We start from the raw sequence: 72,089 nt of genomic DNA on the forward strand, positions 1-72,089 counted from the left end.
ACATGTCAGGGGCACCGGTGGTGGCAAGCCACTGCGCATAAAATGTAAAGGTTGGGAGGAGAAGAAGCGTCAAATTTTGAGTGCTGATCTTGTGGAAGGAGTGAATGGGACAGTGGACACCCTTGAACCATCCACTTTCCAGCCACAAGGTATGTTTAATAGTCTTTAAAAATTGTAATCTGAATAACTTTTATTATGATTTCTAAAAACTTTTTGTACATTAAACCTGCAGAAGAAGATACAGCATGGCGCAGAAGAGATGCAAGGAAAGCAGTACCCGGGAAGAGAAAACCCAAATCTGGAGGTAATGTAAAAACTAATTAAAAAAAAAATCTATTTTTTTCTCATTTCACTTTCATTGACCAAATATTAGGTAAATGAAAAAAAGATGTACTAATGTTTTTTCTAAAATTTATTTTAGATTTGGGTTCTTCTCGAGGACACAAGGGCCAGAGGAGTGTAGAAGGAGAAGGTATGATCTAAAAGAATATATACACATTATACACATGCATGTATGCATTAGCCATAGATAACATACTTTACAGTACACATTCCAGTCATCTAACGCTATACATTTTTTACATAATGCAATAGTATTCACATAATTGTCTACTACTTTTCAACGAAAAGTACCCCTAATGGAAAAAAAACAAACTCCTGACCACAATAGCATAACAGATATTTTTAATTAATTTTTTTAGTTGTAAAACCAAATTTTACACACACACCATTTTAACGTGCTTGCTTTAATGTATGTAAATTTGTTTTTAAATGTACAGAAATGCCCGAAAGTAATATTTATTTCTGTAAAAAAGTCAAGTCAAGTTGAAGTAGCGGGAACGTCTTCAAATAGAGGTATAAATTTAAAGTACTTGGAATGGATAAGATACGGCCCATGAAATGTCCAAAGCTTTTTTAACTAATTTTTTATTGCAGAACATGAAAGGCGTTCTACAAAGTCCACTGTTCCTGCCAAAAGTGTTGAACCGAGTAAAAAATGTATTTCTATTTTCAAAACACAAAATATGCACATATCTTTCTCCATTTATTACTCTCCCTCTCTCTTTCTCACTCCCTCTCTCTCTCTACACCTTTCTCCCTACCTCTCTCTCTCTCTCTCTACACCTCTTTCTCCCTCCCTCTCACTCTCTCTCACTCACTCTCCCTGTCCATCACGCTCTATCTTTATCCCTATTTCATACTCAAAACCTAGTAATAATAATTTTTAAATTAATTTACAGCTCACAAGTGGAGAAGAGTGACTGAGGAAGACTTGTCGGAGCCTGTTGTAGATGTCCATCAAGGTAATGGTATCACTGAAGCTTGTTTTGTTTCGTGTTTTAAATATGTTTTCTATACTCTGTACATTTTTGTTTCTTGAAAGTGTGTGTATGTATATATATATATATATATATATATATATATATATATATATATATATATATATTTATATATATATTGAAAATGATATGTAAATACTCTTTTCTACTTTATTATTATTTACAGAAGCCCGACATGTTGATGAAATGACAGCAGAACGGGGAACATCAACGACGTATGCTGATAGTCCAGAAGGTGTAATTATGTTAAAAACTGGGGATACATATCTATCTATCCATATATATATATATATATATATATATATATATATATATATATATATATATATATATATATACATATATTTTGTTATCTATCCATATATAGATAGATCAATGTAGACAGATATATATTAGATATACACTGATCCATAATATCAGTGACAAATTTGTCTTTGTGACAAATTAATTTTTTTTTGTTTTAGAATCCATCATTACTCCAGAACGTGTGGTAACACCACTCACCACGTCTCATTTGCCTGATACCATGGAAGAAATAGCATCTGCTGTTGTCTCAGAACCTGGTGAATATACAATTATTTTTATAATTGGTGTACTAAATACATGTTACCTACATTTTTCTAATTGTAAACAATATTTCATTGCCTTATTCATATTTATTTCTAACATTTTTCTCTTTACAGAGCAAATTGAACATGACAGTGATTCATTTTCATTTTCTCCTGCTGAGACTTCGGTCCACAAAGATGCTGCTAGAAGATTTGAAATGCTCCAGGAAGCCTTCCCCAACCTTCAAGTTTCATCCACTGCACGGGAAGGTCCATCTCAAGCAAGGGTACCCTCCACAGGCACCAGTCTTCCACCACAACTGGTGCACGGTCTACCAGAAGACAGCACTCGGTTTGCTTCCATCACAAACTTTGCAAGACAGATGGAAGGAAGACAGGAAACTAGTCGCCGAAATATGGAAGAAAGAGTCCAGAGAATTGGTTATTCAGTAGACCGTTTGACGTCTGTTGTGGAAGAGGTACGAAGCTCCCGTAATGCCACCAATTCATTATTTGAGCAACTGGTCACAGTCCAAGCAGACATTTCAGCATCTCTGCACTTGAACAACACCTTTTAGGTGCGAATGGCAGTTGTAATGGAGCAGAAAGCAGCGCTCAATTATCAGATGAATCAATCCATGGCACAGATGCATATGCAACAACAGCAACAGACAATGGATCTCCAAATGATGACAATGCATCTTGTAAATATTAGTGAAGAGCTGAGGTTCTGGCAAAGCCAGGGTAATGTTTCACTCCCTTTACCTGATTGGATCATTCTGGACTTGTTCCCCCAAAACCACAGCAGAGGACGTCAACGGGACTGAACACCCCCGTAGTGGAAGTAAAAAGACCTGAGTCAGCAAAGAGAAGATTGCTTGTGGAAGAGGCCAAAGAGGAAATCATCAACTCGATGTCAGAAAAGGAAGAAGGGTGAGAGTGAAGAAAGTAACAGTAAAAAAACAGGATATAATTTTTAAAAGCCTCAGTAACAGAAAACATATATGTCATATGTATTATTTTTTACTTTCTAAAGTGTAATGCTAGTATGTAAAAATTTGAGATATTACTTGAGGAATATTTAATGATTGTTGTTTTCAATGTTCATGTTAATGTATCCTTTTTTTTCTTTTACTTTTATTTTAGGTAAACCAGAAAAACCGTTGATCAGTCCCAGGAGGGACCTAAAGGAGGAAGATACCATCAACCCCTTTAAATCATACATATTTACTTTAAGGTTTTTTTTTAATTACGTTATATCTCTGTCTTTATTTCTCTATCTATTATCCAATGTATTGGTGTGTATATATATATATAAATATATATATATATATATATATATATATTATATATGATCAAGACACATTTTTTTTTTTATAAACGGTTTTTTAACTTTTTTCATTAGACCCCAGAAGACTGTAAAAGACCTTTGGAACGACAGCAGGGAAGAACCCCAGACTAATTTACTCGATGAGTTTATTTCAGTTTAGTGTGTTTTCTTGTTGTTTTTTTAACCTGATTTTTTTCCCATTATGGAAGGGGTATGATGTGACCAATGGATGATGATATATAAATCATTTATATTGGAGTCCATACTGATCCTTCCTTGTTTTAAAAGTAATAATTGTTTAAAAAAAACAACAAATACAGGTTTCACATGCACTTTTCCCATTTTTTTACAATGCGACCAACTATCAAATTTATACAACTTTCAAGAACCTGGAACACACGATTGAAAACATCCCTAAAGATTGAAGGTAATAAATCAGTAAACTTTAATGTGTTGAGGTCTACATACATTGTAATATCTCTACCAGATGTGAATGTATAGGATTGGTTGTCTACTTATGAACTTTACCTCCAAAAAATTTGAGAAAGTTCAATGTCAATGTTGATTTATTAATGTTTTGCTTGTTTGTTTACACATCTAATATGTTTTACCCCTACCACCCAAGAAACTGACAGAGGTGGATTTATATCAACACCGAAACCGCAATCACCCACAATGCTTGTTTAGAAAAAACAGTGTAACTCCTCCAAATTGTAATGGTTACTGTTTAATTTAATATTCGTTGCAGCTTTAACATATTGTCATTTTTATTTGTTGCAGATATCATTGAAGAATACGTCCATGTCACTGCCAATAGACTGCAGCCCGAAAAAAGTCCTGTAACCGGGAATGGGAGGATGTGATGAGAGTGGAAGAGAGACGTAGATCTTGTGCAGAACGGTGATGTTGATTTAGAAGATATTTTGAGACAAATGAGGAGATGTATGTTGGTGCAATTTTGTTGACAGCCTTGTATGTTAGTAGAAGAATTTTCTATTGGATTCGTTGAAAAACAGACAACCAGTGTAGAGATTCACAGAGTGGCTCAGCAGTGGAAGAACAGTTTGCAAGGAAAATCAATCTAACCGCTGTGTGCAAAATAAATTGTAGGGGTTCAAGTCTGAGTTTGGGAAAACCAGTAAGGAGGGAATTGCAATAGTCAATGAGGGAGATGATGAGTACATGAATTAAGGTTTTTGCACTGTCTAGTGTGAGATATGTGCGTATTCTGGAAATACGATTCTAGATATAGAGTCGATGTGGGGAACAAAGGATAGTTGTAAGTCAAGGATTACACCTAGGCAGCGAGCTTGCGGGGTGGGATTTATGGTCAGATTATCAACAGAAATAGAAATTTCAGGCAGAAAGCTTCTGTTTTTGGGTGTGAATATTATTAATTCAGTTTTGAAAGATTAAGTTTGAGTTGGTGAGAAGACATCCAAGATGAAATGGCAGAAAGAGTCAGTAACGCGAGACAACAGAGATGGTGAGAGATCAGGAGAGGATAGATTTGTGTATCATCCACATAGAGATGATATTGAAATCCAAAGGAGCTTATTAGTTTTCCAAGAGAAGTGGTGTAGATAGAGAACAGCAGAGGACCTAGGACTGAGCCTTGTGGTACTCCAACTGATAAAGGAAGTGGAGCAGAGGTGGATGCAGAGTAATTAACACTGAAACAGTGATTAGATAGGTAGGATGAGAACCAGGATAGGACAGTGCCTTCAAGACCTAGGGATTGTAGCATTTGTATGAGGAGAGAGTGGTCAAGTGTCAAATGCAGCAGAGAAATCCAGGAGAATTAGAGAGTAATGGCATTCAGTTTTTCTGTGATCAAATCATTGACAACCTTGGTCAATGCAGTCTCTTTGGAGTGTTGAGAGCGAAAGCCTGCTGAAGAGAATCCAGTAGGTTGTTCTGTAAGAAAGTGTGTGAGGAGAATGTAGGCAATTCTCTCGAGAAGCTTGGAGGGGCATGGGAGCTGAGAGATGGGGTGGTAATTTGAGAGAGTTTAGGTCAGAATTGTTTTTTCAAAATAGGAATTATCACTGCATGCTTGAATAGTGATGGAAACATACCAGGAGAGAGAGAGAGAGAGAGAGAGAGAGAGAGAGAGAGATTACAGATTTTAGTTAAAGGCAGTATGAGCACAGGAGACAGGGACCTACCAATTTGTGAGGGTATGAGATCAAGAGAACAGGAGGTAGAGTAAGAAGATGAGAAGAGAGTAGAGACTTCCTCTTCATTTGTGGGATCAAATGAAGAGTGTCAGAGGTGCTACAAAGGAATTGAGCTGACTGCTTGTCAAGGGAGATGATACAATTTCAAGTCTGATCTTATCTATTTTGTCCTTGAAATAGGAAGCAAGATCCTGGGCACTGATGGTAGTCGTAGGGTTTGGGGTAGGAGGGTATAGAAGAGATTTAAATGTGTTAAAAAGGTGTTTGGGGTTAGAAGCCTGAGCATAGATGAAAGATTGGAAGTATGTTAGTTTTGCAGTGTCCAAAGTATTTTGATAGGAGTAGTAGATAGCAGTATATGTGATGAAATCATTAGCAGTACAAGATTTACGCCAGTGACGTTCTGCTTTATGAGAAAGTTTTTGTAGAGTTTGTGCTACTTCAGTGTGCCACGGTTGGCAACGAGGTCTACGCGGAGTATGTAGTCGCTGGAGCCAATTAAGGGCAGATGCAAGGGCTTGGTGAAAATGAGGTACTGCCCTATCAGGGGAGAATGTAGAAATTGGGGACAGGTGTTGGAGAGAGGTGGAAAACTGCTGAAAATCAATAGTTAATATTCCTGCGGGTGTGAGGAGTCTTGGAAGAGTGTGACACTGGAGAGGGTAAAGAACTGTTGGTGAGCGAGTAGCTAATAAAGCAGGGGTGTCCAACCTTTTAGCTTCCCTGGGCCACATTGGAAGACGACGAGTTGGTTTGGGCCGCACATAAGATACACTAACAATAACGATAGCTGATCATCCAAAAAACCATAGAAAACATAGTTTACACATATGTATATATATATCACTTTTTTTTCAAATCCCCCTATACTTACCTTTCAATCACCCTGTTCAAAAAATCCTCTCTAGTTCTTATACTATAATCACTTTTTGTATTGTTTCAATGCAATATCAATAAAGTGCATTAAAGCCAGACATTGTATATCAGGGTGCCCTGTCCACGCCTGCGGTACCTGACATATACATCACTGTGACCCCAAATTGTGACCTGTTTTGCTAATTACACCACTATGTTAGTTAAGGGATAACAACTTATAATGGGCCAAAGAGAATAATATATAATGTCCCATTAGTATTACAAGTAGAAGTATGTAGCAGGGAGATAAGGTCCATGATGCTCCAGGACCAGGTGCTTTTATTAGCTGGTCAGCGTCCCTTGAAATAATAAAAAAAAAAAAACCCTTACCTTTTAATCGGCTTGTTCTCCTGTCCTCTTCTCTTCTTTTCTCCAATTCTGTGCTGCTAATTGTTCTTCTCGCGTGGGTGACTCCTCTGTGCTGCTCTCCGCAATGGATGTTAGGCGTGATGACATCACGCCCGACATTCACTGCGAGCACTGCACGGAGGAGGAGACAAGGGAGGGAGCCGGAGTACCAGCTGACATGACCGCAAGGTAAGTATTTTTTTTTTCCATTAACAGTGCTGCCCCCTTCCCACAACCAAAACTGCTTCTGGGCCACATTTACAGGCGTGCTTGGCCGCATGCGGCCCGCGGGTTGGACAACCCTGTAATAAAGTGATGATCCGAGAAGGGAAAAGAGTATTAAGGAAATCAGAAACTGAGCATAGTCTAGAGAAAACAAGATCAAGACAATGGCAATCCTGATGAGTAGCGGATTCAATCCAATGGGAGAGATCAAGTGAGGATGTTAGAGAGAGCATTTAGAAGCAGCATTGGAACGTGGATTAGCAATAGGGATGTTGAAATCCCCCATGATGAAGGTGGAGATGTCAGAAGATAAGAAGTGAAGTGTTCAAGAAATTGTTGGTGTGGTCCAGGGGGGCAATAGATGACAGCAACAAGCATAGTGGACAGGTTAAAAATAATAACAGCATGTACCTCAAAAGATGTGAACGTTGGGTGATGGGACATTTGGAATAACTGTGAACGTGCACTGTGGTGAGAGACGTAGTCCAACCCTCCTTGTCTGCCTCCTGGTCTGGGGGTGTTGGTGGAATGGAGACCACCATGTGAAAGGGCTACAGGTGAAGCAGTGTCTGATTGCGTGAGCCATGTTTCTGTTATTGCTATAAGGTTGAGTTTGTTTGAGAGGAAGAGACAGTGTATGGAGGTAAGTTTGTTACAGAGCATGTATTCCAAAGGGCACATTTAAAGAACTTTGTATGAGAAGGGAGACAGGTGATGCGTTTGAAGTTTGTTGGATTTCGGTGGCGTTCAGATGTGTGTGGGAGAAGTGAGGTGGCCTTGGATTAGGTGATATATCACCAGCTAATAGAAGCAGGAAGAAAGGTAGGAAAGATGATTGCAAGATGTGTCCCCTTTCAGTTTCTGGCAACGGGGTGAGGCTTTTATAACTATTGAATTTAAATAGGATAACAGTTCATGATTGTTAAACAGAGGTGAGTGAAGTAGCAATGTGGAGAGGTGTGTTTTACAAGATGGGTGAGGGATGATACCGTCCTAAATATGCTATGAAAGGAAAAAAAATAATTTGGCAAACATTGGGATTTACGAGTAAAATGGTAAAAAATTAAGGCATTAAAAGAATTACCTAGTTGCTATGTTCTGTGCAATCATAGTGCAGAGTGTAGCTGCAGTAGATGTAGTTTATTCATGGATGTCTGAATAGCATATAGCAATGATGTGGGGGAGTGGGTGGAAGTGCTGAATAGAGAGTAATCAGGCACAGGTGATGAAGTAGCCAAGTTATTGCAGAGAAGGGTGCTACACATGCTGAAGATTGATTCTTGAAAGGTGTGAGGGTTGATTTGTGTTGAGGTTCTGTTCTCTCCCAGCAAAACCAGTGATCATCACAGGTCTCGTACCTGAAGCAGGCTGTTGCTCCATCACCTCACTCCACCAGATTCTGGGGCAATTGGTGCGCCCACAGGCGTGGGGAGAATGACACACAGAGCACCACCATGCTGGTGAAGAGTTGACCAAGCAGCCAGATAAGGAGACTCCCTGTACCTTCTGTTGACATGGTTTTGCATAGCTAATGTGGGTGGAGAAACCAATTGGCCTCCTATTGACAGTGGTGATTTGCTGACCTATTGCTTGAAGTGTGCCATTTTTTTTTATTGTTTTACACTAAGAAAACAACCACCACATCATTCATTCTCATCCTTGCCTGTGTGATTTCTGAACATAAGGAAAACCTAGTAAGGTTCAGTTCTTACAAATCCAGTACCCTTGCACCAGAGAAGGATTTGACATTTCTCACCCCAACTATATTCCTAGGATGTTCCACATTGACAATGTAGGATACCAGGAAAAGTGAAATTACAAGTATAGCCAGAACTTTGCACTGCTACAAAAGCAGCAGTATAACCAGTTTCACACAATTCCTCATGTTTACTAATTTAAAAGTATAATTTAGGTATACCATTGGGGGTATTAGAAGCATGAGTTTTAAGTAGTACAATCATTTTGTGTGACTATTCAATTGTGACAGTAGCATTCCACACCTGTTGTAAGCATCAATGATTTCCAATATCAAATCAGGTTGGCAGGTGACCTGCAACTTTGTTGGAACAAGAGTTTGTCTGAACAGACATTCCCTTCTGTGAAAGGGAATTTTTGCCTGCTCAGAGACGATATGGGGGTTCAAAGTAGCACTCCAAATGATGACAATTTAACTGTAAGCCAGCTAACTGCAGCCAGAGTACATCATTTTGTTAGAAATTTCCCCACTAATTTCCATACAGTATTGAGCGCAGTTAGACCATATATTTCTTTTACTATTTAGGGGACTGGTTTACCACGTCTACACTGCAGCTCATACTTCTACCGACTGTCTAGTGCATCCTTCCACCACCTCTATCATTTTGTTAGTATTCATGTTAAATATGTGATTTAATGTACATACCCTTTAAAATATGTAGTTGTAGAAAGTTTTACTATAAACTTTGGGATTGGAAACAGTAAATACAGAATTTAAGCAGAAACACTGCATGTGTGGCTCTTTCCAGCAGGTAGCTTAGTAGCAGTACAGCCATGAGTTGACATAATTGATACTCACACTGGCTAACCCCCTTGGAAGGTGTGTAGCATGCAGATTAATTTTTTTTCTAATTCTCTACATAGCAAGAGCATTTGTGTCCACTACCCTAAATTCTCTGAACCATTTAATTCGGTAAGCCTTGATGCACAGGCACCAAACACTACAGAAATGCCAAGTTGTTACACTAGTTACAAGGGATAGTTTAAAAGCCTCCTAATACAAAAGTACAACCAAATAATTAATCTAGCACAAGAGAAACTTTCTGGAACATTGCAAATTGCACAGATGTAAAACCATAGCACATAAATTGCACTTTATTGATGTGTTCAAAGCATTGTTCACAAAAGAGGCAAAATTAATTTTCTCCAAAGAACATTGGCTTTTGTTTCCAGTGGTCCCTTGCAGTCTGTCCCGTTTAGCTGCAACTGCACCTAGAATTCTGCCAGCAATTGTCCACTCACTAATGCAGGTTTAGAACAGGAACCTAAAAACATGAAGCCTTTGTTAAGTATTGTCCAGCTGAAGACAGCAGCATTTCTTCAACATTTTTAAAGAGTATAAACATTCCAATTGCATCCTACAATGAGTGGAACATTCAGATGCAACCCCACACCCTTCATGTTACAGCTAGGCACTTAAAGCAAAATATAAAAGCTAATAGACAGCCAACAAAATCATACCTAGTAGTCTCATTACTGCAAATATTTTATTTTGCAATCATGTTACTTTGGTTGCAATATACTGGTTTTCAGTGCTACAGAGGGTGGCATACTAAAGTTCTCATGTTTTATCAGCTGTTTCAGGGATGCAGCCTCTGTGGGGACAAGTTACATAGCATAAATCTCTGTACTAGCACTTGAGGTGGGAACTTGCATATAAAGCACCTGAGCCCATTTTCCTCAGGTTCAGAAATCCTGAGACCCTTTGAGACCAGCAAGCTATAATATGGATATTAATGTATTATCAGATTATACATACACCAAGTTACTCATATCCCTAGGCAATCCACATAATAAAAGCACTAGTTAACAATAAATTAGTTTGAGAAGCTTTTTTAAACTTCAAAAAAATATACTATTTATTCATGCACTGTGGGTCCTTCATAAAAACTATTTTCCATTAGTTTATTGATTCCACTGCAGCCCAAATGTTAACTCATGTCATATTGGGTCAATTAAAGCTTTAAAGTACTTTTTCTCAGTTAGAAAAAACAAGACATGTGAACTACATATTATACAATCTAAAAATAATGAATTTCAATTCCACTGTGAAAAGAAATTCAACGTCTAGACATTAATTATAACTCCTTATATTACAGGTATGATAACCAGTGACTGCAGTCACAATAAAATACTATTTTACAGATGATAGATTGTAAGTGAACTTCAAAGCAAATTTAGAGGGCTTGCAAGGCATAGGAAGGGCCTCATAACATGTATGAGGAAACCATATACAATCAACATATTCATAAAGCTCATCTCTTTCTAGCATTGGTTACCTTTTTGCAATAAAAAGCCTGGAGAAGTTAAAAAATTAAATTCTAAAGCTATTCGCTTAAGAGGTACAAGCCAGTTTTTTTGAACAATATTTGATATAAAGCCTTTAGAATAGCCAAGTGATTTATACCACATTTAACTTCCAAAGATGCTAATGGTCAAGCTCAGGTAGTATGAGTACAGAAAGGTTCTCATTATTGAACAGCATTCTCAGTGAGGGCAAGTGTGTCATCATTGCTTGACTAAGGAATTCTAGTTTACACCACTACATCAAAAGGGTGTGTTTAGCTTACCAATGTGACTGGAAATGTTCAATCTTCTTACAATATTTTTCAACATAGCTTAAGAGGGGAAAAAAAAAAATGAAATTAGAAAACTAAACATTAGATATTGGGTTTACTCTCCCAAGTGACCTTTCTGTACACTAGAAGTAGAAAAGCTCACATGTTCAGAGTCTGTTAAAGCCCAGTAACCTTGCTCATACCATTACATATCCCACCACAATATGGCCTGGCTCAGTTGAGTACAATAAGACTATCATCACAGAACTAAAGCTCAGTGAGGGCAAGTTCGTCATCATTGCCAGGCCAACAACCCCCTGGTCATAAAATGGAATTCAACTTATTCCAGCAGTTTTATTGTTAACATAGCACTCTATCTAGATCAATGGTTCCCAAAGTCTTCAAGCCCCCTAACATTTCAGTTTCAGATTAGTCATGTTTGTGCATAGGTGGTTAAATCAAGATGATCAAAGCACCTGTATTCAAGCATAGCATTAAAAGCTGGACTGTTAGAAGGCCTGAACACAGGACCTAGGACAGTGTTGGCAAACATGTGACACTCCAGGTGTTGTGGAACTACAAGTCCCAGCACTCTTTGCCAATATATAGCAGCTTATTGCTAGGGTATGCTGGGACTTGTAGTTCCACAAAGTGGAGAGCCAGATGCAGGCCAACACTGACCTAGGAAACAGATCTAGACAACAGGACAGTTACCATTAAAGAAAGACATATCACTGTACATAAGGAACATCTGTCACTTATTTTTGTAGTCCTAACTACAAGAACATGCATTCTTAGCCACCTACTAGGCACCATTTTCCAAAAAAACAAAAAAATACCCTGCTGCAACTTTACAATGGATCCATTCGTCATTGAAAGTCCCCCAGCAATTAGTTCCCTCTTAAACAGGACCCCTATAGTTGGTTGGGGAAACACATGCAACTGGATATCATCTTTAAACAGGTAGAGGCAAAATGCTTACTTGTAGGTCGCACCATGTAGATCAAACTGTAGGACCTGCACTTCTATAATTCCATTTTCAGACAGATTTGTTTGTTTTGAACCCTAGAGAAAATAAGATAGTTTAGCCAAATAGAAAACTCAAGTGAAAAAGACTGATTAACAATGGATATACTCGTAGTATCCATAGCACCGCACCACCACTCAAAATTAATTTGGAATTATTTGGCACACAGGACAACAAAGAGTTATCGCTAGTGGAATATCAAATCACATGAGCTAGATTAATCCCACAATATTTGTGGAAACATTTAGCAACTGCCAAGTCAGATTATTCCGCATTACCATACGGTTAATACGTTGCCCCATGGTAGATATTCACAGAAATAGAACCAAGCATATGCTTCACCACTTATTAGCAGGGATAGGAGCCGTCATTCCCGCAAAAGAATGCATCCGAATTCAGCGTGACAGCAATATCCCGGTTCTGCATTCTGCACCGCGCCCTTCATATGTGTGCAATGATAACTGCTAAACATCTACCACAGAGAGGGCCTGACATGCTGACAAACGTAAAATTTTACTGCAGAAAATATTCCTATGGAAAACGTACTCATCCTGCTCCCAGTGAGAAGAAGGCTGCGTGCTTGCTGCCCCGGTGAAAGGCCGATGTCGCCGGATTGCACAAAGCCCTAGAACGACCTTGTAACTCCATGCTGGTGGAAAGAGGCCGCCTAAGCGTTAAAAGAGCCTTATATTTACTACATGACGTAACATAGTGCGATTTAATTGGCTAAAAACGTAAACGCGAACTGGAGGATGCTGGGATATGTAGTCTTCGGTGTTCAGGAAGTGCTGAAAGGTGGTTAATGAATGATTTAGATTTGTTTTGTAATCATCCTAGACTGGTAGCGGTTTTGGAAGGTTTGCTATGTTCCAAAGCTTGTAAATAAATTTTTACTCACAGATTTAGAAAAATGTACCAATCATAATTGCATATGTTCTTAATTTCCTGGGACATTACTAAATGTTAAAGTTTTGTACCTGGATTTTTTCCCATTTTTTTTAAAAAAAATTCGACTGTATCACACAAGCCATTTGATTCTGTATACCGAGTGCAATTATTATCTTTTTTTAAACCTTTTTCTTTTATAAGTTCATATTTTATAAATAGCTTTTAAAATGCAAAAAATTATGTTATAACCAAGTTCGATGAGTATTGTAGTCTACCGAGGTCTGCTAACTGCTCTGCAAGTAGATTGCTTGAATGCATCTGATCATTAGCAAAGTGTCTATGGAAATTCTTTTAAAATATTGGTAACTGTGGCACGTTTGAATAGTGAATTTATTGATGCAGGTTTAGGTTATTTCACAGCTTTTAGTATTGTTACTGAAAAGGTTAATTACATCCGTGTTAACACTTGGGGGTATATTTACTAAACTGCAGGTTTGCAAAAGGGGAAATGTTGCCTATAGCAACCACTCAGATTCTAGCTGTCATTTTGTAGAATGTGTTAAATAAATGATAACTAGAATCTGGTGGGTTGCTATAGGCAACATCTCCACTTTTTAAACCCACAGCTTAGTGAATATACTCCCTAGACTCATTATTGTAAAACTGAATGAAAGTCTCTTAAAAACTTTAGTATAAAACAAATTAAATGACTTTTAACTAACTTGCTATATATAATATCAACTTTGACAGGTATGAAACAAATAATTTCAGAGTATAAAGTATTTTGGTTTGCTATATTTTTACACTAGCATGCAAAAGTTTGGAATCACTAAGAAAATTCTTGGGTTTTGAAAGAATGTATACTTTTTTAATCAAAGTTCCATTAAATTGATTTAAAACTATCGTTAAGATATTACTAATGTTGTAAATGACTATTACTGATTGAAATTACTAATTTATTATTCACATATCGTCATCACCATTTATTTATATAGCGCCACTGATTCCCCAGCGCTGTACAGAGAACTCATTCACATCAGTCCCTGCCCCATTGGAGCTTACAGTCTAAATTCCCTAACACACACACAGACAGACTAGGGTCAATTATTTGATAAGAGCCAATTAACCTACTAGTATGTTTTTTGGAGTGTGGGAGGAAACTGGAGGTTTTGTAAGTGAGGGTAAGGAGCTTGAACTGAATTCTGAAACGGATAGGGAGCCAATGAAGGGATTTACACAGAGGAGAAATGGAAGAGGTGCGGTGGGAGAGGAAGAGGAACCTAGCCGCAGCATTCTGTATGGATTGAAGGACAGAAGTGCGAGAGCAAGGAAGGTCAATGAGAAGGAGGTTGCGATAGTCAAGACGAGAAATGAGTGAATGGACTAGGATTTTGGTTGCGTCCTGAGAGAGGAAGGGATGAATTTTTGTAATGTTACAGAGACAGAAGTGGCAGAATTTGGCAAGGGACTGGATAAGTGGGGTAAAGCTGAGGGCTGAGTCAAGGGTGAATCCAAGGCAACAGGCTTGGGTGACAGGAGAAAGAGTGATGTTGTCAAACAAGAGGGAGATATTGGGAGGAATAGCAACATTGGCAGGAGGAAAAATGATGAGCTCGGATTTGGAGATGTTGAATTTCAGGAAGCGCTATAATATCCAGGTAGTTACAGCAGAAAGACAGCTAGATACCTGGGTTAGGACGGCGGGAGAGAGGTCAGGGGAGGAAAGATAGATTTGTGTGTCATCAGCATAGCAGTGGTATTGAAGGCCAAATGATTGAATGAGTTTACCAAGAGATGTGGTGTTGTGAGAGAAGAGAAGAGGGTCAAGGACAGAGCCTTGTGGGACCCCAATAGAAAGGGGAAGAGGGGGAGGAAGAGTCAGAAGCAGACACGCTAAAAGAGTGGCCAGAGAGGTAGAAAGCAAACCAGGAGAGAGCTGTTGCGCATAGACCTAGGGAGTGAAAGGTGGTGAAGAAAAGAGAATGATCAATGGTGTCAAAAGCAGCAGAGGGGTTGAGTACAAGAAGGGAGAAGTGACCATTGGACTTAGCTGAGAGTAAGTCATTTGTTACTTTAGCGAGGGCAGTTTCAGTTGAGTGAAGGGGATGAAAGCTAGACTGGATAGGATCAAAAGGAGAGTTGGAAGAGAGAAAGTGGGTCAGATGATTGAAGACAAGTCGTTCGAGAATTTTAGAAGCAAAGGGAAATAGAGATATGGGGCGATAGTTGGAGAGAGAGGATGGGTCAAGGAAAGATTTCTTGAAAAAGGAGAGATGAGAGCATGCTTGAAGGCCGATGAGAGGATACCAGTGGAGAGAGAGAAGATAAAGTGGTGAGCAAAGTTACAACAGGCATTGGTAGAGAGGGAGCGGAGGAACTTGGAGGAGACAAGATCGAGAGGACAGGTTGTAGAAGAAGCAGAGGAGAGAAGAGAGAGGATCTCAGGCACAATTTCAGGAGAGTAGGAGCCAAGAGTGGCAGAGTAAGTGATAGAGAGGACAGGTGGGGGGGGGAGGAAAGTCTGAAGAGAACATATATCATTGTGGATAGAGTCAATTTTATCTTTGAAGTAGGTGGCAAAGTCAAAAGTGATGGTCGAGTAGGGAGGAGGTGGGGGAGGACACAGTAGAGAATTAAGAGAGAATTTGGTAGCAAAGAGGCGTTGGAGTTTTTTGGACAGGAAAGAGATGAGGGGTTTGTTTGGAAAGAGATGGCAGACTAGTAGTAGGAAAGGATGACATTATAGTGAGTGAAGTCAGCAATGGAGCGGGATTTCCTCCATTGGCGTTTAGAGGAGCGGGAGCACTTTTGGAGGAGACAAGTTAGAGGGGAGTGCCAGGGTTGGGGTTTAGATTGGCGGAGACGTAGTGGGGTGGCAGAGGCTACAGTTTCAAGGGCAACAGAGAGCGTATAGTAGTAAAGAGAGATAGCCGCGTTGGGACATGATAGGGAAGAAATGGGAGCAAGTAAGGGTTCGAGGGATGATACAAAGATGATGGGGTCAATGCTGTTGATGGGACGCAGTGTGCAAGCAACTTTGGGTGGGAGAGGTGCGGCAAGGGTTAAAGAAAAGGAGATTGTCATCAGAGAGGAGGAAGACAAAATTGGAGAAGTTAGAGATGTCACAGAGATGGGAGAACACTATGTCCAGAGAGTGACTATCACGGTGGGTGGCAGAAGTTGTCTATTGAGAGAGGCCTTGGGTGGAAGTGAGAGTGAGGAATTTAGAGGCAGCAGTAGTAATAGGAGAGTCGGTAGGGATGTTAAAATCCCCAATGATAATAATGGGAAGATCAGAAGAGAGGAAATGGGGAAGCCAGGCGGCAAAGAAATTAAGAGGATGGTCCAGGGGAACGATAGATGACTGCAGAACGAAGGTGGAGAGAGGAGAAGAGGTGGATGGAGTGAACTTCAAAGGAAGAGAAGGAGAGGGAGGGTTCAGGGGGAATAACACTGAAGGTGTAGCCAGGAGACAATAGGACACCTACGCCACCTCCTTGGTGGTCTCCAGTACGGGGAGTGTGGGAGAAGGGGAGCCCTCCGTGGGAGAGTGCAGCAGACGAAGCAGTATCAGAAGGGGAGATCCACGTTTCTGTAAGAGCCAGGAGACCAAAATAATGGGAGAGGAAAAGGTCATGAAGGGGAGTGGGTTTGTTGCACACAGATCTTTTGAGAGTTGCAAAGAAATATTTGAAATGGGCAAATAGGAAAAAAGGTTAACATGAGCAAAAGACCACAATAATTGGATGGTGGATGACTAGAAAATAGTACTATGGAGAGGTGAGTCTAAGTTGAGGTGTCTGGCTAGAAGAGGAGAACATATGCAAGACAAATTAAGCAAATTAAGTTGAGCAAATTAAATGATGCAGGAGGAGTGCTTGATGCCTTCTGTAAAGCATGGCGGAGCATGCAGCAGCCGGCAAAAGCACCAGATCTCAACCCTATTGAGCTTTTGTTGGATGAGCTTGACCGTAAGGTCAGGGAAAATACCCTAAAAGCCACCTCTGGGAAAATCTACAGAAGTCATCGGATTTCATCTAAATATCTCCAAAAACTGACAGCCAAAATGCTAAATGTCTGCAAAGCTGTAATTGCTCCAAATGGAGGATTCTTTGATGCATGTAAAGTTTGATAAATTGATTTTTATCTCATATAACTGATAAACAGTTATATGAGATAAAAATAATAAGTTATGATATTGTCAATGTATTGACAATAATTTCAGGTCAATTTAATGGTGATTTAATTAAAAAAAGTAAATTCTTTCAAAAACCAAGTAATTTCTTAGTGATACCTATTAAAATAATTTTATAGTTTTCAAATAAGCATTGCTCAAGCGATTGTATTGTGTTTCCAAAGCACAAAGTAATTTATTTTAGCAGATGTAAAATTTAACAATTCAATACATGATTTTAATACAGTACAGCCAATACTAAAAGATACATAAATACTGCGCACCCACTGGTACCATTGGACAGTATTTCACTCCAGAATACTGTGGTCAGAAGAGACTGAGGCCAGTGCCAGTGAGAGCTGTTATTATATACACTCAGTGTTATAGTAAGAACAATGCAGATGGTGTGGCTTGCTTCTATTGGTTCAGGTATCAGGAAGGTCCAGAGTGTGGCAGGTCATAGGCCAGTTCAAACCAAAATATCCAAAGGTGGGGGTCATCTCTCCAGGGGTTGTGCTCTGACTTTTCCCGCCAAGACTCCAGTTTCAACTAGTCTATTAGCATTTTATAGTCAGTATCACTTTAAGTATTCATTCCCTAACATCACTAACTAGAGTATGCAATGTGCGATCTCTTTGGCGAATGAACCGGACAACTGCTGATGAATAGGGGATTAAAATGATACCAGACATGACACATTTCCTATAACCTGAACCTTAAATAACACTAAAGTGTATATATAATCATAATATATAAACTAATAATAAACTAAATACTATCTGCTCATAAATCACTGTGGAATGGAATCAATATAGATATGAAATATATAAATAACGAAATGTTAGAGTGCGTGTGTGTGCGTGCGCATTTTACTGTGCGATCGCGCTATGCGACGTGTTGCGTGGCATACTGATCGCAATCGCATATTAACCAATATACTTTCGTTCATCCAATTATACGACTTCGACATACCAAACTTACACACTAGTGTATATTATACTTTTTTATAATAAAAAGATAATTCTTATCACTTACTATATTGACTACTGGGCATATATTTACTAAACTGTGTGTTTGAAAAAGTGGAGATGTTGCCTATAGCAACCAATGAGATTCCAGCTGTTATTTTGTATAATGTACTAAATAAATGATACATAGAATCTGATTCGTTGCTATAGGCAACATCTCCACTTTTTCAAACCCGCAGTTTAGTAAATATACCCCCTAGTGTTTTTCCACCACATTACCCATTGTCACCAAGAAAATCTCCCATACCTGTTTTCATTTTCTTTACTAATGTTAAAAAAAACACTACTAAAAACATAATTTTTAACGCTAGTAAATACATGGCCTTACAAATGTGATTTTAGTGGTCTCGTCTAGGAGGAGAGAAGGAGAATCAGGTTAGGTAAGAAAGTAATAAGTCTACGTATGGTTATCACATTAACCATATAAATCTGTTTCTGACCTATCAGTAACATTGACAGTCCCATTTTTACTGGCAAGGATAGTAGAATATGTGTAAGGAGAGTATCCTAATTCATAGGCCTACAGCATGCTGTGACTTTTACAATATAAATTGCAGTACAACCAAGGATGAGTTTCAGGGGTGCAAATGCATTTTTTTTGCATGCCGGGAAATATCTCTGGTTTTGCTTCCAGTGCCTAAATAATGGACAGCTTCATTTTTACAGTGAGATCATATAAGACACACCCCATTCCCAACTTTAAATTATTCCACACTTTTACATTTTTTCCACCCATGCAGCGCAACATGGTTTTGAAAAGGTGCAAAATTACTCCCCTAGCTGGATTTATTCCTAACTCTAAATGAAGCCCAGTGAGCGGAGGTCCTATTGGCAAAACACCATTAAGCATCTTTGATAACATATTATAAAAGGTAGAGTTCTCCTTAATTCTAATGATAGTCCTTGTTGTTAAACTGCTAGTATAACTAACTGTCAAATATTCCAGGTGAAATCTGTTTAGCATAGTTAATATTGTAAAGGTTTGGATAATTATTTAACATGAGCTGCTGGAGACCATACATACTTAGCAAATCACTGGGGACCTCTGTGCATAGTGTGATTGTATGTGACTTGATTATGTGAGGTACATATCTAATACTGTCTCCCTCTCAGGGGCAAACGCAGGATTCGAGGAGGGGGATTTCCACGCCACGATACAAGTAGGTGTGTCCAGTATGTGTAGGGGCATGGCTACAAACACACACCGTGTCAAACACACAGATATGTAAACTTTCCCATACACAGACAAGCACAGACACACACATACATACATAAACACATAGGATCAAACACACAGACATGTAAATTGTCATATACACAGATAAGCACAGACACACACACAAACACACAGATATGTAAGCTGTCACATACACACATACATAAACACACAGGATCAAACACACAGACATGTAAGCTGTCATATACACAGATAATCACAGACACACACATACACAAACACAGGATCAAACACACAGACATGTAAGCTAAGACACACACATATACACAAACACAAAGTATCAAAAACACAGACTTGTAAGCTGTCATATACACAGACTCACACACATACACACATTGTTACCTTCTTCTTTTGCTGCCTCCTGCATAAAACCCATGCTGGCCGTGTGGGAGGAAGAGGCAGTGCCAAACTGCCGGCAGAGAGCTGTGCTCACACAGCAGGGGACTGACTGGGAGACGATCGCAAACTACAAGCAGTAGTGGCTGATCCTGGGAGAGGGGCCAGCCACTGTAAGCATACGGCACCCCAGGTAGGACAGGGGTTTCTGGGGACTAGGAAGCCCCCCCTGGGTGCGCGACTGCCTCTTTAGCCTAGGGGGTAAATGTATCAAGGTCCGATTTTTTCAGCGTGTTAAAATCGCAGGTCATAACCCGCGATTTTAATCCTTATCTAGCTGCGAGATTAGTAAACACATCACTGTTAAACTGCCTGTCACATAGCCAGAGATCCAGTCAGCTGTCAAAACTGTAAAAAATAGATAAAAGTTAAAAAAAAAGCATGGAGTACCCCCTCTATTCACTATTAGCCCTAGTGCTGCCAGCCTACTGCTGGTTATGCATAAATCAGGGAAAATTTTTCAATGGGGTCACTTGTGTGTTGGCATTTGTGGTTCTCCAAGTGCCAACATGCCCTGGCTGCCATGGGTATGCTGGTGCTTGTAGGTATACAAGTATCGCAGGAAGCCGATCTCCCCTGCTGCACACATATGACTGATATCTATGTGTATCGCAAAAGCACTCTGAAAGTAAGCAAATAAATTTGAAAATAAATAAATAAATTAAAGCATTAATGTAGGTGTGTGTATTGGTGTTATGTAATGGTGTAATCAAGTGTACCCAGGCTGTTAGTTAATTCTCCTGGATCTCTCTGCTGCATTTGACACTGTTGACATTCTCTCTTCATACAAACGCTACAATCTCTAGGGGCCTGTTTAAGGATTAAGGATCTTAAATGAAGAGGTATTTTATTTCAGTCTCCTGGACAAAACCATGTTACAATGCAAGGGCTGCAATTTAGATTTTGTTTTGCACATAAGTTAAATACTGACTGTTTTTTCATGTAGCACACAAATATCAACTTTGACTTTCAGTATACAAATAAGCTATCAAGTATTTGTGTGCTACATGAAAAAAACAGTCAGTACTTAACTTATGTGCAAAACAAAATCTAATTTGCACCCCTTGCATTGTAACATGGTTTTGTCCAGGAGACTGAAATAAGAAGTTTCTCAAGTTAAGATCCTTAATGAATCAGGCCCTAGGTCTTGAAGGCACTGTCCTATCCTGGTTTCCATCCTACCTATTTAATCTCTCTTTCAGTGTTAATTTCTCTGGATCCACCTCTGCTCCACTTCCTTTATCAGTTGGAGTACCACAAGGCTCAGTCCTAGGTCCTCTGCTGTTGTCTATCTACACCACTTCTCTTGGAAAACTAATAAGCTCCTTTGGATTTCAGTATCATCTCTATGCGGATGATACACAAATCTATCTATCCTCTCCTGATCTTTCACCATCTGTGTTGTCTCACAATAATGACTGTCTTCCTGCCATTTCATCTTGGATGTCTTCTCGCCAACTCAAATTCAATCTTTGAAAAACTGAATTAATAATATTCCCACCCAAAAACAGAAGCTTCCTGCCTGACATTTCTATTTCTATTGATAACGTGACCAAAAATCCCATCCCACAAGCTCGCTGCCTAGGTGTAATCCTTGACTCACAACTATCATTTACTCCCCACATCGACTCTATATCTAAATAATGTCACACAAGTCACTGCAAAAACCTTAATTCATGCACTCATCATCACCCGCATTGACTATTGCAATTCTCTCCTTAATGGTCTTCCCAAAGTCAGACTTGAACACCTACAATCTAATTTTTGCACGCAGCAGCTAGATTTATTTTCCTTGCAAACCGTTCTTCCTCTGCTGAGCCACTCTTTCAGTCTCTACATTGGTTGCCTGTATTTAAACAAATCCAATATAAAATTCTTCTACTAACATACAAGGCCGTCAACAATATTGCACTGACATACATCACATCAGTCCCTACCCCATTGGAGCTTACAGTCTAAATTCCCTAATATAGACACACACTCACATACAGATAGACAGACAGACAGAGAGAGAGAGAGACTAGGGTCAATTTTGATAGCAGCCAATTAACCTACCAGTATGTTTTTGGAGTGTGGGAGGAAACCGGAGCACCCGGAGGAAACCCAAACAAACACAGAGAGAACATACAAACTTCACACAGATAAGGCCATGGTCGGGAATCGAACTCATGACCACAGTGCTGCGAGGCAGAAGTGCTAACCACTAGGCCACTGTGCTGCCCAACCACCGTCTTAATCTCCCTAGGTTACCCTATTACCACCCTCTACACAGCTAACATAAGACAAGAACCCTCTGACCAACATTGCTGTGTGACTGATCACACAGCCCACTCAATACTTTTACCTTTGCATTCTAGCTGGTCCAGTGTGCTATATGATGTAGCACATGCCCTTGTGTTTGTTTCACACTCCCATTGTCGCATAGATTATAAGCTTGTGAGCAGGGTTCTCTTACTTCTCTGTCTGTGCAGTATTGTTTTATTACTGTTTGTTCCCAATTGTAAACCGCTACGGAATTTGCTGGCACTATATAAATAAATGATGATGATGATATTGTTATATATGTTTTAGCTCATAAATATATTAGCTGTGCACTTTATATATATATGTATTGGGTAAAAAAAATTAAACTTTATTTATAAATGCAGCATTTACAACAATAGAATCTATTAACATACTTGAAGTTTTACTAAAAGGAGGGGAAATGTATATATATAGAATATAATATAAGTACAGGTCTTAACCACAATGTTTCATTACTGTAAAAAGCAGATATTAAGAATAACAACAAGATCAGCAAGAACACATCGGTCTAAAAGTCCCTTTTGAAATAAAGAACTTATAGAAAATAAACAACTTAAAATAAAGAAAATCCAAGATATAAGTTCAGGTTTTACATTTATACCACTTTCATACTGCTGCCACTGCAATATCCCGGGTTTTTCAAGCCGGGTTTTTGCAGGGTCTCGGAGCGTCCCAGCTCAGAAACACCATTCATACTGCACCTCGGACCCGGGAATTTCCCGGGTTGACCCCATTCATTCTGCACAAGTCTGTGCCCTGGCATTTTGTGGGAGTCATCACCAGAGCAGTTTTCATTGGGTGAAAAATGGTGATGTCATTGAAAGGTGACTGGTTTTTTGACGCATAAAGATGATGCAAAAGTGGGTGGTGATTGTTTACCACATTACTTTTCATCATGGCCGACGACTCACTTTTGTGTAGCCCAGAGTTCATGTTTACTAGTGTGTTTTTGCTGTTTTATGCAGCAAATGAGAGTTTGCTGCAGCTGCTGACACTGTGCACTCTTGCACAGTCCCAGTTTAGGAGGAGGAAGGCGAAGTTTATGGCACAACAGAAGAAAACTCTGTGTCTGTATATGTGCAGGAGGAGAGCTTTTCTCAGGGCCAGCATTGCCTCAATTTTGACCGAACCATGCGTGCCAGAGAGCGTAGCCACGGAGAAGCTTTCTGGTCTACTGTGGAAGCGTTTGAGGAACAGCAGTGGATGCAACACTTCAGAATGTCACGTGGGACATTTAACTATGTGGTGGACCTTATTACCCCAGCACTTTCCAGGAAGGCCACTAACTTTGGGAAACCTATTCCACCATGTAGGCGCCTTTCTATTGTATTGTGGTGGTATGCTATCCCTGGAGAATACCGGACAATCTCCTGCTTGTTTGGAGTGGGGATATCCATGGTGTGCACTCTAGTGCATGAAGTCACCACGGATACATTGCTGGAAGCCCTGTATCATCGCTTCATCTCCTTACCGCAAGGTCAGCGCCTGGATGATACAATTGCAGGATTCCTGAAGCGTGGGTTTCCACAGTGTGCTGGAGCCATAGACGGGACACACATCCCCATCATTGCCCCCACAGACAAACATGCGGATTACTACAACCGCAAAGGCTGGAATTCCATCATTCTGCAGGCTGTGGTTGACCACAACTATTGGTAAGTATTTTTTATGGTTTTTTTTATGTGACTGTGCCATGTGTAATGCGTATTGTAAAACATTGCTACATGTATTTTTTTATGTCAGTTTCACAGATGTTTTCATCGGCTGGCCTGGACGTTCCCATGACGCCAGAGTTCTAGCAAATTCAGACCTTTACCAAATTGCCGAGGAAAGACAAGATGGCTGGCTGTTCCCTAGAGAGGTAAATATAGGTGAAATGTTGTATGATGTTTTTGTAATTGAAGCTTATATACTATTGTTTGCTATCAATATTGTATGTATTTACTGCCCCTTTTTAAATATAGATGTAACACTTGCAAAATGCATTTTCACCATATAGTACCAAGTGTACTGCGTTATGTGACCAATATTTTTAACATGGTGACGTGAAACTGCATGTTTTTATTTATAGAAATCTACGTTTGTTGATGGTGTGGAGATACCGGTACACATCATTGGGGATGCTGCTTACCCTTTGAGGCGCTGGCTGATGAAGGGGTTCACTCAGCAACATCACCTGTCTCAGGAACAGATCCGGTTTACACATACCCTCAGCTCGGTTCGGATGGTCGTGGAAAATGCTTTTGGGCGCTTGAAAGGACGTTGGCGCTGTCTATTGAAGCGCATTGACATTGACACCAAGCTTGTGCCCCACGTGGTTGCTGCTTGCTGTATTTTACATAACATTTGCGAAATACAAAAAGAGCAATTTCTACCTGAGTGGAATGTGCAGGAATCTGAAATGCCAGTGCTGTCAGTGGACTCCAGTACTTTTGAAGGAGAGCGCACCAATAACTCTGCTGAACTTATTAGGACCACCCTCACTGTCAATTTGACCTCACTTGTTTGAATGTACCACACAAATGTAAAATTAAAAAAAACATGTTTATTTCACATATTGTATTTTCTTTTGTACATATTTCCTCATATGTCTCTTCACAAAAAAATATAAAATGACACAATATGCTTACTTGCATGTAGAAAAAAAAAATATATACACATGTAGTAAACCGAAGACACAAATGTGCCCAAACAGTAAGTGCAAATTTGCTTTTCACGTTATATGTGAAGCTAACGGTGTGATTCCAGATCACACGTAACATACATGATAACAATTAACTGTGAAACATTTGACCATAAAACATGATTATTACAATTGCCTATATTGTGGCATTTCTGGTTGTGGAGTGGTTTGGTTACCCGGTGGGTATTCTATGTTGGGGTTACCCATAGGTTGAGCATGTTGTGTATTCTGTACCGGGTTTGGAGGGTTATTGTTGCCTAACATGGGTTGCCCCCGCTGGTACATAGGATAAAGTCCGTCATAATAGTAAGGACTTGGAGGAGGTGCCTGCACCCGTGAGAGGAGTCTGTCCATGAATCCCATAATACACTCACGATTTTCGCGTAACACGCGTTCCTGCATGTTCATGATTTGCATGAGGAAAAAGTCCTGGAGTTCCCGCTCATTGTCCATGAAACGCTGCAGTTGTGTATTCTCGTGTTCCCTCATGGTGCTGTCCATCTCCCGCAGTTGATCCATCATGACAGTTGTCATTGTTTTAGTTGCTTGCTCCATTTTGTTGGGCCTTTTGCGTTTTTTAGGAACGTTGTAAACTGTACGTAGAAAAAAACACAGTAAAACATACATTAGAATATATAATGTGGCAGAACAAAAAAGCAGTATTGTAAGCTGATATGTGCTTGAGGCCTCCTCCCTCTTGCCCAGTAGTTTTGCACTGCAACATATGCGTGTTAATGTTTTAATACTTTGGAGTGTATTATATTTGACTTTTGGGCTTTTTGTTGACATAGTTCTCTTTTTTAAGTTATGTAGATACCGTATATACTCGAGTATAAGTCGACCCGAATATAAGCCGAGGCACCTAATTTTACTACATAAAACTGGGAAAACTTATTGACTCGAGTATAAGCCTAGGGTGGAAAAGAGCGCTAAATTAAAAACCTAAATGAAAATGATAGGTTCAATCTATGAAATCATTTCTAGCTAGATGACAAGGAACATTCATAAATGATTATGAAATCATTGGGTACAAACTAACTTAAATAAAGGGGTAGGGATATAAATGGAGAGAGAGAGAGAGAGAGAGAGAGAGAGAGAGGCTTTCAATGCATACTGTGCATATGATGCGTTTTTATAGAATATCTTAGCAGCATACAGTTGTTCTATGATAGCAATATCTAGTGTCTCCAAACCTATGTCCGCTTCCACCTGTAGTCAGGAATAACGGCATAGCCGCATCTTTTGGACACTGCCTTCTCCATTCATCTGTCTTGATCTCAGCAGCGGCAGCTCACTATACTGATGTTCCCCACGGCTGACAGACAGGCAGAGAATCCTGTCCGGCCGCTCTGATTGTTTTAACACAATCAGCGCAGCCGAACTGCATTATCTGCTTACCTGTCAGCCGCCGGGAGGGAACATCAGTATAGTGAGCTGCCGCTGCTGAGATCAAGACAGATGAATGGAGAAGGCAGTGTCCAAAAGATGCCGCTATGCCGTTATTCCTGACTACAGGTGGAAGCGGACATAGGGTGAGATTTTTTGTTACCTACCCGGCAGTGGAACGCATATGCGTTCCAACAACAGGAAGTTCGGCATTTGGAACGCAAGTTTGCGTTCCAAATGCCGAACTTCCTGTTGTTGGAACGCATATGCAGAAGTTGACAGCCAGGGACCGGACACCAGGTAAGTTCACCCGTGTATAAGCCGAGTGCCCTTTTTCAGCATACAAAAGTATGCTGAAAAACTCGGCTTATACACGAGTATATACGGTATATTGGTATTTGGTTTGCATTTCGGTTGATATACTTCTATTTTTTTGCCAGTTATGTTCAAACATTTTTTTTTTTTTTTTTTAAAGTTATGTAGATATATTTATTGGTATTTGGCATGCATTTCGGTTGATATAGTCACTGTTTTTGGCACTTTTGTTTACACAGTTCTTTTTTTTTCTTCAATTATGTAGATATATATGTATGTGTATATAGTTGGTTATTATGTGAGATTATTAAAGATACTTACTGTTGGAGCGTAAACTAGGACCTAGCGTAGACTTTGACACCGGCACTGGTTCTGGCTGCGTTTCTTGCGAAGTCTCTGTAACGATTTGCGCAGCAGGGAATGGCTGTGATTCATTCAATTCCTCCCAAGAAATGTTGGTGTCATCTGTTGTGGCAGAGCACTCCAGTTCTGGGGTGTCTTCAATAGAATTTTCTATTATTATCGTTGCGGTCTCGCTTGTCTGTGTGCTCTCTGGTGGTGTTGGTATAGCCGCATCCACATTGCTAGAAGATGACAGTGCAATTGGATTTGTCAGAGGAGAATGTCCAAAGACCATATTGCACTGGTCATAAAAGGGCCAGTCCATTCTTTCAGCGCCACTTTTGCGCCTGTGTACTGCTTCTTCAGGGACTTTAATTTGTTCAGGACTTGTTGCTGTGTCCTCTTTATGCCACGTTGTGTGAGTATTTTGGCGATGTTGTAGTACACTGTGGCATCCTTCACAGTCCCAGTCACTTGCCTTCTAATTTCTTCCTCCCCTCTGACATTCAGCAGCTCACGCACCTCTTCCTCCATCCAGTGTGTCATTATTGCTGTAAATAAACACTGTTTTTGTGAACTAATAAAAGCAATTTTCTCCCTAAAAAAACGTTTCTGCTTCAGCTTGATGTTAAGTACACCATCCACCATCACTCCTAAAAAGCTTCTACAATCTTCCACGGGCTTCCAACGATGACATCATCCTCCAGAGACAGGCAGACAGCCAATCAGCATGTTTTATGTGCAACCCGGGTTGAAAAACCCGGGTTGCACTATTCATAGTGCAGGCAACCCGGGTCCGACCCGGGAATTACCCCTCGATAAATCCTGGGTTGAAGACCCGGGTTTTTAGACCCGGGATTTTGGACTTGTACCATTCATACTGCACCAAGACCCGGGTAGTTTGAGCTCGCCCCGGCAAAAACCCGGGATTTTGGTGCAGTATGAATGGGGTATTAGTTATATATGGGCAAGGGGGTGGGGGTAAAAATAAAGGGGGTAATAGAAAGTATCTGTAAAACATAAATATGGAGTCTGAGGACATGGAATTAATTAATCCCAGTAATTAAAGTGCCATTGAACTGGTACTTTGGGATCCAAATTTTATGAAATTTAGCAGTATAGGCTAATTATGTTATTTCATATTTTATGAAATATGTGCTAGCTGTGAATTTGACAAAATATGTGTTAGGTAGGTGTTTTATATAATATGTGTAAGCTGTATATGTTATCTTATTTTATTTACTATGTGCTAGCAGTGTGCATTCTTTTATTAGTGGGTTTTTTTTCAGTTTCATAGCCTCATCATCATCATTTATTTATATAGCGCCACTGATTCCGCAGCGCTGTACAGAGAACTCATTCACATCATTCCCTGCCCCATTGGAGCTTACAGTCTAAATTCCTTAACATACACACACAGACAGAGAGACTAAGGTCTATTTTTTGATAGCAGTCAATTAACCTACTAGTATGTTTTTGGAGTGTGGGAGGAAACCAGAGCACTCAGAGGAAACCCACGCAAACACGGGGAGAACATACAAACTCCACACAGATAAGGCCATGGTTGGGATTTGAACTCATGACCCCAGTGCTGTGAGGCAGAAGTGCTAACCACTTAGCCACTGTGCAGCCTCCTTCAAATACTTGTTTTAGCCAGCGGAGGATTGTCATGCCCTGTGCACTGGTGCACTTAGAAGCTGTTTATTCCCTGGGCTATAGTATACAGAGGTATTGGGCTGAATATGTCTGTCACAGGGTGGTGTGATCCCTCAGACCTCCATCTTCCAGGCTGACGTTTTTTTTTCAAAATCTGCCTCTATTTCTGGCATTGGGTTTGTCTGTTTATATCTGCTTAATTGCACGTGATAATAAATATGGTATATTTTTATTTTAGTGCTGGTGGAGAACATCTATTTTGTCTGGACACATTGCGTCTCTTCTCCCATGGAAGTGGTACATATCAAATGGGTACTGCACCAAGCTCCCAAGAAACAACAAATATAGCATCTTCACAGTGAGTGAGAGGATGTTATTTTTTAACTGTGTTCATTTACAAAATGTATCTGCCTAATCTGCCATTCAAGAATAGTGCAAAGAGCAAAGAAAAGGAATCTGGAGAGGCATTTTTACAGTCTAAATAGAAAGAACCACAGTCATTTTCCGGTTAAAAGCGAACTCCGAAAGTAGAAGGTTAAAGAATTGAAATCCGAACCTACTGCCCAACAGTTAAAATTTACAACTCTAAATGAAATGCTGCTATAATTACGTAATACCTGGTAATCCGCAAGCTTGCAAAGCACAATTTTTTTTTCAACATGTAGAAATGGTAATAGATGCATTTTAAGAGGCAGCAAAATATTATTTCAGGATTTTAAGAACAAATCTGATATTGCTCTCAGGGAAGTACATATTTCAGGCAGTCAAGGACTTTAATTATAAATGACAGTTAGTTGCAGATTTATAAACCTGTTTTCGCAACATTGATGGAGCACCTGCGTAACTGGCTGGGCCAATGGTTTCATTGCTCTGCAATAGTGATGATACATTTCCCTACTTTTTGAATTGTTTTTGCCTAATTCATCAACAGGCTTTGCGTGGTAAAATGCTGAATATTAATCATTTGACAGAAATTGGGCTTATAGAATGTTCAGTTAAATTCATGTCATAAGTTTCCACAACATATTTTCTGGTTGCAACTGAAAGACAAGAAGTGGAACACTAAGATATTTTGCTGCACGCTGATGTCCGAGGGCTAAACATAGGTAACTATTAACAAAGATTTAGGGATCTATTACCTGACATTAATGAGTTTCAGGTCACCAGAGATATGGTATATAAGCAGTTGGAAGACAAAGGTGTAGATTTATCAAACCTTCTAAAAATAAAAAAGTGAAGGTGTTGCCCATAGCAACTAATTGCATTCTAGTTATCATCATTGCTATTTATATAGTGCCACTAATTCCTCAGTGCTGTACAGAGAACTCACTCACATCAGTCCCTGCCCTGTTGGAGCTTACAGTCTAAATTCTCTAACACACACACACACACAGACAGAGAGAGGCTAGGATCCATTTGATAGCAGCCAATTAACCTACCAGTATGTTTTTGGAGTGTGGGAGGAAACCAGAGCACCCAGAGGAAACCCACGCAAACATGGGGAGAACATACAAACTCCAAACAGATAAGGCCATGGTCGGGAATCAAACTCATGACCCTAGTGCTGTAAAGCAGAAGTGGTAACCACTAAACCACCGTGCTGTATCATTTCCTAGAATGTACTAGATAAATGATAGTTAGAATATGATTGGTTGCTTTGGGTAGTACCTCCACTTTTTCTTTTTAGAAAGTTTGATAAATCTACCTCAAAGTGTAGATGCTAGATTTAGACTTTGTAATTGACTTCAAGGTTCTATTGAATAAATTAATTATACAGTTACCAGGAGAATCCAAATTTTTTTTCAAATGATTAGCTCTGAATTCTATTAAATAGAAACTGAAATAGCTGTTTTTTGTGTCTACATCAGTACGAACTGCGTGACTTAAAATATCTGATGTCTGAGCTCAGTCATCAGTAGAAAGTCTATGCACAGCTTGACATCGGTAGATATATGAAATTGATGCAAAACATAATATCAGGCTACAACAGGCATTTCCATGAATTATAATATTTAATAATTATTTATTTAATTATATAGCGTCTTTTTCCCAATAGGCCTCAAAGCACTTTACATTTTTGCAGAAGGTGAGGCAGCCATCTCATGCAAGCTCAGCTGCTGTTGTATGGAGTCATACACATGAATCCCTGCCCCATTGGTTGTAGATCACTGTACAGCTAGTTAACAAAAAGTTGATCAATGTCATTAAGTTGGCCACCCTTTGTGCATAGTGTCTCTTGGCCAATATTTCTGAATAATTTTTTTTTTTCAGGTGGAAAAATCCCCTTTAACATACTGGACCTAGTTTAATGTTTGTAGTAAGTCGATATGTGGTCTGTAATAATATGCACTTTTTGTTCAGCGTACCAAAATGCGTCAGTTTTTAGAATTGAATGTATCTTACATTGACATGTACCACGCTCCTTAGATATGCTTCTGATTTTGTTTTAAACATATCATTACAATATGCCTTTTAGGATGCATAGTCTATAAGCCAAAAATAAATTCCTTTTACTACATACTTTCCAACTTGACCCATGATCATTTGATTGTTCTGCTCCAGTTTTTCATTTATTTCCCAATTTAATTAACCTATATTTAATTATTGAATTAAGTAATTCAAAGTAAAGTTGTTTTACTAAATGATTTATGCTTGTGAAATGGGTCAGTTCGGAAAGTATAATATTTTCAGTTTAACTTCCATTTTACTAAAGATTAATACACTACTGCATTAGAAGAATTTTTTAAGTTTTGGTTAAACTACAAGATAATTTTATAATAGTGGCATTATTTTTTTGTCATTTGAAACCATGCCGAATATTGCCAATTTACATGCAATTTGGAGTTTGGGTCACTATTCTGGAGATTCCCTCTCGGACAATGCTGCAAAATTAAAAGACTATAAGCTCTATTATAAAGACGTGTGCTGCCACACAGAATGGCCTAGTGCTAAAAGAGTGTAGGTGCTGTGTTATTAAATGGAGGCCAAACTTTATATGCATTTTCTTTTACAAAAACTCTAATAGAGGATATTGCATACTTGGCAGCTCTCCTGGAATGTCCGGGAGAATCCCGAAATTCGGGTAGGTCTCCTGGGAGAGCAGGCAAATATCCCGCATATGGCAACATGCTCCCCAAAATGACGCGATTCTCGGTGAATCGCGTTATTTTGGCCCCGCCCCCTGCGTAAAAACGGCATTTTGTCGTGGGGCGGAGCCAAAAGACGCAAATTACAGCGCCCCACCCCTCCCGCCCTCCAACCATGCTCCCCTGCCTGGATTCTACCGGAATTAGCTTGCCAAAGGTTGGAAAGTATGGGATATTGCAACGCCTGCCTATATGTCTGATGAATCCTCTGCATCCAGGACATCATTTAAGCCCTTACATTAGTTTTTGGATTTATGTTGGATGTTAAAATAGAATGATAAAGAAAGGATATGAGGCCTTTTGATGAGTGGTTGCAAAAAGAAAAAGGTTAGTGACTTTGCAGACATTTTGGCATCAGAAGAAGAAAAAAATGTTTAATTTGTAAGTACTGGTGAAAAGCTAGAGAGGGAAAATTATCGATCTTTTGATGATATGCAAATGTAGGAAATATCCCCACCTTGGTTAGGTCATTAAGAACTACAATTCCTAGTGGGAATGTATTAGTAATGAAATCTGAGCTAAAACCCAGATTATGCCAGAGTGGTATAAAGGGAGATGGGGTGAAGGCTAGGGAATAGAGTCTATTATGGTGTGACCAGCGGCAGCGGCAGCGCCGAAAAGGGCGTGACCACATTGTGTTGTGGGTGTGGCCAACATGAGGCATTGATACATACATTATAATAAAACATTACATTTATCACGCCCTCCCAGCCATCACGCCATCCCCCCCAGGCACATTATGACACCCCAGCCCACTGTACTTATCTATGCTTCTGGTGCTGCTGACATCCATCAGGGTGGGAACTTCCTGTAGAGTGAGCAGGGAAGCTCTTTGTCTCAGGGTACATGTATCAATCCTGATTAGCGCTGGCAGGCCAGAGGTGCGGAGTCTAACGTACTCCCCGGTGTTCACCAAGAACCGCCGTAAGGCGGGATGGGCTTAGCTGCCGAGAACCCACAGGTCACGGCCTTCACTGGTACACAGATATCAGGCAAAGAGTAGTCAACAGGGCCGGACTGGGATTAAACATTAGCCCTGGCATTTAAAGTACACAGGCCCACCTCAGTTCCAGCAGGAAAGAAACTAAGTGCCGCCGCGCAGCGGCAGCGCCGAAAAGGGCGTGGCCACATTGTGTTGTGGGTGTGGCCAACATGAGGCATTGATACATACATTATAATAAAACATTACATTTATCACGCCCTCCCAGCCATCACGCCATCCCCCCCAGGCACATTATGACACCCCAGCCCACTGTACTTATCTATGCTTCTGGTGCTGCTGACATCCATCAGGGTGGGAACTTCCTGTAGAGTGAGCAGGGAAGCTCTTTGTCTCACAAAATTACCAAATCTTGTAATACTTAGAGCTCCTCGGCTTGCTCTGCAGTATGTGTACTGTCCGGGAACTGGGAGCAGCTATCAGCTCCCTTCCCCTAACCACAGGTGGATTCAGGCTCAGGGGACCCAGGGTATTTAAGACAGCAGGGCCCCTATTATTTAACATGGTTATTATTTAAGACAAATAAACTGGCACTACTGTTAGAAGCACACAGCTCTGCCTTCACAAGTAGTACGCTGTGAAGCGGGGCATACCTCCCAACTTTCCTTGCAGTCGGACCAAAGCCTGACTAAGTGACACAGTCACCTAAATTCAGGACTGCCCCACCAGATTCAGGACAGTTGGCAGACTGTCCTGCTCTCTCCTACCTGTCTTGGTCACTTTCACCACTTGTAGCAGCTGGTTTCTTTAGCTGAGTTCCTTCTTGTCTTGATCCTGAAATATTGGATGCCCTATTTTGAAAAAAAGGGTACATGAGATTTAGAAAATACAACCAGCCCCAGTGTTAAAACAATAGCACTCACATTTTATAATTAGGCCTCCCTCCAGTCCCTACAATAATAATATTCACATTTAATAAGTAGACCTATTTCCCTCCAACCAGCCCCAACATTAAATTAACAGTATACCCATTTACTCAAATCATATTTCCCTCCCTCCAAACAGTCCCAGCAATAAATTAAATAGCATTAAAGTTTAATAAATATAGCCATTTTCCACAACCATCCCCGGTAATAAATAATATCATATTCACATTTAATAAATAGCCCTCCTCCCCAAAATCAGCCCCATATTCAATTGATAGCCCTACACTAACCAGGCATTAAATTAGTTCCTTCACCTCACCTTAAATAATTAGCCCCCACCTACACTCCACCAATAAATAGCCTACCTCCTACTATATTAGGATCCTCCCTTCCCTCACATATTATATTAAAATACTGCACGCACGCACACTATATTAAAACACTGCGTGCGTGCACGCACAAGCACACTATATTTAAAATACTGTGGACACACACATACACTATATGAACATAGCCAAACACAAACGTGCACACTATATGAACATGGGGCCACACACACACGCACAGTATATGAACATGGGGCCACACACACGCACTATACCAACATGGGGCCACACACACACACACACACACATTTTAGCAACATGGGGCCACACACACACACTATAGCAACATTGAGCCACACACACTACAGCAACATGGGGCCTCACACACACTATAGCAACATGTACACACATACACACACACAGTGACACACACTTACCTTCTTACATACGATCCAGCCATCCACATGCCTGCCCAAGCAGCACCATCTCCCTGTGCGCTGCTCAGCGAACACAGAGTTAGTGACAAGCCGCCTATGCAAGTAATCACATGGGACGGCACCTGTCACGTGGTGCCGTCCGATGTGATTACTTGCATAGGCGGCACGTCACTGAGTCTCTGTCTGCCGAGCAGCGAGCAGGGAGGTGCTGCTGCTCGGGCAGGCATGCGGTTCGGCCCATCTAGCCATCGGCCCTTCTGGCATTTGCCAGAAGTGCCAGATGGCCAGTCCGGCCCTGGTAGTCCGATACGCTTGGAACTAATACACAAATATCAGGCAGAGAGTAGTCAGACACGCCGGGAACTGGTACAGGGATTTCAGGAGGAGAAGGACACTGGGAGGTTCCACAGACTTGCTCAGACAGTCGATACTGGTACACGGTTCAGGCAATGAAGTACACTAAGATGTTTCACAGACTTGGTCAGACAGGCGATACTGGCACACGGTTCAGGCAATGAAGTACACTAGAATGTTCCACAGACTTGGTCAGACAGGCAATAATGGTATACAGGGAGATCCAAAGTTAAGGTTACAACTGAGAACAACAGGGAGTCAGAGGCACAGCAAACTAGTTGCACTGACACTATATAAAGTGCAAGTGTCAGTGCAGGTTTAATAGGAGGAGGTTTGAACCTAGCGTCCCAGAGACCTGATCATGTGATCGTATCAAAGAGCCGATCATGTGATCGCATCAGAGAGCCAATCACAACACTGCAAGACCACCGCTGGAGCTAGTGACAGGTGAGTGTCCAATCAGCGCGATCTGAGCCCCGCTACCCGGAAGTGCCACGAGCGGCATAGAGAAGCCAGCGTGGGAACATGGAAGGTAAGTTCATTACATAGATTGATTAATTACTGGGTGGAAAGGAGCTTCTGGAGGCCAATGGAATCGTAGCAGGTGTATGATGATGATGATAGTTGATGACAATGAAAAGAGCAGAGATTTGAAGGGCTGATGTAGAGTTGGACTTAGCTGCTGACTGGTCTAGGACTGGTTGTCACTATTGGAGGGTGATCCTACTCTGCGAATTTGCCTGCTATAGTGCGATAAGCCCTGGCTGACATAGACTAGTGCTGATAATGGCATTATTATCATGCTTTTGGTCCCCTGAATTTGCCTAGGCTAACAGCACTAGCACTAGTTTAATTGTTTTTTTTCCTCCAATTTTAAACAGGTCTATCAGGATGAGATATCATATTGATGGTGATGATGATGACTATAGTCTTTACAGAATGATACGCTTAATATTGTTCTGTGTAGCCTTAAATTCACGATGAAGGGACACAGGATCTGTCTTTATTACATCTGCAACTTTAGTATATTTAATTGTTTGGTTACATTGTGCCTAGAAATAGATTATGCCTCCTTCAATGACACACAAAAAGCAATTTTTTTGCAGTGAGGAAAGTACAGTCAGGTCTTCAAAAAATAGGTCTTCAAAAACCGTGAATGTACCACTAATCGTGCCTACTTCACCTCTGGAATCTGATTTAAATAATCAATAAAACAAAATCTTATTTTTGCTTATGGGTGCATAATTAGGTGCGTTATTGCCCTAGTGTGCACTCAGTATGAAACACCCTGATCCGCCCAGCTAGTGTCATTAAAAATTGCAAGATTATTGCACTCCCGAAACTGCTGTAATTTTAACATTCCATGTGTGTTGCATAAACTTGATGATGGAGAGCCTGATTCATTAAGGTAAGTTAAGCAGAAGTAAGTAAGTAAGGCAAAACCAGGTTGCATTGGAGTGGGAGGTAAATTTAAAATGTGATGGCAGATTTATATATGGGGTAGGGCATGTCCTAGATCAACTTTTAATTTCAGAGTACAAATAAGCTACCAAGTATTTGTGCTACATGAAAAAACAATAGTATTTTCCTTATGTGCAAAATAATAAACTAATTGCATTGCAACATGGTTTTGTCCAGTAAACTTGAGTAAGAAAACCTACTCAACATTTTGCTTAACTTTCGTTAATGAATCAGGCCGGAGTTCCTAAAGATAGACTTCCATGATCTGTAGTACTCTAGATGGTCATCAAATTTTGTGAGATCTGTCCTGGCCAGCATAATTATAGCATACCAAATATTTGTCGAAGTCAGTCATGTTTGATGTATCAGCTTAAAAAGTTAAGATTTGACCTACAGCGCTTAAAAATGTGTACAGGCGCTTATCCGGAGCAACACCAACCAAAGAAAAGGATCCCTGAAATCATGGTGGATTTGCTATAAGTCTTAAAAAAGATTATATCAAGTTTGTGGAACAGTAGATGGGAAAGGGGTGGAGGGGGATTTATTATGTCCTCCACAAATCCTTCTCTAATGACTTTGAAAGAGAGTTTTTAGGTGTATACACATGTGCTTACTGAAGTATATCTGTTTGCTTGTATGTTGGGGCAATGTAGTCTGATACATGTTAGGGCAGCGGAGACAGTTATGTATGGGGGGATTTTTGCTGGTGTGTATATAGGCAACAAAGTGTGCTATATGATGGGTCTCCACATTTAAATGAAGAGGTACTGGACTCTGATATATGTTAAGTTGCTGGAAGTTGATTTATTGTGGATGATCTCCCTGATGGTATAATATGGTAGGCATTGCTAGGATTATAGTTAAGTTATGTTGCTGGTTTATTCTACCAGAAGTGAATACTACTATTTCCCTTTCATCCAATCTGGGGGACACTGCTACCATGGGGTTGTATGAGGGGAGCATGGAGTTGGCACCTAACTAGTTAACTTGTTAATTGTAACTTGCTGGCAGACCCCTCCCCTCTGCAACCATTTGTAGCTCCTCAGTGTAGTTTAAGTGCCCAAGGAGTTGGGCTTACTGCTATCTTTTTGCTAATATTATTATTTTATTTTATTCTATTTGATTTTATTCTTTTATTCAGCACATACATATGCTGGATCAGTAGTGGAAAATATTACATTCCTGGGTCCTAGCCTCCATGGGAGGCACACAGGACGCGCCATACTGAAACTGCTATTGCAGTTACAAGCAGTGACAGCGGTTTTCTAATAGATCATTTGCAGTCAGAACCGTGCTAGATGTCCGGCGCTGCCATTAGGCAGAGAGTGCCGGGCACTGCAAATGTGGGCGGCCAATCCAATTCGGATCATACCATTCTCCCCCAGATGTGGAGAGGGGACTGGGGATCACGATTAGGGCCACAGTGGAGATATTGTACAAAGAGGCTGATGCAGGCCGACTATATAAGCACCACAGATACAGCTGTAGAAGGAAAAAACCAAGGTGGAAAAACCCAAATAGGGGTTCCCCTCCCCCATTTTCTATGATGCAATGGTGTATTCCTGAAGCGGGAATTACAGACATGGCTACAGGCTCCTTTCCTCTATGTTGCTGACGGTCACCAAGAGCTAAGTACTTCATGTATAGTTTTTTGGGAAAAAGATATCTTTTTTACAAATGATATATGTACAGTCACTATTATACTAATAGTTATGCACTATATGAGATGCTCTGTTTTTAAAGTGTCATATTGTTTTACATAATTTATATACACTGTGGGTCCTACTTAGAGTTAACTTGGAAAAGAAGCAGGTCCCACATATTTCTATCCATTCAGATTGAGATACTGTTTAGGCAGAAACCTAAGGAAAACAGATATCCTCTACGTTAACCCATTCTGCACCTGTTATGACTGTGTTGCCTGCTAAGGTATTTAAAACACGAGGAACTAGTCGGACAGCAGTTACCTGGTTACAGGAATAATGGCTGCAAAAGAAGCGCCTGGGTAAAAGGATTTACTGATTTTAATGTAAATATTAATCTCCCTAATTGGACTAAAGACCCGGGGCCGGCCGTGCAGACTGGGGGGCTTACCCATGGTGAGTACGAACAGGGTAGCATGCCACCCCAGATGTCTTTATATGTGTACACATATGTGTATATGTATATATCTATATGACTGTGAGCACCTGAGCGGACTCTGTCAGTAGCGACATGCGTTCAACCAGTTGCCAGCCCGGCGGAGATATAAGCTAGTACAGCTGCCCTTTTCCATTACTGTTCCAAGGTGGACAAGTACCAACCCAAAATTAGATACGGGCCTGGGCCTGCTTGGACACATAGCAGTAGGGATCCTCCCAGGAGAACCTGATCGTTCCATGGATAGGGGAGGCTTTGAGCCAGTTGACCTGGTTCTTGGTCTAACCCATACTGTATCCATGAATGTAAGTGTCCAGGGCCCACTTAGGCCCGCACTTGAAAACTGTCATCGACAAAGGGTCCTCGGTCTCCTCAATCAGAGGAGGTATGGAGGATTCTGCCTCTTCTCACAGGGGGGTTGAGAAGAAACCTTCAGGTACTTAGGCATTGTGGATCTGGTTGTGGCAGGCCACCAGCTTGGGACCTTACCTAATTATAAATATAATTGATTGGAAAATTGCAAAAGCAAAAGGCTCATAACACTATGACCCTTATCCTCTGCCGCGTTGAAGTGTTGTACCGCGGAATCCAGTGCCTACTGCAGACATGTCTAAGGCCCCACATATCCTCATCCAGGCCCTGATCCATTGCAGGGTAATTAGAGCAATGGAGGCTTGGGCAGACCAGCATGCAGCGCAGTTACCAGGCACTGCTCCTTAGGGTTTACCATTGTGGGAGTTTTGGGGATACGCAATACGCAACCTCATTTCTTTGTCTGTAAATGGTTGAGGGACACGGGATCATCTGATTTAGGTCCTCCTATGGGACACTGAATTGAGCAAATGGGCCATCCCTGGGGCAGCTAATCCTCTTTCTCATAGGAGGCACCCAGAGTTTTTTTCATTCTCCGGGGTCCCATGGGACAAGGGAGAGGAGTTCTACTACATCCTCCTTCAGCATCCCTAGCCATCTAGGCTATTCATTCCCATGCTCTCGTTACAAGCCCTCATTCGGTATCTCTTCTCGACCCTTAGGTTAAGATCTACTGTGGTGTCCATTCTTCCGTTGATATCCGATACGTCCCGGGGGTCTGGAATTCGTCCGCACTGGACGACATTCTCAAAGCAGGTTCAACCTACATTCTATAACAGAATCCTACCTGCACATCAGGGTATGTGGCAACAGGAGTGATCGTTCTATCTCCCTCCAGTCTAGTGGGTTCCAAATGATCTTCTGGAACTTGTTCTGGATACCAAGGCCATAGACTTTGGCCAGAGGCTCGGGTGTGTTCTGGCAGGGCAGGCTGAGTTTTGACTGTTATTGTCCTCTAATGCTTCCAGACATGAGGTTTCTTAGAAAATGGCCTCCTACTTTGTGATACTCCTTTACGGAGGGTTACAATATTACTCATTTTGGAGGATCTCGTTAGCAAAGGATCGACTTCCACTCTCAACCAGGTAGTCCAGATGCTACAATTTCCACACTTATTTAAAAATGAGGCCCTTTCTAAATGAGTGCCCAAGACGGGACCATCTCACAACAGACAAGGACTTGGCCATGGGCACATGGTACATGGTGACTCTGATGCCAGCCTATGGGACAGGAGAGCAATGGTCCTTCGCTACAGGGTGCTTGATATCCAACTTCAGGTACCTGATCATTGAGAGTGTTCTACAGATATAAGTTGGACCATAAGGTCATGTTACTGCAACAACAGGGGGCTCGGCCATACTTCAAGGGTTCCAGTCTTTTTTCAGTCTGACAATGCCAGGGTCATGGCATATGTCAACGGACAGGGTGGGATCAGGAATGCCAGAGGGGGTTCAATTACAGCCTAGGTCCATTGGGGGTACTTCTGAGCAGCAGTCCTGCCGTGAAAGGGATCATCTCCATGCAGATCTTCAGAGGTTGTGTTGGCAGTTGATTTACCTGATATACATCTCAAGACATCTTGCCACGATCACCAGGACCCGGATTCTGTTCAGGACAAGGGTTCCTACAGTTGAGGTGGCCATCATGACCATGGGGTGGAAGTACAAAATGTGCTGGTTAAGAAGAGTCTCATCAAGAATAATGGCCACATTTTGGTAGACCAGGAAGCCTGTGGCTACCGCAGTAACACAGGTTTTGAAGTGCTTTCGTGGGGTGTGTGAGCGTTAGTTCACGACACAAGTACTTTTTCCAGTTCCTCACTTTCCACAGATGACGGCAGAAGAGTCTCCGGCTCAGTTCCTGATGGTTATGGTGTCTGCTTGTCTTCTCTGTTTAAAACAGAGGCTGTGACTGTGCAAGAGTTGAGGACCTCTCTCTAAGGGTTCTGTACACGCCTCCACGATCCCTTCCACGGCACTTGGGGGAAGCCTAACGCACTAGGTTCTTATTCCTTACCATATTCATTGAAGCCTCAGGTTCAGCTGAAGTGCAGTTACCACGTGGAAGTGGAGTTCCTTGACCTGGACCTTGGTGTGCAAGGTATTAGGCCGGGGTCACCTAATACCTGCAATACCTGCAAGTCACCTCTCTGGGAATTGTAAGGCAACCTTAGGGTGAGAGTGTGACACTACAGTTGAGGTGGCCATCATGACCATGGGGTGGAAGTACAAAATGTGCTGGTTAAGAAGAGTCTCATCAAGAATAATGGCCACATTTTGGTAGACCAGGAAGCCTGTGGCTACCGCAGTAACACAGGTTTTGCAGTGCTTTCGTGGGGTGTGTGAGCGTTAGTTCACGACACAAGTACTTTTTCCAGTTCCTCACTTTCCACAGATGACGGCAGAAGAGTCTCCGGCTCAGTTCCTGATGGTTATGGTGTCTGCTTGTCTTCTCTGTTTAAAACAGAGGCTGTGACTGTGCAAGAGTTGAGGACCTCTCTCTAAGGGTTCTGTACACGCCTCCACGATCCCTTCCACGGCACTTGGGGGAAGCCTAACGCACTAGGTTCTTATTCCTTACCATATTCATTGAAGCCTCAGGTTCAGCTGAAGTGCAGTTACCACGTGGAAGTGGAGTTCCTTGACCTGGACCTTGGTGTGCAAGGTATTAGGCCGGGGTCACCTAATACCTGCAATACCTGCAAGTCACCTCTCTGGGAATTGTAAGGCAACCTTAGGGTGAGAGTGTGACACTACAGTTGAGGTGGCCATCATGACCATGGGGTGGAAGTACAAAATGTGCTGGTTAAGAAGAGTCTCATCAAGAATAATGGCCACATTTTGGTAGACCAGGAAGCCTGTGGCTACCGCAGTAACACAGGTTTTGCAGTGCTTTCGTGGGGTGTGTGAGCGTTAGTTCACGACACAAGTACTTTTTCCAGTTCCTCACTTTCCACAGATGACGGCAGAAGAGTCTCCGGCTCAGTTCCTGATGGTTATGGTGTCTGCTTGTCTTCTCTGTTTAAAACAGAGGCTGTGACTGTGCAAGAGTTGAGGACCTCTCTCTAAGGGTTCTGTACACGCCTCCACTATCCCTTCCATGGCACTTGGGGGAAGCTTAACGCACTAGGTTCTTATTCCTTACCATATTCATTGAAGCCTCAGGTTCAGCTGAAGTGCAGTTACCACGTGGAAGTGGAGTTCCTTGACCTGGACCTTGGTGTGCAAGGTATTAGGCCGGGGTCACCTAATACCTGCAATACCTGCAAGTCACCTCTCTGGGAATTGTAAGGCAACCTTAGGGTGAGAGTGTGACAGTGACACCCAGATACCTTTAAATCTGATACTTCTAAAGCCTCCACTACAGTCTTCAAGCTGGTTTGGCATTATGGCAGGGGGAGCCCAGGTTTCCCTGCTATAGTTCCACTGTCCCAAGCTACCAAAGCCTAATGTTGGTAATAGTAAATTTGGGTGGACCCCATGCTTTTCCCTCCCCACCGATTTTGATAGTACCAAACTAAGCTGTCAGCACTAGGGTTGGTTAAGCTCTTTGGAGGGGCACGCAGTTTTTATTTTACATTTATTGCAAGTTTTTTTTATATCTATTTATGTCAACATTTGGAATGTCGACATTACAGCCCTGTAGACATTCTGACACTGTGTAGACATTTTATATGTCAACATTTTGAATATGTATATATGTAGACATTTTGTTGGTCAACATTATAACAGTGTAGCCATTATCACTGTCTACATTATGGTGCAGACATTTTGAATGATGACATTATGAATGTAGACATTTCATACCAAACCCCTTTTTTAAACACCGCTGTATATACCATTCAAGTCACTGAAGCACAGTCGTGCCACTGACCACTACAATTTTATACTCATCCCTTTCTGTTTGATTGACTCAACAATTTATTTTTCTAGTCCACTATCAGAATGATCTTTGATTTCCATAAATAATGTAAATACTTTGCAGATCTGCATTTCAGATGGCTTGCCACTATCATTAATAATTTTAATGTAGCATAAAACTTCACTCAATTGCTCAGTTTTACTAACAACTTGTGTTGTGTCCATGGTTATTGAAAAGAAAGTATCAGGCGCCATCCCTGTGCTCCTTCATCCGCACAGGGATGGATGCCCTCTCTGCAGGAAGTCCAGCCGCCCCGCGGCCCCTACTGCGCGTGCGCTATTCTGACAGCCGGCGGTGGATGCTGACGTCACCGTCGCGTTTCCAATTCCCCTGCCTCCAATTTAAGGAAGACTCTGGCACTATTAGGGTGCCAGAGTATTAGGTCTCCTAGCTCGAGCCGTTTATGTGCTAAATTTATATTCAGTCTGACTTCCTGGTTCTGAACTCGGCTATTCCTGATGTTTCTCTTGGATTCTTCCTTTGGCTCGTCAATCTCGCTCCGGTACTTGATGTCTGCCTGCCTGTCTATTCTTTTGGAACCTTCTTGTGTACTGCGCTGACCGCACCGCTTGACCTCGGCGCTCCTGACCATCCGATTGTATTTACTTATCTGACTGATTACCCCCACCCCCCGGATTACCGCGACCTGCATGTCTCCTGCAGCTAAATCCAAACTCCCTTGGGGGGGTCCCTGGTGAAAACCAGAGATGCGTTAGACACTGCGCCTCCAGATAGGGTAGCGCCAAAACCAGCAGATAGTTCCTGAAAGCTGACAGAAAGGAATATTTCGTAACTCAGCATTAATTTTACTAAGTACTTGTGTCGCAAGTAAGGAAACCAATTAATTTTGTTTTACGGGGCTAAATAGTTTACAGACCCATTTGGGAGCTGCAGTAACTCTTTCAGAACATGGTCATATTTTTAAAGATGTGCTATCACGGTATCAGGATTTGAACCCAGGGCTTCTGCCTCTGTGGACTGCTGCTCTACTGACTGAGCTATTCTTGTGCTGGACAATTCCTTGCCTTTATTCGGTGTTCTAGATCAGTTCCAGTGATCTCCTGATCTTTCAGCATGCCTTAGCTCCACCCCCTGACTTCCTATAAAAGCCTGGCCAGTTCCTGTCTCCAGTGCCTGATTATTGTGCTCTGTGCCTGTGATCTAGCTCCTGCTCCTGTTGCTGTTCCTCTTCCTGTCTACCAGCATCTACTACACGTGTACCGAACTCGGCTTGCCCTCCACTTCGCTTCTGCCTCAACCTTTGGACCTCTACGCCTCTCTGTGTACCGAACCTGGCTTGTTTGACCTTTCTTCCATCTCATCTCCTGTTAGCCAGCCTTCCTCCCTGCCACTGGGCTCCTATCCAGTCTCCGGACCGTGACACATGGAGAGAAAATTCCCCTTGTTGTGCTCTGTAAGTTTTTCACTGGTTCCATGGAAAGCGAGGTTGCACATGGCTAACATTAGTAAAACATTTATTGATTGCGCTAATCCTTTACGCCAATGCTTTACGTAATGCTTCATCTCTTACACAATGCTTCTGCCACTGTCCACCAACAACACAAAAATTTGCATGCCACTGTTATTTTTCATGGGATTGAATACATTCTATATGATGTTTCCAGTCTCGCACTCCAGTGCTCCATATATTTTGGGATCCAACTTCTTCTCTTTGAGGAAATAACCAACAAGATTGATAAAAAACACAATCCAGCTCCAATGAGTAGCACAGCTAATTTCTAAAACAATATTAATTGCTTGAAAAGGATCGTCCATTTTGTTTTCCATTCCTCAGAAACGGACTGCATGTTGGTGTGAGCCAGATGCCATGATAATACATTTAAACTCTGAGTCCATGACAGTGTTTGGATAATTGTTTGTTGCACTTTGAAGAGATGTGTTCTCAATAACTCCAGCAGGAGCAGATACAGAAGGTGAAACCTATAAAACGAAAACCACCAAAACTAGTAATGTCAAGTGACAAAGTGACTTGATATAATTTTTCTTTTCTTTGGGAACTTACATGGTGATCCCTTGAATCGGAGTCAACGTTACCAGCACTTGTATTATTTCCTACCAGTGCAGCGGATGCCAAGGACTGTTTAATTTATGATATTTTAATAGTTGTGCCATGAGTGCCATCCTTTAATATATATAGATGTGGTTCTGGAAAGAAAAGTTTGTCAAGTATTTGTGTGCTACATGCAAAAGTAGCCAGTATTTCTCCTGCTTGGAAAACAAATAAATGCCCCCCTTACATTGGAGCATGGTTTGTCCAGCTGCAAATTTGCTCCATTTTTTTACTTTAAAAATGCAATAAATGTAAATTATTTAACTGCGTCCCATCTTGTTAAATTTTCTGTGCTGCAACTACTACATATGATATATGTTATGAATGAACTGCAAGAGTATTACCACTATCAGGCAATCATGATTTGGATACTTAGATATCAACAATGTGAAAGGTTTGTAAAGTTATTGTAATGTTAGTATATTGTCGACACAGCGTAACAATAATAACTGGATATTTTTACAATATAAACGCAACAATAAATTTGTAATATCCACAGCCACTGAACAAGGGTATCCAAACCTGTGAAACCAGAAATATCCAAACCCAGAAAATGGTAGTAGATAAATTCTTGAAAAAGTAGCAGACTCGATAACTTTCAAACATAAATAACATATGTAGTTGAATTTTGCCTACTTGCATAAAGAGTGGTTTAGAATTTGAAAGTTCTGTCTATTGGTGGCTCCTTTTGGTCATGGGGCCTGGGGCACTGCCTCTGCTGCCCCAGCCTAGATATGACCCCGATAGTAGAGACTGTAGATGGCTGATGTAAGCTACCCATTCAGACAAATATAGAATGTAGCCAGTTAATGAACAATGTGATTAAAATACCTGCACCAAATACTGCACATCATCATCCCCACTTAAACGATTTTACTATTTTCCCCCACCATTAGATGCTGCTGCAAAGATTGTACTTCAACTTAGCATAAACATGCTAAGGGTACACTAGCAGTACAACAGACCTCACAATGCACCAAATGTGCAAATACTTGGCCTGTGAAGGATGAAAGTAGGTGATGTTTGCATTGACAAAATGTCTCGACAATATCAATGACTTAAGCACAAGTGTACTTGAACCATGTCCCAATCACTTCTTTGTGAGAGACCTAGCAGCAGAATGCATCAAAGCTATGCAAACCAGACCTACAAAAGCTTCCTGCATTTGAGAAGGATGACAATGGTTTCGGTAATATATTGTTCCAGAAAATAGATGAAAATAAACCATACTTACCAAGACTGGAGGGCGGGAGGGGGCGGGACGAGGCCAATTGCGTCATTTTGGCCCCGCCCCCGTGAAACCGTAATTTGCGTTGTGGGGGGCGGGACCAAAATAACGCTATTGGCCTCGTCCCGCCCCCTCCCGCCCTCCAAAATGGCGTGATTCACCGAGAATCGTGTCAAATGACGCGATTCTCGGTGAGATTGGGATGCGGGAGAAATGCCAGCTTGCCCGGCAGCCCGACCCGAATTTCGGGAGTCTCCCGGACTTTCCGGGAGAGTTGGCATGTATGAAATAAACCAAACCCTTTTGCGACTTGCCTAACAAATAGTTAACTTGGAAAGGACACCAGATGAAAATCATATTTGACAACAGTTAAGTATAACCTTTTTACTAACTGGGGGTGCTAATCTACTTCAGGAATGAACACATTGTCATAAAAAAACAGTGACAGTGTAAAGAAGGCATTTGGCTCAGAAACTCAATCAAAGGATCTAAAGAATTGAAATGGGCATGTTATTAGGTTTGTGGTTGTGTACACAACACTAGCTAAGATTGATACAGGCAGAGAGCAGTGGTGCAGAGTCTAACTTACTCACTGGTATTTACCAGAGCAGCACAAAGCTGGATGGGTTGAGCTGCATATTGTAACCAGTTTGTAGTACACCGAACTGACCCTTAGCATGGTTAGCAGAACACTACAAGCAAGTAGCTCAGAAGGCAGAATAGTCAGACAAACAGAGGTCAGCAGGATGCAGTTAACCAAACAGAATCAGCAAGCTGAGGAATAGTGAGGAAAAAGCCAAAGGTCAAAAGCAATCTGTCAGCGCAGTAGAAAGTCAGGATCTAGGTATCACAAAGTGAGGAACAAACCGAGTCAATAATCAGGAATCAAGCAGTAAACAGGATAAGATGCTGAGGAATTCAGAACAGCAAAGCTGATACTCTGGCCAGGAACGATAGGAAGAGCAGGTTTACATACCGTTTGGGAGTTCAACTCCAAAACTCTGTGATGTCACTAATAACCTGAATGCAACTCAGTAACTTGCATCAGCTGTGCTTGTCGTGCTGTGCAGTGAGAGTTGAATACTGAGTCCTCCATCTAAATACAGGATTCCTGACACATGTTGACAATCCACCTGTTCAACACAACCTAAAAATAAATTGGGATAAAAAAATACATACACAACCCAGGTGTTAATTAAAGAGAAACCATACACCGAACGTGGCAGTATTACAGTAAACAGCCTGTATGATCCACTTGGGTTGGTGATTCCAGTTACTATGCAAGGGAAGCATTACTCAAGGAGCTTGCTGCAGACTGGGATACACTACTATCCTTAAAAAGGCAACAGTTCCAGTTACTGTTACGCTGACGGTCTGTTCACAAACCCACAGAACTGGTAGGCGGAGGTCTTCACCTTTAGCAGCCACCTTTCCCATAGAGCATTATACGCTCACTGGTACTCAGATGCCCCCAGGACTTAACTCCAGAAGTAGTGTAAGTTTGTAATACAAAACTGTAGCGGCAGGCCAGGAGGCAGCGGATGGTCAGACAAAAGCAGAGGTCAGAGGTCACTAGCAAGCAGAATAATCAGGTAACACGCCAAAGGTCGGGGTCACTAGCAATACAGCGGGTCCAAGGTACAGGCAAACAAATCAGGGTCACAGGCAAGCAGACAAGGTCCAAGGTACAGGCAGGGGTCATACACAGAAGTTCAATCCAGAAGGTATACACCAAACAGCACAAGAGCAGGTTAGCAGACAGGGAACTGGAAGCTATAACCAGCCGTGAGGCTCAGACCTCACTGCCTTCAATAGTACTAAGAACCAATCAGGACAGAGGAGAACAGGGCTAACAATTAGCCTCAGGAGGCTGCTAATTAATACTAGCTAGAACTGGCATAGGTAATAACATAAACCAGGAAGCATGTATAAAAATATAAATGAACCAGTTTAATTCATATGAGAGCTCCCCCTGGAGTTGGAAGATGTCCCTACACCCTCCTACATCTATGCCACAAGGATAATCCCAAAGAAAAAACACAGAGCATAGAAACTAGAGCACGCGCCTGGTTGCTAGATCACACCAGCACGCGGCGTAACGCTGCAACTCGTGACAGTTACTAGTTCCACACTGTAATGCTTCTATCTCATTGTAGCCAAACACAGACAGTGGAAACATATGATCGTATGCTTACTTGTACTCAACATTAAGGCCCACACTTCCTACAAGGCGCTATTAAAGCAGCAGAGTCCTGGGTCATTAGTGGCAATAGATACACTGCAACTGTGATGCACAGACATGTCAATATCTGTAAGCTACAATGTCAACATCAGCAAGAAAAGATGGCAGATCTGCAAGAAAAACCTCTTAGCATGAAACTCCCTTTAACATATAAAGTATTAGATGTCTTTGGACAGTGGAAGGACATTAAACAAAAGGTTGGTAAGCAAACAACAAACAGGGCTGTGCTCGTCACCAATATGAGCATTTGTGCCATTCCTATTGAAGTCAATTAGTAAAAATGCTCTATTGATGTAGTCTTTTCTGTATTCTGTTGAATTAGTATAAATGCTTTATTGAGGTTGATCTCTATCAGAGTACCTACAAAACAACTATCTTCTGATTGCGGAACAAACTTTGTTGAAACAACCTGACAAAATGCCAGCATGGGGAGGTATCTGCATAATGGTTGAACATGGCTGTTCAAAGTTATTCAACTACCCTCACTCTTCACATAAATGTGGACCCTGAAACCCAGACTGTCACAGTGCAGACTGGACAGATAGCAACCCTATCTATGCGCTCCATGTACGTTGTCCAGTATAATATGCCCCTGGGAGCTTTAAAGATATATCATACTTGCAAACTCTCCCGGTATGTCCGGAAGACTTCTACATTTAGCATGAGTCTCACGGATTCCCAGGAGAGTGTGGCAATCTCCCGGATCTGCCCACTTCCTAGTGAAGTGGGCAGATTTAGGTCCAAAATGCCGCGATTCACCGGAAAAATGACGCAATTTTTGGAGCCCCGCCCCCTGCACCTCCACCTTACCCGGCAGGCTCTTGGACCATACTTGCCAGTTGGCAAGTATGAGCTATATATTAAATGTTTGTTCGCATGTGGAACTTGCAGGTCCATTGAGAGTTAATTTAGACCCCAGCATGGCAGTTTCTTGGTGTCCTGGTATGGCAGTTTACTGTGCAACTTCAGTTGTTGCATGCGTAGCCTTGTAAGGTGTTATTACCCACATCAATTGGATTTCGCTATGCTCAACAGGGCATAATCATTGTTACATGTTGTGCCTAATGTGTAAATACTGTACATGGCTGCAACACACACCTGCCATGGGGACAAACCTTACTCACTAGGGACCATTAATATTTTTTTCCCCATATAAAATATGTATATAAAGCAATATGGCAAAAATAAATACTGGGATCCCCACAAGAGTACAGAAGTAGAAATATATAAAAGGAAACTTAAATAGGCATTGTCATGGGCAGACTAGATGGATCATTCAGTTATTTTCCATAATATAATTATATATTTCTAAAACAAATGAAGGTGTTCTTAAATCTAGTACTATATTATGTTATCGGCTATCATGATATGTTGTACATTACTATATTTTACAGAGACAAAAGGCTTGTATGGATAAAGACTAAATTATCATCACATCCATTAAAATGTAGATTGGAAACGTGCCACTGAGTGTGTGTATGTGTCATATATATTTGTTCCTGTGACCTCTATGAGCTGATGGAAAATAATGGTGAACAGTAAGACCACTGGATGGCAGTATAGCACCATACAAATATATACATTCCTATGCTACAGTATCTGCTAACGCTATTTAGCAAAATATAAAGATAGTTACCTGAGCACTCTATGGGACACATTTATCATGTATCGGGGAAAGTGAGAAATACTTATCAATCCTTATCGCATGGATAAGGATTGATGTATTTCTCAAATTTATGAAAAATGGATCACAGAAACAGCAGTTCCGAAAAACTGCTGTTTCTGTGTTAAAAAAAACCATACTCACCACTGCCTCTTCGGTCGCACTGTCTCTGGATCTCCTCCTCTTCGGTGTACTTGCTCTTCTTCATGCAACTGCGCATGTGCCGTCCGGAGAGCTTGAGGCTGTGACAGGGAGGGATCGCAAGATCACTCCCTGCCCATGCGCTGTCCAGCTCTGCTCTCCGGAGCAGTGCTGGACATAACGAAGAACCAGGGCCGGATTAAGGGAAGGGAGGCCTCCGGGCTAAGAGTCCTGTGTGGGCCCCCCATGAGCCCCCCCGTGAGCTTACCTCCTTCCGTTGTTCCACTCCCTGTAATTCTTCCGTGCTTCCGCTTTGCACTGTAATCTCCTTACTGCGGAGATCTCGTGAGAGTGAGACTATGACTCATAGTCTCACTCTCACGAGATCTCCTCAGTAAGGAGATTACTGTGCACCGCGTAAGTACTACAGTGACAGCAGGCAGCTAACAGCATAACATTTGCTAGTAGCTGCCTGCCATTCTCCTTGAACAGGTGACAGTCGGGGGCGGGGACGCCCCTGACCCGATGAATGCCGGAAGGCCCCTGAGATGCCCTAGGCCCCTGGGCTGTAGCCCCTTTATCCCTATTGTTAATCCGGCTCTGCGAAGAACACAAGTTTTAGCAGCATTTCGGATGTTGTACATTAACACAACAAGTTCCCGAAAAAAAAAAAATTTCGGGACTTGCTAAATTGCAGCCAGAGCAGTCACCATACTGTTGTATGGTGACTGCTCGCAAAAACGATCAGAAGTGAAAAGCAGCAGATATCAATGATATCTGCTGCGATGCACCGTTAATAAATTTGAGTTGGACACATCGTGGGCTAAATAACATGGTAAGTGCACGATAGTGCACTACCGTTATTTCTTAAATATACCCCTATAACTGTTAAAAAAATGTCACATTGTTATAAACATATTGTGGATTCATTTCTCATGTCAACAACTGCACAGCAAATGTGTCATTGCTACTTATCCAAATGACTCAATATAATTTGCAACTACAAAGCATAATAATATGTGTTTAAACTATTTGTTCATTAAAAGCTATATCACTAAATTTCATATATCTAGAAACTTCAAAATGTTAGCATTACACAAAAAAACAGTTTATGGTAACCTTAGTTATATTATACCCATCTAAGATTTCATGTCGTATTTGAAAAGGTGCACAGATTGGGAACATAAAACTTATAGACCTATTGTGTGTAGGCTATAAACAAAGCTATCAGTTGGCATGCTGTGTTATAAGTAGAGTTGCCATTTAGCTGCCTAAAATGTTAAATGATTGTTTCTTGGATAGTAGCCGTTTTGTTAAAGAATTTTGCTAACAGTTTAAGAGTGCCTAGGTCAGACTGGGCAACTTGTTGCTCTTCAGGAAACTACAAGCCCCAGCATGCTTTGCCAGCCGATAACCAGCTGATAGCTGGTAGGGTATGCTGGAACTTGTAGTTGTCCAGTCCTGGCCTATCAATATGTTATTATATTTAATCGGCTGGCACCCACTCGGAAAGTGAAGACTGAATAAATATTGGTGGAGCATCTAATATTCCTGCATCAACACTACAGATAGGTGCCAGGCTTTCTATTCTATATTTTTATAATTTAGCGTCATACTTTACTAGTGTAGGATAAAACAATCTCTGACACCAAGTGACAGAATGCTCCCACACTTTAAGTTTAATGTCGCACAGGGCAAACAACGTGGGCCCCATTTAGAGTTAGGAATAAATTCAGATAGATGGTGCAATTTTGCACCGTGGCAAAGCCATGCAAAAAAATGCATTTGCACCGCTTGACACAACACGCTTTGTCCTAATGCAAATTTTCACCATTTAGACCTCATTCAGAGTTGGATGCATTATGTACCCCCAAATTCCACATTAAAATACTGCAGTAAAAAAATGTGTACTTGTGTGTGTTGGGTTGCATGTATCTCAAGATACATCCAACTCAAAACACAGCAGTATTTCTGTATCAGGAGTACAAATGCATGTACTTATTCCCCAAGATATTGTAAAGATCTGCCTTGACAGTCACACAATATTATGTGCCCTCCCCCCTTCTAGCAGGTGCGGGCTGCCTACACCCACAATCTATATACATATCCCCATCAGCTGAGAGACAAACAGGGAATCCTTCCCGGCCCCTCTGATTGTGTTTTAAACAAAATTGGAGCGGTCGGGCAGCGTCCTCTGCCTGGTCTCTGCTGACAGGGACATGTATATATTGTGTCTGCACCTGCTAGAAAAAAAAAAGGGGATGGGGCACTAAATTGCCCCTCCCCCACAAAAAAAATCTAGGTCCGCCCTTGAATGAAGTTCCATGTAAACAAATGAGAACAGTATCTTGACAGAGTTATTAATAAATATTAATAATATAGTTATTAATAAATCTAAAATGAAATTAAATAAAAAAATACCCCTACATTGATCAGTTTCAACATCCAAATAGATGGCCACGGCTTTAATAAAATCTTCTTGGTTTAATATGCAAACAGGCAATAAGTAGCGGCTGGTGTCATCATGCCATGATTCTTTACATCAAGACTCCAGTACATGTAAAAGAAGCATATCTGGGGATGCACATTGACTCATGTAGAGCATTTAGCTGTTCCAAAGGGAAGCTGACTGTTCCATCCTCTCTGAGGTCAAGCAAGATTGCTGCTCAGAAAAATGAATATGAAGTGGTTCCCTAATTCCTAGGTTCTCTGTGAGAAGAAAGGTAATTTAAACTCACTTATCTCTGTTATCACATAACCAGAAAAATGTAAGCAAGAGGTGAACAATATTTAGAACTCCTACGTTTGTACACAAAATAAATAACTAAGCCATACTATACTTAAATAATGTTTAAAAATAAATGATACCACATTTTGATAATCGTATGTCTTTTATTTTTATCGAATTGTGGAGCATCTAAATATTCACTGCCAAGCCAGTTGTGATACTTTGAAAAACAGATTCCGCTATTATACAGAGAAAAGCTAATTAACAATTTGCTTTTAAGGACATTTCTTTGAAGAGTTTGCTGAGCAATTTTTCCTGATTTATACAACACTATACTGAATATATTAATATGATCATGGCTAGTTAACAAGAATTTTAATCCTTAATTATAGTAACCATAATGCTGGTTACTATATAGAGCATATAAATATCTTCTGTTATAAGAATATGTTATGACTTTATTTACGGTGAAACTGTCTTTGTCTCCTTCCAGCCCATCTAACTATAATTCTAACTAGTGCACTGTTTGCTCTACAACCATGCAATTGTCTCCCAGTCCTCACATGATGCTAGACCGGAATACACCACCATGTTTAAACTGGATTATTCACATGTGATTTTATGAGTTGTTTTATTGTTACTTCTTGAAGTCTATAAATAATAGCTGATGAGAATGATTCATAGAATAACAGCTGAGCATGCCCAAAATGACTGTCTCACCCACTGCAACAATGTAAAATGCTTTGAGTTCTTTTTGGAAAAAGTCACTATATAAATAAAGAGTTATTATTATTAATATTCTGTCAGGCTTACCACACTAAATTTTTAATAATAAGAATTACCTTAAACCTTATTCATCTCCAATTATATCTATTCACCCTCTCCCTACATACTGGAAGGAGGAAGAATAGTAACATATTATATTTATACTTCATGTATGCATATGCTACATACTTGTGCAACATGGGAACTATCTTGAGCGATTTGCAGCAATTTGAAATCGCTGAAAAATCGCAGCTTGATACATTTACCCCCTAGGGTAACTTGTGCTCATGTGTATGCTGCAACTTGTAGTGCCACAACTATGTACTTTAAATGGTGTCCCCATCTGGAAATATTAACTGTTGCCACATCCTAAAAATATAATTATATTCTTCACATATATTTAGTAAATCTAAAAAATTAACATTTGTTTCACTGATGTTGAAGGTAAGTTCTATATTGTATTGATTTTGGCTTAAATGTTGACAGATAGAATCGAGTAATGACCGACTCCCTCTCCAAATTAATAGAATATCGTCAATAAAACAGGACCAGGTCACCAGGATCGCCCCAAGTGGATTATTTTGCCATGCAACTTCCTCTTCCCAATAGGACATAAATAAATTAGGTCGAACCTTGTCCCTGGTTTTATATATATGTGAAGAATAAATGTATTCAAACGAAAACAGTAAACTGACTGATTCCAGCTCATTGATACCAATTTCGAGTGAACATCACCAAAGTTGATTAAAAAATATACCATATGGTCAATTAGACACAAACGGAACTGTACAGAAGATATTGAATTTTAAACTCAAACTGAGAAATTGATAAAGGAATTTGAAAATAAAGGATATCCGAAAGCAGTAATAGAGACAGCTAAAATAAAAGCTGCAAAATTCCCCATAAAAACAAAAAAGAAGACAAAAAATTTGAATGGTCTTACATTACTAGATACAACAGTAACCACAGAGTGACAGAGAAAGTGGTAGGAAGATATTGGGGGATTCTATAAAAAGATCATTTATTGGGTCCAATTCCTCCCAGTAAACTGAATTTTATTTATAGAAACGCCAACAATCTAAAAAATAATTTAGTAAGAGGGTTATTACCCGATATGACAAAAGGTGGGACCATTAATTCCAAAGATTTCCACAGATGTGTAAAAATACTCTATGCAAAAATTTGAGGTACATGGAAAAAAGTTCAAAAACAATCAGTTTATCACCTGCCACACTAAAAATGTTGTATATTTATTGAAATGTCAGTGTGACAAATACTATATAGGGAGAACTATATGTCTACTGAAAATAAGGATGTCAAAACATCTATATAATATCAAGAAAGGGAACACTGATCATCCCCTCTTGAATCATTTTAAGGATGTTCATGACAGTTCACAAAATATTTAATATCTTTTATAAGAATTACCAAGATCGAACAGGATTGTAAAGATAAAAATGTAATTGCTAAGGTAGCAAACAAATAAATTAGTTGGATCTATAAATTAAACACCCTAACTCCAATAGGGTTAAATGCTGACTGAATTGCATTTATTCCTATCATCACGTATAAAATAATCCATATGAAACTGCTACTTTTGGTTTACTTTTAGGGAGATCATTGGACATTAATAATAAAGATAACAATAAGATTATATCAGGAATTAAATTTAGAGATATAAAATATGATTTGAGAGAAACATTTCTGAGAATAGAATCATGGACTATTTTGTTTGATTACTAATATGTCTAATATATGCTGTTACTGTGGTGATACACTGGAAGCATATCATAATAGAGGTTATACAAAGATCAAAGATTGATATGTTTATCTATGAAATAGAAAAGTTGACTGGCAAAGTCCAATCACGTGATCAGCTTTTTTCTATTTTCAAATCCATATGAAATTCTATGCAGACTACTATTTTGCATATATAAAATATCGAGTCGTCATACAAAAAAGGAATATAATTACTGGAAAAGTTTTTGAAATGATTAATGAAAAAGGAACATGCATATAGAGATTGAACAAAAATGGCCACGTGATCGGAACCATTGCACTTGAAATATACAGTCAAGTCCATAAATATTGGGACATCGACACAATTATCATATTTGGGGCTCTATACACCACCACAATGGATTTCAAAGGAAACAAACAAGATGTGCTTTAACTGCAGACTTTTAGCTTTAATTTGAGGGTATTTACATCCAAATCAGGTGAACAGTGTAGAAATTACGACGGTTTCTATATGTTCCTCACACTTTTTAAGGGACAAAAAGTAATGGGACAAACTAAACAATCCTACATCAAACTTTCACTTTTTAATACTTTGTTGTCAATGTCCCAATATTTATGGACTTAACTGTAATATTGAATATTTAAAGTAGCTGTTGAGGTGGAAATTTACTGACATATGGGATTCTTTGTATGCATGGAATTACTATAATTGAATACCATGATTGTCAGTCCGATCATGTGATCGTTTTTGTGAGTGTTTCAGTCCACGATCTGTTACATTTAGAATTGTTTATATGAACTGTTTTGAATTTTGAAAATTGAATACCTTTAAAAAAGAAGAATAGAAATATAATTATTGAAAAGATTCTTGAAACGATGTTGGGATTTATATAAATAGACATGGTATTAATGGTCACATGATCGGGACTTTGAGTATAGAACATTTAATTGCCTTTTTGACATTGCCCTTAGAAGACGATGGCGCCAGCAAAGAAAGGAGGCGAGAAGAAGAGCTGCTCTGCCATCAATGAGGTAGTTACTAGGGAATACACCATCAATATTCACAAACAAAACCATGGAATTGGCTTCAAAAAGCCTGCTCTGCGTGCTCTTAAGGAGATCTGTAAATTTGCAATGAAAGCGATACGTACTACTGATGTGCGCATTGACACAAGGTTGAACAAAGCAGTTTGGGCCAAAGGTATCAAAAATGTTCCATACCATATTTGTGTGCGTTTATCCAGAAAGTGCAATGAGGATGAAGAGTTTCCCTGCAAACTATACACATTGGTGACATGTATGCCAGTCACAACATACAAAGGTCTACAGACTGTCAATGTTGATGAAAACTAATCGGATTTTTCATTGTTGAATAAAAAAAAGTCAAACTGAAAAAAAAAGAACATTTAATTGATGAAGTTGTAACAAATTTATTGATTTGAATTAGTTTTTATTGTTATATTGATTTGAATTTATAGCAATAGTATATTTTAATGGGATGTTTTTAAATGAATAAAGATAAGTTATTTGTGGTAAAGCACCATCTTCTGCCATTCCTCTTTTCCTTTTACCATTTTGTAATCTACCATCTATCTTGGAGTGGAGACAGCACAGTGAGAGAGAACCCTGTTTGTATTCATATTTCCAGGGTACTACTGTAAGAGGTACTACATTTTTACATATTGTTAAGGTAACGTTAATGGTTGTATATGTGTTCATATTTTGTTATCTATCTTTTGGTGTGTTTTGTTGAGCACTCCTATATACTGTCCTGACAGACACTTTTATAAAGGAGTGCTCTCAGCTGTATATAAAATCATTTGTAGATTATTCACATTATCAGCTCCCCTTGTGGTATATAAACCTGAAAATATGTAATACTTCATAGTGTGATAAACAATTTGGAGGATCATCTCCAAGCCCCCCAGCTCCTTCCTGCTTTATTGACAACATCTATTTGCTTGCAACACTTGTTTAAAATGCCTAATATATTATTACATATAGGTGTGCATATCTTTGATTAAATATATTATTTTAACAATACCGAGATTTATGGTAATGTGTGGCCCTTCTGAAGATTAGAGGGCCATACATGCAACCCCCAAAGTGTTTTAGCTTTTCTGTCACTGCTCTATATTATCACCTCATTAGTCAGAACTGATTATGTATGGAACAGGATTTGTTCATCTCTGCGGAGAGGCCAACCCTCTAATCCTGTGACTGTGTAAACCATTCACTCAGCCTTGATGTAGCATAAAACTAAATTAGGTAAATCAAATATCACATTCATACACTGTTCTACTATCACACGTTACTTCGTCATGTGTGAGCATATATAAGTGCTCACGCAAGACATGTATGTGAGTAATCGGTTCTGTATATTGGAGTATCCAGAGTACTGCCGTGGTTTGAAGTATCCTTTACACTACCCCTCCAGTCTGTCATCCTTTGATGATGTCTCAATGTGCATCACTACAAATGACGTATGTTTCTCATAGGCTTAATTATAGTGGAAACCTGATCCACCTATAAAGAGATCAGTCACATATACACTCAACTGTCAGCCCAGTTTTTAATGATTTTAATATTTTACTTTTTAATTGCAAGTTTTAAAATGAACTGATAAAGGGATAGATTTTAAGTGTTTTTTTCTTTGGCCCAATCATCTTGAGTAGACATTGTTCATTGATTGCAGATCACCACTAGGAGACTCACCTGTTTTTAGTTAACATCATAAACACTCTTTTAACCTGTGTAGTGTCTCTCCTTGATGGTTGTACTTTGTCTTTGTTTCTGTCTACTATTATTACTGAGGGAGCGCCCATTCAGTGCATAAAGTTAAATTGCAGCATAAAAATTGCACACATTATGGGGGTCACAAATGGTATAATTTCATCCTTCAATTGCTAGTGCAGTTGGTAAATCTTGGTTCTCAATTAACTTGATAAACATTATCCAGACACTCTTAATTTAATGATTATTTCTATCCCAGATACAAATCATCAGTGATAATACCAGGGCTAATTTAGCCCTGCTTAACTCTGTTCAACAGTCTCTATAGGTCTGATACAGAATAAGATGTGTGGTGTTGTGTCAGTAATATAAAGTTTAAACAGACATTTAAAGATACAAACATTTTCAGAGCCAATACTGTTCCAGTGGTTTTGGCTTGCAGTCACTTTCTTTGTTTATATAGTAGTCAGAGACTCTGGAAAGCATACACCCTAAATATAAGGGTCAGTTAACATCTTTGGAATTTCTGTTGTAAAACATTTTGTTTCCATAGTTGCTGCATTTAACTTCAATACTATCTCGGTAGACTTAGAATTGTTTTTCCTTCTAATTTTAAGCATTCCTCTACAAGAAATATTTATTCACTCATAAGAACAGATGATAACAACGGAATTTACCATGTACAAACAACTGCAAAATAGGCATATTTCCATGGACAAATATTTCTTAGAACAAATCTTTAAAACTTGGAACTGTCTTTGGAAATTGGGGACAATAGACAACTATTAAACAGACGAGGTACATGGGTCCTGCTCTTTTTCCATCAGTGAGATTAATACTAAAGTGAGACACCAGGATATTCACAGCTACTCCAAGTTGGAAGTTAATCACAAGAGTGCTTGTGCAGCCTGGAAAGCAAAAACCTTCTCCACAACTATAAGAGAATTAAGGTTCTGTTAGTATAAATGATATAGGGCATTTATGCTAGACAACAGCTGACTATTTCAAAGTTTCTACAGTGACTGGTTCTTGCTTTGTATTTCCACCTTCTGTTGTCTCTCCTCGTTTCATCATGATGCACTACTGGTAGCCAAGGCCACCAAGAGGACTTTCAGGCCCAGATACAGTGAATTCTTGGGGCCCCTTCCATAGCCACTGAGGGGGAAGGGTCCACACTAGGTTACTGGCTCCTTTCACTACACAGCAAGGGCAGGGCCCCCAGGCAGGCCTGGGCCTTGGTACTTTGTACCTACTCCCCTGCCCCCTCACTCTCGGCACCCCTGCCGGTAGCTGCACAGTAATGTCATCCACCAAGGACTGCTTTAATATTGCCGGCTGATAATGCTGCTACCTTGGACACTTTTCAGAACAGATGCTATCATTGTTATTCTGCTTTATGTGTCACCTTATATATCAGGTGTTCCTTGAACCTCTTAGATAGTAAGCTCATTTGGGAAATGCCATATTTATCATTTGCTTCTTGTCATTGTATGTAATTTGTCATGATCCACTCAGTATACAGTGCTGGGTAGTATGTCAGCACTTTATAAATAAAATATAATAATAAAAATCCAAGGTACTATTATGCCATAGCAAGAGGCAGTCCATTGTCAATTGGTCATCTGACCACAACAAAATACTTGCCCCTTTCTTCCAGTACCTTAAACCAGAAGAGGACACTGTGTACTTGCAAATATAGGCTCCGTCCTGCTCTGGGGAAACAGTGTTATTTCAACAGCTTTCATTGAAACAATGGGGGTGGGATATTAAACATTAATTCAATTAAAAGTAGTCCTTTAAGTTTATGATTGCACACAACATATACACATTCACTTGCCCAATAAAAAAAGTGTTCCCGGAAATGTGTTTCAAATGCTAGTAGTTATGTACTAGGTATAGCCCCCCAAATGTATCCGTATAAATACCAGGATAACCAGGGCATTTAAGTTGCCACCATTTGTTTAGGTTAAGATATTCTGAAAAGAGTATTTTAAGTGTAAAGCAGAGTATTTACAGAGTATTTACCATTGCCTACCAAACTTCAGATGAGATTACAATTTTTTTTTGTTACCTCTGTGCAATATAAGATTTATCTGTTCACAAAAATAGCCTGTTTTTATACATTTTGCACAGCCACCATGTGGCTAACTTTATTTATTTTGTTTTCACTACTGAATCAGCAAGCATAGTACAAACAATTGTTAAATTGCCTAAGAAACCTTTCAGATTAGGAGAGGACCAGCCCTTTTAAGATTGCTATTAGCATCAAAAGTCTTTAATTACAAATAAAATATTTAGTACATCTACTGCAAAATAAACTCATCTACAAGATTATTGTACTTCACAGTCAAGTTTACTGCAAGCAGGAAGGAAGCTTTTACAACTTTCGAAGTGCCACAAATTATATTTATGCCTCTGGTGAAACCACTTCATAATCATAGAATTCTGATTCAAAGATGACATTATTGGTTCTTTCTAACACACTTCTTTCTTAAACAATAGTTTGTAGGAGTTTCATTTGATCATATGCTGGTAATATATTTGATCGTTTACAAAGAATTTTCAAGTGTTCTTCTTAACTATTTATTTTAATAGAATAAATAGTTAACTGTGACCTTATGATGACAAAAAGATAAAAGATGATCAAGTCATGACAGAAATACCAAAATCAAGGTTACAGAAGGATTATATTTCATTATCTTCAAAAATTAAATACACATGTAATTTTATCATTGATCTTTTTTTGGGGATTGGCTTGTAACCAGCTAAAATCATTGTATCTTTGTATCCCTGATTTGAACCTTTAATTGTGAGTCCAACAAGCTTTCTGCAAAGGATTAATTCCCTATATTCACTTAGGACTGCTACCTCTCAACTATATAGTGCAAACACTCTCTGAAGATCATCTATAGGGGTCATTGCACAGACTTTGCACAAAAACACCGCAACCAATCAGCAATTAGCTTTAACTATCTAGTGCAAATTAGACAATGCACACAAATGTCTTTTTCTGTTAACTATATGGAATCTTTTCACAAATCTGTTCCCACATCTCATGCCAGAGCAATGATGACATAATCTTTCTCCAAGACATCCTTATCATACCACATTCTGTCAAGAGATAAGGAGAGAGGGGAAATGAAAGAGCAACAAGGACTTTCTGGAATCCATACACAGTGCAACTAAAGTGTGTAGGTGTCTTTAAGAAGCATGTCCTTCAGCAAGTCACTGTACTGACATGCTGCTTCCCTACAAAGTCCAAAATAAAGTCCACTTCATTGTGCCCCAGGTATAGTTCTGGCAGCTCTTCAATTCTGTCCAAGCCCAATTCCAGCACCAAAGATGTCAACACCTCCTCATCAATGAGGTCAGCATCTGTCACATTTAAGGGAGGCATGTGCTGGTGGTGATTGGGTGCCATTCTGTAGGGCGGGAGCCCCTGTGCAAGTCCAGGATTACCCATCATTGGATATCCTTGGTACTGAGTATTAAGTTTTTGAAGATGCATTGTAGCCATTAATTGTTGAGTTCCCATATAGGATTGGCCTTGCCCCGGGTACATGATGGGAGCTGCCATATGCTGATGCATACCCATCCGTGTCCTCATGCTTCCATCAGTATGGGGAACTCCATATTGCATCATTGGCGTTGAAGGTATTGTCGTTCGAGTTGGATGAGGAGGAGGTTGAAGCTGCATATTATTCATTCCCATCCTATAGTTGGGATGCCCATTGTGTAAAGTTGGCATCATCATAGGGTCTGCCATCCCCTATATTAAGAAAATAGAATAAGTGACTGTTTTTTACAGACTTGTTACATTAACTACCTTTTTCTATATCGTTAAGAAAATGTTACACCACAACACACAAATGCAACATATTACACCCTGAGTATGCTGCTTTTGGTCAAACTATTATAGACAGATATGAGTTAAAGAAGTCAGCCATACATATCTGATGCTAATGTGTTTCTCAGCTGCTAAATAATGCCTGAAAGGCACATAAAAATTAGGATGGTTTCTTATGAGCTTGTTCCCACCATTGCATTCTAAAATTTTAACCCTGCATTTAAAATCTAAAATGTAGCACAGCCTATTTCTCATGCGCATTACCAGTAAAACAGATTGCAATGGTAACAGTGCAACACATGAGAAGCACATGGAAAACGTGTTAAAAATACATTGCCAAAACGCATCTAAAGCATGGTTTCGTTTTCATGCTTTTCACGCATTTATCCAGTACACATTTTTGTACTTTTTCATAGTACCAGCCCATAAGTTTTAATTTTACAAGTTTGAATTGAACCAAGAAAAACATAACATTTATTTCTCTATATAGCTGACCATATATACATTTGTGAAACACTTTTGTTTTAGACATATTTGTACATTAAAGCAGTGCTTGTGAAAGACTGCATACAGCATTAGACCTGTCTGAATAGTGCAAGACAAAATTCACACCATTTCTACAAATGTTGCCCAATTGCTCTAAGTGTGTTGTTTTTAAATGACTAGTTACAATTCCTTAAAATGAGTTCAGCAATACCAGAAATGAACTGCAGTTTCCTTTAATATGCTTACTCAATGGAAGTCTGTCATGTATAGGAAACAACCAAGTGACCACAGATTTTGTTCAGTATTCATCTTCAGTAATGTACTTGTATGTAATGTCTATATATTTACTATCTGTGTCATGTAATTGTGCTAAGTAAAGGTTTGGCACACACGTACGCTGTATTATTAACAACATGGTGACGCCTTCATACTAAAATAATGACATTCTTGCCCTCCTATTTTGTGACACAGCTTTTGCCCTACCTAATAAAAGATTTTGCAATTCAGGGTTAAACAAAGCTGGGGTAACAGAGCTTTCTGTGATAAAACATGCAAGTCAATAAATAAAGGAGGTAAAGGTTACCTATAATCAGACATAAAAAGAGAGGACCTTGTTACTAATGAAGTAATTATAATTATATAAAAAATAAATATACATTATGTAGGTACAGTAGGCATTTGCAGACAAGGCTGTAATATTATTGTTTGTCCCTTTCACACCCAGCTGGATCTGCATTACAGTCACAGGGGATTTACAATGAAAACAAAAGCTTTTAAACAAAAAAGTTTAACTCCTTCCAAGCCAAGCAACTCGTTTTCTCAACAAAGTATAATAACAATAATAATAATGTGATAATGTGTTGCTCTCACAAGCTTTACTATAAAAAAATATCTGTTTATTTTCAATAGAACAATGTGTAATTGAAAAGTGTGACACACACACACACACACACCAACAACAAGGTTGACAGTACTCACCCAAATGTGCAGGTTGGATTAATATGTCCTTTGTAAATAAAGTGAGTGTGCAAATGAGAGCAATCCACAATTGCAAGTAAATGTACTGAACACACCACCCTACTTCCTACTACAGTGCGTATTGGTAAATAGGAGTCTACACAGAAAGAGAATGCAGAGGGTGGTGGCTGTCTAGCCACGCCCCTCATCCCTGATTGGATGGCCTGGATCCACAAAGGGTAACAGATATCTCAGCCCATGTGTTGTTAGACTTGAACTCCTGCCTTTCTAATGATTATGCAAGTGAGACACAGTGCCCAATAGGAAATTCACCATTCAAATAATGCAGCTGCAGAATAACAAAAACAAGAATAATGTCAGGTGGGTATTTATTTAGACAGAAATTAAAAGGCATCAGTGAAAAGCTTTGTGAGTCTTAAAGAAAGAAACAAAATAATTTAGCAACTATTTTCATTTGTATGTGTTTATTCACCCCAAAATTTGTTTTCATAAAATGTTATGGAAAAATGTAGTTTAAAATTTATTACAGTATCAAGATATATTGCTGTGTTATGATAGTCCTGCAGAGAGTGGATATCAGCAAAATATGTCCAGATTTAAGGATAGACAGACCACCAGTATTGCTGCTCACTCGTTTTGTGACATCAAAAGAATGACAGCAATTAATGGTCAACTTTGGTAGCTAAAAACAAACATATCTAGACAGCGTGGCACAATTAGGCTACATTCACACTGGCATTTGCAATGCATTTTATCACAAGTTAAAACATGAGTAAAACACATGTAAACCACATTTTTCTTATGCATTTAAGGGCTCATATAGAGAGGGAAGTAAAATGTGGTATGCTGCATATAGGGTCTGATTAATCAAGGAATGCTAAACTAACATATTGTGCGTTAAAACGCACTTATATAGGGCATACGCACAACTGTATTCAACATGGAGTGGATCTGAAGATACTTCTGTTGATGAATACAAGTCTAGGTTCGCTCTGTCCACTCTGCTCTAACAGACAAGACACTGCAGGATACGTCCAATACATATGTGAAATATAAAATCACAAAAGAATGCACAGAAAAAAATCCAATTAATGTCACCTGTTAATAATATAGTCATTAATGACAAAACATTTCAAAACAAAAAAAATTGTTTTCTTAATTTTCTTTCCATAAAATACATATCTGATGATGTTATGAATGTCTACTGTACATAAAATGCATCACCTGATTTTTCTAGAATGCATACACAGCCGTCATCACTATTACTCGGCATTTATACCAGACCTGTAGCTGGTGCAACTGATACGACTGAAAACCTTTGCGAGGCTCAAACCTTAAACCGGACTCTGCTGTGTGTAATCTGCTTGTCACACCATTATTGTAAATTGACTATATACATATGCCCATTCCCATCCCCATTCCGCCTTTGAAATTGCAGGCCACAGTAAGGGTCCTTCGGGCTCAATGCGGAATTGAATGTTGCTGCGTTCTCTGGCATATGGCTCATTTCTGGGCATGCGCAGGGCGATTTTACACAAAGTGCAGCACGTTTTAGCATTTATGTGCCTTAATGAATCAGGCCCATATTACGCATTTTACCTCTGCGCACTTCAGTGAGTTTTGTTACCCTTCATTTCAGTATGTCCAGTTTGCTAATCTGTATTATCGAACAGAGCCGTAACTTAAAATTCTAGCGTCTGGGGTGAGAATGTCAAATGCCGTTACGGTCCTGTTACCAAGTACTTCCACCTGTACTACACTGACTGTAAGCATGTCTCTCCACGCTTACTTACCCTTCTTATCCTTTCTTCTCGCCCAATATCCTTACTTAATTCAACCCACTATACTCCCATTTCGACTGTTTAGCCTCCACCACCTCTGCTACCCACCTGGACTCTTATCTTAATGTCCCTTAAGTTCCTGTTGTCTCAATACCCCCTCCCTATAGAATGTAAGCTCTCATGGGCAGGGTCCTCTACAATAGGCCTCAAGTTTGTCAAGTCTCTGTCTTCCTTGTTTGTCCCTGTCATGTCTTCTTGAATTATTTCTGTATGCCATGCGATTTGTTCTGTTAATTGCATCCATGCATTTATTATCCTGCTCTGTAGCTATGTACATGTTATGTTAACTGTTTTCATGTATGTTATATTTGTACTTCTATGTTAGGTGGTAAGGTATCTGTGGTGCCATACAAATAAAGATAATAATAATAATAATAATTTACAATATGCTCCCATTGAGATGAATATAAGCTTTCAACTGCATTGATGCACTGAAGTGGAACAAGGAGCACTAAAACAACGCACTTCAGTGCAATGAATGTTAAATGTACTTAAAAATTGAACTATTACTGTATCACGATTTGTATTTTCACATCAGTTTACATGTACTTAACTTGTATTGGCATTGCATCTTCAATACAGAGTTTTAACACAACTATGTACATAGTAGAGATGCTCAGGCTAGTTACCCCGAGAACCGTATCCACATGAACTTAGCAGATCGATACTTTCGTGTACCCTCGGAATTGAAGACGAGGCAAAATGTCATTGATACGTCGTTGGATCTCTCGAGTTTTGGATTTTATAAGTACCGCCCTCCACGGCGATCCAGCGCTATTTCACAGAGAAACACAGGAGTGGTAGCACGGTTCTTGGCAGTCTCTAGTGCAGTTGGGCAGTGTTATAGCAAGAAAAAGAGGAGGGATAGCAATGTTCTTCAAAGTCTCCAGTAACATTTTACTGTGTTATCAAAATGGATTCACAGCAGTACACAGAAGATAAGGAGCACTAAGCAGCTACTGGCACCAGTCATGATGATAGTAATCCCTCTACGTCATCTGCTAAAGCCTATGTTAAAGTGCATAGTGTTTTTAAGTCAGGATAACAAAAATGTAAAAAAACACCTTTTACCTTGGTAGAGGAAAAAAAAACCTGTAATCCAGGCATAGTTATCAGCAGAAAAAAATAAAATTGCCAACATGCCATTCTACACACGCAGTGGCAAGGAAAGAATGAAGCCTTCACCAAACAGGACCTTGTCATTCTGACTCCAAAAGTGGTATCCAAATACTTTTACGTGTAAAAGCCGTGCTGGAAAAAAACAGTAAGGCATTAGTGGAAAATGTATATTCAGATTCAGAAATGACACAAATCTCTGAGGAGAGTCTATCCACCAGTGCTATGTGCAAGTCTGACCTTTCTGATAGTGTACCCATAAAGAAGTCCCCTTTCAGAATTTCTGCAGATGTGTGCATGAGCAGCCTAAGTGTAGCCACTGATACACAAATTGAGGATGCCACTTTGGAATTGCAACAGGATGAGGGAGATATTTGTGTAGCTGACGAGGGCAATAATGAGGATGTTGATGAGGACGATGTTGTTTGTGTAAGTCCTGCACCAGTGGAAGCAGTTCTTGCACATGATAAGTAGAAGGCCATTGTCATGACTGGGCATAAGACCAAAAAATGCACCTCTTATGTGTGGAATTATATTTACACAAATCCTGAAACAGTTGTCTAACCATTTGTAGCGTTTGTAAAGCCACAGTCAGTAGAGGTAGGGACCTTAACCATCTAGGAACCTCATCCATGCTACGCCATTTGAAGCGAGTTAATGGCAAGCTGTTGGGAAAATCAGAAACATATGCTAAAAAAAATAACAACAAGCAGTCTAGCATCAGCTAGGTCCCTTCTTTCAGCTAAATCCCGACACCTGCAATTTACACCCACAACACCTTTCTCATCAATCCTCAGTAGCGATCAGAGTTAGTCCTGCATCCAAGTTGCTAATGCTAGATGACTCCTTCACTATCCTGGATTTCTCAGAAGAATTCTTGAGCAATAGTCCCACTGCTGCTAGCTCTTTTTAAGTACGGTCTCCTCAACTGCATCTATATATTGCTTTAAATCTCTGTTCAATGCAGCGTATTCCAACATGACAGATTCCATGCTGCCCACATGTTCCGTGTCATAGTCTTTCTGCGGCAGATCTAATGCCACTCCAGTTGTAATATCCATTCCTGTGTCTACATAAGTTGTGTGGCAATGTTTCTTAGATGTGCTGTGAACTGCGTGTGTTTGTGTCGTTGCTCTGTCGCTTAGCATCCAGGCAGGTCGCTGCAGTTTTGGTCCGAAAGTGTATGAAACTAATATTGTGACCTGTGATGTGGTCAAAATTGACTGCAAATGACTTGAAATTAGTGTTATTGAGGTTAATAATAATGAAGGCACAACAAAAGAGCAAAATTATGTGATTTCAACATATGTTAGGAATTTTTCTAAAAAATACAGATCCAAAACCAAAACACGCGAGGGCGGTTTTGCCAAAACCAAAACCAAAATCAAAACACAAAGTTAATCCAGATCCAAAACCAGAAAACGGGGGTCAGTGAACATCTCTAGTACATAGCCGTAGAGTTCTACAAACAATGTATTGGGGTCATGTTATCTCCAGTATGTATTGGCACCTGACCGCAAATAATAATCAAAATATAGGTTATAATAGTGCAAATCTGTAATGCTCAGACAGTTTAAAAACTTTATCTTAAATAGTTTGTGAATAATGTAAAGTCAATGCCCTGTTTACAAACCATAAAACATTTACATTCCAAGACAGGAATGTACTGTATGTGCAGATCCTTAATTATACCCCTTATCTGATTCATCAGATCTCATGTGTTTATATGTATTTATTTTTAGTGCTGGGTGTGTGGGTTACATAGCAAAGGCAAAGCAATACTTTTGTTGGATACAGAAAGTAGTAAACACTAAACTGGGTCCAGCAGAAGTACATTGAGGTGAATGATTGTTGTTTATTTTCTTTACAAAATAAAGAGATTGCATTGTATGCTATGGGAAGAGATTATGTATACACAGTATTGAGTATATTTTATGTGCATATGGATAGAGACTGTACCCTTGAGAATTGCGAGTGCCTAGAGTAATAGAAATACTGCCAGCTTTTTTAATAATGAGAGAAGCACATCTGCTGTAGTGATACTTGAGGCGGTCACAGTCGTATCACTAGTTACTCTATGATGGGATATATGTTACCTATGCTGATGAGCCAATAAGGCAGAGATGAGCTGTTGGCATAGGGATCAATGATCCAAAAGCTGGTATGCACTATGCAATGTGATGATACCATATATACGCTTACACATATAGCATACTACAACCACAATGCACATATTTACAATCAAGTTAAGTATTGTGCCCATGTACTTTCTCATTTACTATTTAAAAACCTAGCTCTGAGATTACATGTATTAATTATTATTTTTTTTAAAACTTATTATTAGTACTAGTCCACTATTCCACTAGTATTTAATATTGCACTGGATGTCATGTATTTTTGTCCTTCTGTGATATATGCAATTCATAAGAGAAAGTGGAAGAAAAGATAATGTGTATAAATGGGGCACTCGTGACTGATTTGATCTTATCAATTATTCATAAAATATGCATTTCTGCTTTATTAATATGCATTAAAAGTGGAGATTTGTAATTCTTAACTCCACTATGTAAGTAACTAGCGAAATATTAAAACTTGAGAATTGAAATAACTATGTACTAATGAAACCCACTGTTAAGATGGCAGACTAGTGCTTCCAAGCCATGTCGCTACTCTTATTGAAACATATATTTATTGTCCTCCTTTTCATTTGTTTGAAATACATTATTTAATTAGCAATACATTGTTGTTCATCTAGGAAATACCGCGATAAAATTGCCTTCAACCGTATGTGTGTTTGTTTTGTGAGTTATAGTCCACAAAGCTGCCTTAGGATAAATTAAGATTATATCTACCTTTATCCCCACATATTATTACTCATATCAAGAATCTTTATAAATTCATTATTTCCACTAATATTATTCTACTTCTATGGTGTCAATTGATAGTGATTTTCTTATTTGCAATATTTGTAATAATTAACTGTCCAGGTAATTGCAGTCTTTTCTATAATATCCTCTATTGGTGACTACATGTTAATAATAGCCTCTGCGTTGAAACATCTTAGTCTATCTCCCTGGATCAGAGCTCTACAATTACCAATGAGTTGGCTTTAAAGCTGATTGCTGTGTTCAATTATATTGGTTGCTGTCAGAGACGCCTATAACCACTTGGTTGTGGTTAACTGCTTACATAAAACTATCTAAGGCACATACATATGCTAATGCCACATTCATCCTATATTTCCACTTATGCATTATATCTTAATTGTGTCCGGTTTAATAGCCGGCAATAGAAGGATCACAGCATTATATTAGTATAATTCTTAAGAGAGCGAATGTGGCGTCTCGTATATGCAATTAATTTCTTTGTAAATTTTCAAAGGCAACCATTTCCTTCTTCAGAGTCAGACATGCAGTATATATATAGTGGTATATCATACCTCCACTTCTCCTACTGCCTTCACTGTAAAACTGTAAAATTCCATTCTTCCATTCACTTACATTCCCATCACATTTTCCATTTCGCCACTTCCAAATTTACACTTCGACCACTGTATATATTTATTTATTTGTGTGCAGGAGCCGTTCAAATACATAATATGTTTTGTTTCAATTGGGGTATATATAAGAGTATTTGCATATTTGTGTGTATAACAGCATGATCCTCTGAAAGCTTGTCCGGAAGGATGTATTATTATATGGCATTTGGAAGTATTTAAGTATTCCATAGATTTATGGTGTAAACTGCAGGACCATGTTACATTTTTATTATACATAAAAATCCTACATTTCTTTGTAAAACTATTAACTGCAGTTTGTCATTGCTAAGAGATATTCTGAAAGGGCACAAGCAGACTTTATTCAGCTATTTTCCCTTCAGGGGTGTGAAGGGAGGAGCTGGCATTTAGGCATTAGCCTGCTCCTGCTGGGAGAAGCCTGTGAAAATAGGCATACTACAGGCAGCTGTTAAAACTAATAGAAAATCCCTATCCTTCTCTATGAATGTAAGAGTACCAAACCTGTTTTTACATATAAAACAACAGCACAGTGGTTTCCACAAAAAGACAATATATAAAAGTGATGTAAATACTGTATTCATGAGTAGTGACTTCTATGTTGTAGGAAAAACCTGATTTACATAGATATGCACATAAATTACTTCAAGAGTGGTCAGGTCATGCAAATATATATTCTGTTTATTTTCAAAGGAACTGTGATATGTATTATTAGAAAGAGAATATCGTCAACAGTATCAGGAAACAGTTGATGAAATCTAGACACTTTTGAATAATTGCAACATATTGATGTAGGGGAGTGCTCAGTTTGGGACTGAAGTTTTTTTTAGCTTAATTTGACTTTCCTAAGGCACTAGAAACAATAAAATTAACTACACGTTTAAACATTGTAAGTCTATTGTCCTTTCAGTGTTCATACCAATGGACACTGAGCTTCTGGGGAGAATCAGCATACATAAAGGAAATTAGTCCAATTTTAGACACATTGGTCCTGTTACAATATTTTTAAGTATTGTCAAATAACAGGAAACATGAATGACATTTAACTGCCGATACTTTAGCAGAAAACACAGGCAAATACATTTTTACTCCACTGTTGTACAGTACGTGCTGACCAATTTGTTTAAATTTGTAGTCATTTAAAAAACAAAAAGCAACGACTAATTATATTGTGGCTAGCATACTTTATAAATATAGAGCAATGAGGTACACTCAAACATTGCTACAAATACTGAGCCTCATTCATTAAGGAAAGTAAAGCAAAAAAAATGAGCAACTTGGCACCTTGGCATAACTATTTAGCATTGCAGAGGGAGGCAAATTTAAAATGTGTTGGCAGACTTATAGTTGGGGTAAGGCATGTTCTAGATCAACTTTAATTGTCAGTGTACAAATAAAGCTATCAAGTATGTGTATGCTACATGAAAAACAGCCAGTATTTATCTTATGTGCAAAATAATAAACTAATTTGCACCCCTTGCATTGGAACAATGTTTTTGTCCGGGAGAAAACGTACAAATTTTTTGCTTTACTTTCCTTAATGAATCAGGCCCATTAAGAACATTATTCTTGGCCTATAAAAATATACTTGATGACTTACAGAGGGGAGGGCTACAATGTCAGGATGGGAGGGTTGCGGTGACACAATAAATTTCATCATGGTCTACACACTGCTGTGTGATAGCATATCATTGAATGCCTCAATAATCGTCTCCTTATGCCTGCCCACTTCAGACGCCATCTGGGAGAACTGCCAACTCTCTCTGGAGTTCAGGAAGACTCTGAAAAATCCAAAAGTCTCCCAGACATTCCAAGAGAGTCAGCACGTATGCTATGAACTAGTGTAACATATTTAAAGTTAAAGCACTATATTGTACATTGGATTATGTTCACTAATTTTAAAGCTGGGTACACACTACAGAAATTTCAACCAACTTTTTATGCCGAGAAATTTTACATGCGATCGATGTTCCGATCGCTCGGTCCATGGACTGCATACACACTAGCCCTTGTTTAGGACGATAAAGGGAAGAGCGGACGTCCCTTTAGCGACTTTTTACAGCCATGTTGTCGTGAGCAATGACTGTAATTTCATACTCACTGTTGTGGATCGGTCGGAAGTTTATACACACTACACAACGGAAACGAGATTGGAACGAAAATATTAAACGGTATGACCAACCAAATGAGGCGACAATCGTCCATTTAGGCAGACTTTCGACCATCGTGTCACTGCACACACTGACCTGACTTTTGAATGAGCGGTCGTATGTCGGCTGATTTAGCCGATTATTGGATGAAAACTGTGTAGTGTGTACCCAGCTTTACACTGCATACAC

The 72,089-nt window shown here is 39.8% G+C and overlaps 2 protein-coding genes, 1 long non-coding RNA gene and 2 other non-coding genes across 5 annotated transcripts; 1 reads left to right on the forward strand and 4 right to left on the reverse strand.

Annotated features, from left to right (window-relative positions):
• Positions 1–9,710: 9,710 nt before the first annotated feature.
• LOC142138683 (uncharacterized) lies at positions 9,711–12,905 on the reverse strand. Its single transcript, XR_012688090.1, has 4 exons — positions 12,773–12,905; positions 12,182–12,264; positions 11,212–11,259; positions 9,711–9,906 (listed from the first exon to the last, which is right to left on the reverse strand). It is a non-coding gene; the product is annotated as an uncharacterized LOC142138683 (long non-coding RNA).
• LOC142141843 (small nucleolar RNA SNORD103/SNORD85) lies at positions 11,077–11,160 on the reverse strand. Its single transcript, XR_012688879.1, has one exon. It is a non-coding gene; the product is annotated as a small nucleolar RNA SNORD103/SNORD85 (small nucleolar RNA).
• Positions 11,428–11,505, reverse strand: LOC142141844 (small nucleolar RNA SNORD103/SNORD85). Its single transcript, XR_012688880.1, has one exon. It is a non-coding gene; the product is annotated as a small nucleolar RNA SNORD103/SNORD85 (small nucleolar RNA).
• On the forward strand, positions 12,873–56,648 carry LOC142138682 (large ribosomal subunit protein eL31-like). The gene is made up of 3 exons (XM_075195529.1): positions 12,873–13,083; positions 28,874–28,993; positions 56,208–56,648. The coding sequence occupies exon 3, from the start codon at positions 56,214–56,216 to the stop codon at positions 56,586–56,588; it is 375 nt and encodes a 124-aa protein (XP_075051630.1). The 5' UTR covers positions 12,873–13,083; positions 28,874–28,993; positions 56,208–56,213; the 3' UTR covers positions 56,589–56,648.
• Positions 56,649–60,636: 3,988 nt separating this feature from the next.
• Positions 60,637–63,420, reverse strand: LOC142138679 (cbp/p300-interacting transactivator 3-like). Its single transcript, XM_075195525.1, has 2 exons — positions 63,280–63,420; positions 60,637–61,737 (listed from the first exon to the last, which is right to left on the reverse strand). The coding sequence occupies exon 2, from the start codon at positions 61,732–61,734 to the stop codon at positions 61,186–61,188; it is 549 nt and encodes a 182-aa protein (XP_075051626.1). The 5' UTR covers positions 61,735–61,737; positions 63,280–63,420; the 3' UTR covers positions 60,637–61,185.
• Positions 63,421–72,089: the final 8,669 nt, after the last annotated feature.

The sequence above is a fragment of the Mixophyes fleayi genome, chromosome 2 (genome assembly GCF_038048845.1).
Source record: "Mixophyes fleayi isolate aMixFle1 chromosome 2, aMixFle1.hap1, whole genome shotgun sequence".
Taxonomy (NCBI): domain Eukaryota; kingdom Metazoa; phylum Chordata; class Amphibia; order Anura; family Limnodynastidae; genus Mixophyes; species Mixophyes fleayi.

Coding starts and splice junctions, on each gene's coding strand:
- LOC142138679 (XM_075195525.1), bottom strand. CDS start 61,734: ATGGCAGACCCTATGATGATGCCAACTTTACACAATGGGCATCCCAAC.
- LOC142138682 (XM_075195529.1), top strand. CDS start 56,214: ATGGCGCCAGCAAAGAAAGGAGGCGAGAAGAAGAGCTGCTCTGCCATC.